General features: G+C 44.5%; 1 protein-coding gene across 2 annotated transcripts; it reads right to left on the bottom strand.

Annotated features, from left to right (window-relative positions):
* Positions 1-562: 562 nt before the first annotated feature.
* Positions 563-19,209, bottom strand: ZMYND19 (zinc finger MYND-type containing 19). 2 transcript variants are annotated; one of them, XM_089675213.1, is made up of 6 exons: positions 18,959-19,209; positions 10,451-10,510; positions 8,501-8,607; positions 3,752-3,892; positions 3,405-3,585; positions 563-1,231 (listed from the first exon to the last, which is right to left on the bottom strand). In XM_089675213.1, the coding sequence occupies exons 1-6, from the start codon at positions 19,007-19,009 to the stop codon at positions 1,088-1,090; spliced, it is 684 nt and encodes a 227-aa protein (XP_089531339.1). In that variant the 5' UTR covers positions 19,010-19,209; the 3' UTR covers positions 563-1,087. The 2 variants fall into 2 exon arrangements, with proteins under 2 accessions (XP_089531339.1, XP_089531340.1); XM_089675214.1 differs by lacking the exons at positions 10,451-10,510; positions 18,959-19,209 and adding an exon at positions 10,171-10,334.
* Between the last annotated feature and the right edge of the window lie 41,739 nt (positions 19,210-60,948).

Below are 60,948 nucleotides of genomic sequence, written 5' to 3'. Positions count from 1 at the left end.
GTGTGCCCCCTACCCAGAAATGCAAAATGGCACGCACATACATTATCTATATATCTACACACGCGATTCTGTGCACAGGTGCCGCCCTGTAACCGTATATCTGCTATAGGGTGGTCCTTAAGCGGTTAATCCACTCTCCAAAGATCAGCCTGTTCGTAAAAATTCCGACAGTACACTGAACAGAGAAAATCAAGTTGGGAGAATGCCATCATGAAAGATTAGGAATAAAGTGAAAGCAGGACCATTGCAGACTTTCCGATGGGTACCCTTTCCATACATTTCCAAGATTCTCTACATAAAACAAACAATACCAAGATGTCCTGTTTTATGTAAACCCAAGGAGCTGCCAGACTATCAAGCCGATCCTCTTGCCTCAGTGCTCTCCGTTGTGGAACATGTAAGCAGATCATAAGTTGCAACTTCGGTTTTAGGCTACTGGTTCCAGGACAGTGAGTCAAAGCAGTGAAATCCCACCCACCTAGGTATTAGGCATTTAGTATTTTGAGGAAGAAAGTCATGGTGGCCTTCCAGAAATCCTTTAAAACTAAACACACTAACAACATTTACATTTTTTTTTTTAATTTTTAGAACATTTCCATGCATAACATTATATTATCCCAGTAGACCAGACTGTATATCCAAAAGGCATTCTGCATTTTTGCTGTGAAAACATTAATGCAAATAATATCTGGAAAGGACAGCTGAACATTGAGCTAAGAGTTTACACTCTAGAAACTGGGATCAACTGTTTGTAGCCTCAACCATTAAAAAAACAAACAAAAAAAAAACAAAAACTGTACATGAACTTTTACTAACAACATAAATTACAAGCTCCTGGTAGGAGCTTTCACAGTAGTCTGTGAGACAAATGCTAATACTGGAATGGAACACCCCACTCCTTCAGTCGTCACAGTTCCAGGCGGCATAGTCCAAAATAGCCAGTTCAAGGCGGCATTGTCCATCACAGCCCTACATCAGCTCAAGCATCACAGGATTTTCTTCAGTGCCTCTGGCATCACTGACCAGTCACTTGTGAGTATGCAGAACACATCCTGTTCACCCCTCAAACAGAGTGACATGGCTGGGGTCACCGCTCTGGTTCTGGCTCACATTGAGAAATTCGCACTTTTTCTGAACAGTGTTTTTTGTGGGCAGGCCAGTCCTTCTGTTGACACTGGGTACCGCAGTATCTTGCTAGTTGACATCTACCGCATATGTTAAATTCACGCAACTAAGGAAAAAAAAAAAAAAAAGTTATGGCCATTACCAAAAATTAACCATTTTCCTGCTGGAGACACTTTCACCCCTTCCTGACCAGGCCAATTTTCAGCTTTCAGTGCGATCACACTTTAAACAATAATTGCGTGGTCATGCAACACTGTACCCATATGAATTTTTTAGCTTTTTTTGAGACATAAAAATTTTGGTGGTATTCACCATTGGGATTTTTATTTTTTTTGCTATATAAATGAAAAAGTTTTTTTTTTAAATAAAATTTTGCAAATAATCTTTCATAAATCTTGGCCAAAATTAATTCAGTTATTTTTAGAGAGAACCCCCCCCCCTCCCAATTAGTTTATAACCAAAAATTATAATTTTTCTAAATTTTTATTTTATATTTATGTTTTTTTTAACATACTGTCACCCAGCAGTACAGTGTCACCATAGTGACACTGTACTACTTGGGGGTGAAATTTTTTTTTTTTTTTACAGACTGCTTTTACACCCATAAAGGCTGTAAAAGTATTATTTCTCCTCCTCTGACTGCATTCTTGTAGCCACTGAAAAATACCGTGAGAGCCGTGATTGGTCACAGCTTGTCACATGATACAAGGCTGTTGTGAATAGCCTTGTACCATGTGACCTCTGTCTTCATTCACAGATTTCACAAGTAGTAAGCAGCATCAGGAAGTGACATCTTGTTTACTACTATTCATATCACGGTTCCACGGTGAACATGATCACGGATTGGCCAATCAGTGATCACATGAACCAGGACATCACACAGAGGTCTCGTACAGCGATCGGTGTTCTGGAGGACACAGCGGGCACCGGATCGTGGTCCCACGCACTCCCAGGGAGCGCACACATGTGAATGCAGGCTCCCGTCCGGCTGTTTATGTACATGGGTCGGACGGGAAGTGGTTAAAGAAACGTTTCATGTACAACACATTTTTTAATTTATATAAAAATATTATGTTTACATGAAGATTAAATACAGTCACTGTGGTGCCTCAAAAGTTCTGCCTCTTACAAGTTCAATCTATAGAAATAAGACAGATGACCTTGGGAGCAGGATTCATGAATGCTCCCATGAGGGAAGTAAAGGGGTTAACTTTCCGTCTGGTGACAAGTTGCTGGCTCTGTTTGCGCTGCACCATTATATATAAAATATTGTACAGTGCAATGCTTACCTGAACGAGGGTCAACTTTAACCAGTTGCCCTCCGCCCTATAGCAGCAATACTGCTACAGGGCAGCGAAAAATCACGTGCGTGTATATTATATATACATACAAACGTACACACATATACATATATACACACACGTGATTCCCTGTCGGTACCCAGCGATCTAAGCACAGGTCTCTCTCCTGCCAGCAATAACATCCTGCTGTGTATTACACAGCAGCATGTTTCCCTAGTAAAACACACAGCACATACAGTAAAAAAGCACACAGTTAACCGCTTGATCGCCCCAGATGTTAACCCCTTCCTGCCCAGTGTCAGTGCTTTTTATTAGCACTGATCACTATTAGTGTCACCGATACTGGGTGGGAACTAACTGCCACTGTTATCCCAGAATGCCCGCAGTAGTCCTATAAGTCGCATATATCTATCTATCTTTGTAGACGCTGTAACTTTCACGTAAACCAATTTACACATGTTGAGTTTTTTTTCTAGCAAAGACATGTAGCAGAATACATTTTGGCCTAAATTTATGACAAAATTTGATTTACATTTTTTACTGGATATGTTTTATAGAAAAAAAAAAAAAATGTTTCTTAAAATGGTCAGTCCTTTTTTGCTTATAGTGCAAAGCATAAAAGCTGCACAGGCGATCAAATACCACCGAAAGAATGCCATTTGTGGGAAAAAAAAAAAAAAAAGATAAAATTTAATTTGTACAGCATTGCATGACCGCGCAATTGTCAGTTAAAGTAACACACCACCGTATGCAAGAAAAATTGCCTGGTCAGGAAGGGGGGGTAGATCCTCTGGAGGGCAAGTGGTTAAAGCCATGATTAAGGGTGTAGAAGGAATAAGGAAATAAAAAGTCAAGTACAATATAGAACTGAAGCACTATTTGATGTTATCAACAAATGTTTGTTTTCAGACACCAGCAAGTAAACCGAACTGTATAAATGAAAAAAAGCTGCTAGCTGATCATTCAGATGGCCCATACCTGTTTCTCCATCATGGTGCAAGGAGGATAATGACACTCATAATATGTGCAGGAGTTCTCCTCCTCCCGTACCACTTCTCCATTAGCGTTGTAACAACGGGTGACATTCAGCAGTGGAAACAAATCTTCTATGGGGTCTGTGGGAAGCTGTTGTATAGCCAGCCAGTAGAGAGACTGTTCCCTATAATACAAGAAAATGTACATGAGATGCCAGCCTGCCCTCCATCCTAGCCATGTTCCATTTTCAGCACCCAAAAGGGCCTTTTTAATGCAGCACAGTAAAATTATAGAACTCCGAAACCTTGAAAATGGATTTTAGGGCAGCCAGAATTATGTCTTTTCTTTACCTTTGCTTGCTGGACACCTCCTCTAATGCAGGTTTCCAGCCCCGTGGAACCACTTGTAGATTGTCCAATCTGTTATCAACCGTAATACCATTTAAATGTAGCACCTGGAATCCGGGAGCAATGCCACCTTTGTGCTTTTGCCTGGAAAACAGTGTTACAAACATAGAATGTTAGTCTTCCGCTATACAAATCAAAAAAAAAAAAAGTTGCAGAGAACCTAAAGATTAGGAAAACCACAGAATTTGGAGAAGGTAGGCACAAGCCTGTTTTAAGTGAGGGTTTTGGTTATTTTGAAAGGGTGATATTTAATCCTGCCTCCAATACTGACACCACACTCATTCATACAAGCTAGGGAGGTTGCATCCAATCCCCTATAGTGGGGAGGGACATGCACTCAATGGCAGTGCTGGGAGGGACTACTCAAATCCAGAGTATCCACTCTGTTATTCAGCACCGCAGTTGATAGACAAAAACCATCAACAAAAATCCAAGATAAAAAAAAAAAAGGGAGGAAAATAAATAGTGCAACCTACTCCTGAAGAGGATGCAAAAAAATAAAAATCTCAACACACATCCTGAAGATGGGGGTGGGGGTTTTGGTTTGGCCACCTCCAGAGGGCTGCTCTATGGGCGTGCTTTTAGCATAGTTGCACCTAGCACCCTGATCTTGTAGGTTGGGGACATAAAACAAACACTTCAGAATTCATCCTGCTGCTTTTGTCAGCAGTCACATCATCAATAAATACAAGAGAACCAGTTCCATTGGCAGCCATACATGCCCACGCCATGACACTACCACCACCATGCTTCACTGATGAGGTGGTATGCTTAGGATCATGAGCAGTTCCTTTCCTTCTCCATACTCTTCTCTTCCCATCACTCTGGTACAAGTTGATCTTGGTCTCATCTGTCCATAGGATGTTGTTCCAGAACTGTGAAGGCTTTTTTAGATGTCGTTTGGCAAACTCTAATCTGGCCTTCCTGTTTTTGAGGCTCACCAATGGTTTACATCTTGTGGTGAACCCTCTGTATTCACTCTGGTGAAGTCTTCTCTTGATTGTTGACTTTGACACACATACACCTACCTCCTGGAGAGTGTTCTTGATCTGGCCAACTGTTGTGAAGGGTGTTTTCTTCACCAGGGAAAGAATTCTTCGGTCATCCACCACAGTTGTTTTCCGTGGTCTTCCGGGTCTTTTGGTGTTGCTGAGCTCACCTGTGCGTTTTCTATTTAAGAATGTTCCAAACAGTTGTTTTGGCCACGCCTAATGTTTTTGCCATCTCTCTGATGGGTTTGTTTTGTTTTTTCAGCCTAATGATGGTTTGCTTCACTGATAGTGACAGCTCTTTGGATCTCATCTTGAGAGTTGACAGCAACAGATTCCAAATGCAAATATGACACTTGAAATGAACTCTGGACCTTTTATCTGCTCATTGTAATTGGGATAATGAGGGAATAACACACACCTGGCCATGGAACAGCTGAGAAGCCAATTGTCCCATTACTTTTGGTCCCTTAACAAGTGGGAGGCACATATGCAAACTGTTGAAATTCATACACCGTTCACCTGATTTGGATGTAAATACCCTCAAATTAAAGCCGACAGTCTGCAGTTAAAGCACATCTTGTTCGTTTCATTTCAAATCCATTGTGGTGGTATATAGAGCCCAAAATTTTAGAATTGTGTCAATGTCCCAATATTTATGGCCTAACTGTATAGTCCTTGTGATCTTGCTGTGCTGGAAAATATATACGCTCACCTCACTATATAGCCCAACAATTAAGCAAGGCTATATGAACTTTTGTCCTTAACTGGACGAGATATGGGTATCCAAATTGTAATCCTGTATGTGAATAACGATGAATGGACTGTGATGATGTTCTCCTTCCACTGGAGGTCTCCTGATCTCCCTTCTGGACTGTGAATGTGGGATGGATGGATGTGGATTTCTCCCCTTGTCCTGCATTGGTCTATCTCCTATTTCCTCCTCTCCCCTTTTTTTCCTCCAGTTAGTGCATGAAAAAGGAGTTTCCACATAGCCTTATCCTTGTGTAAAATGTTATTGTATACAACACAATGCACACTCACATGGAAATTGAAAGGTATATAGCGTTTTTGTAATAGGCTATGCCTTAGTGTGTGCACGTGCACACTAACCGTACTCTCCTTTCTCTGGCTAGGTTGGCGTCATGACGTCAGAGCCCCTCCCCTACGTGTTGCGCCACAGGGTCACGTGGCATTGAATCCCCCTGAGGAAGCCACGTAACACTGTGGCGCACCGCGTAGGGGAGGGGCTCTGACGTCATGACGCCAACCTAGCCAGAGAACGTCGAGTACTGTTAGTGTGCACGTGCACACGCTGAGGCATAGCCTAACAGTACTCGCCGTTCTCTGGCTAGGTTGGCGTCGTGACGTCAGAGCCCCTCCCCTACGCGTTACGCCAGTGTCACGTGGCTTCCTCAGAGGGATTCAATGCCACGTGACCCTGTGGCGCAACACGTAGGGGAGGGGCTCTGACGTCACAACGACAACCTAGCCAGAGAACGGAGAGTATGGTTAGTGTGCACATGCACACACAGAGGCATAGCCTATTACAAAAACGCTATATACCTTTCAATTTCCACGTGAGTGCGCATTGTGTTGTATACAATAAAATTTTACACAAAAGGATAAGGCTATGTGGAAACTCTTCTTTTTCATGCACTAACTGGAGGAAAAAAAGGGGAGAGAAGGAAATAGGAGACAGAACCCTGCAGGACAAGGGGAGAAATCCACATCCATCCATCCCACATTCACAGTCCAGAAGGAAGATCAGGAGACCTCCAGTGGAAGGAGAACATCATCACAGTCCATTCATCATTATTAACATACAGGATTACAATTTGGATACCCATATCTCATCCAGTTAAGGACAAAAGTTCATATAGCCTTGCTTAAATGTTGGGCTATATAGTGAGGGGAGCATATATATTTTCCAGCACAGCAAGATTACAAGGACTATATATTTTATTCATTTTTGTTTCACATTACTTATTCATTTTTTCATATATTCTTTTTGTCACCGATTCACATTTATATATTTTTTTTCACTGGTATTATATATTCATTTTTGATATTACGTTTATGTGATCACTTTATATATTTTTTCCAGAGTTCCAGTATTATTTAGACAGTTTTACAGATTGCATTTATTATAACTACCCTTTATTAATTTTCTTTTTTGATGTATTATAGCACACAGGTGTTTATATTTATTGATTCATCAGAGTGATTTTTGATCATTTTCTTTACATTTATATTAGGTTTGAGTAAGGTTGTATATTGTGGAGGAGGATTGATTAGTAATAGGGGATTTATCACATTATAAACACATGATTTTTTAGGTGGAGCATGACACACTATAATTACTTATTTTTTGCTTTTGCAACACAGTTTATGAATATGTGTATTAGTGTTGATGCACCATCACATTCACAATAGTTAATTTATATTGTTTTGTATTAATATCGCCATAGTGGCTCACAAGCATTCACTTTTCATTAAATCACAAAGCATGGCTGTGTCCTTCAATGAACAAAAGAGCAAGTTTGGGTTCACTTACAGTAATGTTAGGTGTTGAGTTTAGCGTCTCACTAAGATGCTGAGTCGACTGTTGGTCCAGACATTTGGGTGGATCCCGAATGTAAAGTCTGGATCTTTCCTGAGCCTGTACTGGCAGAGTGAGGTCAGCCGAGAATAGGCTTTAGCCCGCAGTCCACTGAAAACCAGTCACACGAGTGCAGGACAAATGGCACTCCTGTGATCCTCAGAAGAAGTATAGCAAAAGAGCTTTGGCTACACTTCTCCTTAAGTGCTCACAACACTTAATTTTCAAAAAAAGTTTTGGCTTTACATAAAAGAATACAACCCTCAAATTATCAGCTCACTGAGAGACCATAAAAATATATTGTATATGCATCACATAGGTGGATTTACTCTATTTTCTCTACAGGACTAGAATACTTCTACAGCATGACATGATTTTCCTGATTCCCTCAGCCCCTTCAGAAATTTTTTGTTTTTTCACACAATATGCAAATGCTCCAACAATGTTCCCTGAAAGTAAATTGGTGTTGTGCTGACCGGTGCAGCCTCTTTTGCAAAGTCCATGCGCAGAAAAAGTGACACCAGCAGTAAACAAAGTAACATACATTGTTTTGGCAGTATTTTTCTGCCAGCTTGCTAATGTTATGAAGAAAAGTTAATGCGATTTGGAAAATAATGTTATACTTACCTATCGTGTGCAGTGGTTTTGCAGAGCAGCCTGGATCATCATCTTCTCCTCTGGTCCCCCGCAGGCTCTCCTGGCCCCTCCCTCCTGTTGGGTGCCCCCACAGCAAGCAGAATGTGTCCATTCACACAGGGAACCGTGGCTTGACCCCGCTCCCCTTATTGGTTGACTAACAGCAGCAGGAGCCAATGGCTCCCACTTGCTATCTCAGCCAATGGACAGCCAGAGACCCGGGACAGCTGAGGCTGGTCGTGCACATCGCTGGATCGTGATGGGGCTCAGATAAGTATTTAGGGGGCTGGGGGCACTGCTGCACACAGGTTTTTTTAACTTCATGTACAGAATGTATGAAGATAAAAAACCTTGAGCCTTTACATCCACTTTAAAAGCAATGTAAACAAGCATAAAATGAAATTTCATTTGTTAACTACAGAACCTGCTTTTACTATGAACCCTGCTGCATAGTTCAATACATACCACAGCAACTCTTGAAGCGGGCACCCAGAACCCCTTCCTTTGCACTTGTCAAATGCATAGGCATATATCTTAGCCCCATTGCCATCAGCATCCACTTCCATTCGAGCCTGAAACAGAAGGGTATAAGTTAGCCACTAATTCAACTGCTTGGTAAAAGTGAGACAGTCATCTAGATCAAGAGAAGGGAGGAGCCTAACCTGCAGAAGTACAACTGTTGTCACACTTTCATGGGAAACAGTTACCACCACCTCCTTCCTTCCACTTCATGCATTACCATGCCAAGATCCCTTTACACCAGAGGGAGAAATCATATGCTATCCAATACAACTGAAGTTTTGGATAGCAGCAGTACCCACAGCACCACCAGAGAGACACCACTGGCTGGACTATAACGTTGTGCTTGCATTTAATTTTAATTATAGTTACAGGGTCCCTTTAAGATTTAACACACTCAGATATGTTAAAATGTATATGGAAACCTGTTCAAACCGTATTTAGGGCTCGTTCACACCATATACAGTGACCTGGGTTTTTCTGAAGCTAATCGACACAGGTCACATAAGAAATGTTTTTCTATTTGTCCTATTCACACCAAATTACTGCCTTCAGGTGGGCTGCAGTGCATTGCCCAAACATGCTGCTTTCTTATGCAACGTACCGCAGCCCACCAGAAGTCTCGTCAGTCACTGCACCACAACTGCACAAATCCTCACCACTGCTACACTTCAAACGAAAGCCTGCGTGGAAAATTGGATCATTTAAGCATGCAGACTGGCATGAAGTCTAATTTTTGACCTCTTGCAGATCTACAGTCACGGCTCATATCAAAACACTTCCAGGTATATCATATGCCATGTCCCCACTGTGAATCCACCTGAAACATCACTAGAAGTGATGACCAGCTAGAGGGTGAACACCACAGAAAAGAGATGCAGTATCTGATGCACCTGGATACCGGCAACCATAACTCTAGAAGAGAGCAAAGATTTGAATCATCACTTTCTGGTACGTATTTGCAATCATCTTTTACAGGCTGCCTGTATGTCAATTGCTTTTTGGCTAGCATCAGGGTCACTTTAAGAAAAGGCAAAATGGACCAATTTGCTTTGAAGACCCTTTCCACCCAAAAATATTTCAGTTTTATTAAACTGTATTACCTACTTGTTTAAGTTTTTTGTGGACTCCAACAACAACCTTCTGATGCTACAGTTGCCAACTCTGTACCTGATCACCTTGGAGTATTGCTTTACCTACTACAATTTGGGCTCCTATTTCACATACTACATTGTATTTAAAGTGGAACTTCACTGCATCTGAGCACTAAATACCAACGATGCTATTTAATTCAAAGCAAAACGTGCCCATCCATTCATATCTCTATGCTTTATTTTGTTGAGAAATCACTGTGAAAAAAAAACAAAAAAAAACCTCCAAGCATTTCTGACCATGGCCAACTTGAGTAAGGGCAGATGACTGATGTAGCAATTACTTCCTGGAGCCCACCTGCTCTTAGCTCAGGCATGCAGAGAGGAGGGTGAGCTTTGCTGGGAAAGCTCCTCCTCAAGACTCCTGGAATGTATGACATCATTTGCCTAGGCCTGGAAACCAGGAACTGAAGAAATGTAAAAAAAAAAAAAAAAAAAGTTTAAAAACAAGTAAATATACTATACCTTCCTATCTATTATTGCTAGAAGCATAAGGATTTAGTGTATGCAGTGTTGATTGAGAGAGCGAAGTTCCGCTTTAAGTTAATATTCCAATACCAATAGTGGGAGCTCCTCAAACCAACTTCGCTAGGTGGGAAGACCTGGGAAATTAGGTGCAGAGATCTCACCACCATTGTCCTTGAGGGATATATGAATTTATTAGGTTGAAGAACATGTCACCATCTACCAAGAACTGGAAAATCTGTTCTGGGTGGACTGATTTAAATGTCCTGAAAAGACTTACTTCAAATGAATAGCTGTCCACAAGAGGGATGTCTTGCTCATCAATTAGTGTATACTTGATCTAAAAAACAAAACAAAAACAACTGTCATTGAATAAATCAAGCCTTTAAACTTAGCAGTAGTAATAACGCTTTCAATAAGTAGGGAAAAAAAAAACCCAAACACAGCATTTCCTGCAGTGTCAGGAGAAAACTGACAGTGTATCTGAACAGACACGTCTATGGTCAATCTGTCAGTCAGGTGAGCAGGAATAAGAATGGGAAGGGAAGCCTCAAACCAATTAAGGGGAAAGGTGATAGTGGAGGTTGTCACTAGACAAACATCAATGAAATTGTAAAAGGCTTACCCACATTTAAAACACAAAAACACACTGTAAATACCAAAGTATTCAAGATTAAAAATTAATGAACTATATGGACTTGGAACTCACAAGGTCCCTGAAAAACATAAACAATAAATATGGATTGAAAGCTTGAGAACAGTGCTGGGATCACTAAAGATTGGGTGGAGACACACCCAGCCTCTGAACATTTTATAGATCTTGTACAATCCCAAACAAGATCTCGCAGCATTATTTTCCTATATACAATGCTCTTTTTACATTTACTAAAGTGTACCTATACTTTATTTTTTGCTTTGGATAGAAAAGTTAGACCCCCTGTTAGGTTCACATCTAAGCGGTTTTTCTACAGTTGCGTTTGCTTGAATAAATCAGAATACTTAATTATTCCAAAAGAGAATGGGCTGCTGCACCCACCAAAACAGTCCTTGTACCTTTTTAAAAAGCACAGACTGAAAGAAACCCGCACAGTGCACTGCAGTTGCCAGTGCGTGGGGGTGCCATTAGGATTAATGGTACTCCCACACATCTCCTAAACTGCATTACGTTTTTAGTGTGGGAAGGCGTATGAACCTAGCCTTAGGGGTTATTGCTATTTGGGGCCCCATTGGATATGTACCCTCAGCAGATGCAATTAGGACTTCAACAAACTTACCAACATTTTTATATAAACCAGCTATGCAAAATTCATGAGAACGCAGTCACCTCAATGTCATTGTTCCCTGCTGGTTCGAAGACCGAGCTGAGCAATTTAATTGCTGATTGGTCAGTTGTCAGTCTTGTCTGAGTGGAGAGCAATGACTGCACTCATTGAGGAGGCAGTAGGTGCAGCTGACTTCAGCTATCAGCCATGCACTAAGGGTTGAAACAAGCTGTCAATCAGGCAGCTGGGTGGATCCTGACAATGTGGACCTTTAGCCCACTGCTAGTTGATTCTGAAAAACGCAGTGCAGTCCTGTGAGCCACAAGAAAAGTGTTGCCAAAAAAATCTGTGGCCACACTGCTCTTTTAACCCCTCACTCTTTGGATGTATGTAGTCTGTCCAAAGAGTTGAACTAGTTGAACTACGGATGCATCTCTCAAGCAGTTCACCTGAATTAGGAAATGGCAATTAAGCAGAAATCATTACAATGCCTCTAAACAGAGAAACAAACTATTCAACACAATCAATGTGTACCAAAATCAGGCAGGCTCTTGCACTCCATATTTGTTGGTAGATCGAAAGAAGATTGTACAATCAGGTTGTAATGTGTATGGGGAGAGCCTTAGTATCCAAAACAGAATGTGCACTGTGCCAGAGCTACAAGGTCCACAATTCATTTTCCATTTATTGTTTGTCAGTGCAGACTTCAATCTAAAAGAATGGATGGGGGGCGGGGGGAAATACAATTCATATTTCTGACACTATGATAAATGAGACTGTGTGACAGTGACTAGAATAAAGACCAGACATTCCCTAACTGGCAGAGCACTGTAGCTCACACCAGCGTATGATATGACAGAGCATCCGCCAATAGAGGACAGTATGAAGTGACCCCGCATGGCCGCCTGACAGCACACGGGGCAGAGTTCCACCTGGTGGTGGCTTGGGATAAATACATGAGATCACAAATGAAAGTGTAGCCACCCATGGTAGGCTACAAATCATTGACATTAGCCCTGTGCCCTCTGGCAGCATTGCCTGGTAATATTAGATCTTATAGCCACAAATGTAAAACGTATCAAACCCCTCCAATCCCCATGGTCATGTACACTATAGGCTTGGCATGGTCATATGTTGGTAAACAGAACAAGCAGCAGATATCACATCTGTCACACAAAGCCTCTTTTCGTGGGTATTAGAGGTCATGTTAACCACTTACCCTCCAGAGGATTCACCCCCCTTCCTGACCAGGCCACTTTTTGCGATACAGCACTGCGATACTATAACTGACAATTGCACGGTCATGCAGCGTTGTACATAAATGAAATGTCCTTTTCCCCCCCACAAATAGAGCTTTCTTTTGGTGGTATTTGATCACCTCTGCAATTTTTATTTTTTGCCCTATAAAACAAAAAAGGCTGACAATTAAAAAAAACAAAAAAAAAAAAAAACAAAAAATCACATAGGGGACTTTTTAAAAAGTCCCTTATGTGATAAAAAAAAAAGTAAAAATTTTTTTATTTTTAAAAAAATTAAAGTTACACCTAAGCATTTAAACCCCCCCCAAAAAGTTTTTTTTTATTCAAGACCTCCCACATATGTATGCACATACAAACAAAAGCACGCACTGGGGAGCTTACGCATTAAAGTGTCGATTACTGCGATATGTAACGTATCACACACACCAGAGTGAGAGCAATAATTCTAACAACAGACCTCCGTAATGCTAAACTGATGAATATAAGGGGCTTAAAAGCGTCACCTATAGAAAATATAAGGTACTGAAATTTGTTGCCATTTTACAAGCGCGTGCAAATTTAAGGTTTGACATGTTGGATATCTATTTACTCAATACAACCTCATCTTTTATATTTTACAAAAAAATTGGATAACTTATTGCTTTTTGTACCCTAAAATGTACTTGTATTTTGTACTGAAATTTTGCATTTGTTAGACCTTTGTGATAATATCGTGTGACAAAAAAAATTGGAACTACCGCTTTTTTACTCTATAGGATCTCTGATTTCAGAAAAAAATATGTTTGGGGGTTTTGTGTAATCTTCAGGCCTTAATTTTTTTTAACATGTGCAAAAACGGCTCTTGCAACAAAAGGGATAAAAGATAAGCCAGACACTCCCCTTTCTTGACAAGCACCCAGTCGGTGCTCATTGCCGTGCAAGGTCTCTCCCCTCCCTGTTAGTGTTGGAGACAGGCAGAGAGGGGAGGAGGAGATAAACAGTGCAATGTTAAAAATGTTAAAATCGCCATACAGCCCTTTTGTTTTTAAAAGCCCCAGACGTTCCTTAAAGTAGATTTAACCATTTGCCGCCCGCCCTATGGCCGAATGGCGTCCGGCAAATGTCATCAGCGTTGCGGGTGGACGCCATATGGCGTCCTCCCGCACATGCGCAGATTGCGCTCCTGCAGAGCCGCACAGCGGCGCGATCTGTCACCGGCCGTGTACCTCGGAAACAGCCGATGACAGATCTGAGAATTGGCCCCCGTTGCCAGTACCATGTGACCTGCTGTGACCAATCACAGCAGGTCACATGACAGTTGTATACAATGGATGGCCTCATTCCTGCCATCCATTGTATACTAGTGTCTAGCTGTGAATGGTCACAGCTAATCACATGCACATGTCATGTGATTAGCTGTGGCCAAATCACAGCTAAGCACAAAAAAAAAAAAACAAAACTGAATGAATCGATGTCATTCGGGCAAATGCTTGCTTATAGCAAAGTAATTCTTTGCTTTAAGCAGATTGTGTAAAAAAAAAAAAATACTGATCACTTCCCCAAAGTAGTACAATGTTACTATGGTAACATTGTACTACTTTGGTCATAGTGAAATATGGGAAAAAAAAAAATCTTAAAAAAATGTAATAAAAAAAAAAAAAAAAAATTTTTTTTTCTTCCATACTGTCACCAGTCAGTGTCCCTGATCACTGCCATGCCAGTTATATGATGACGCTGTACTGCACTGGTGACAATATGTAAAAAAAAAAAAAAAATTGTGAAACTAATTTTTTTAATTTTTTCATTTTCCGAAAAATAACAAAAAAAAATACAACTTCAAAAAACTCGCCATGCCTCTTATGAAGTACGTTGGACTGTCCACTCTGCAAAAAGGGGTCATTTGGGGGATATCTGTACTATTCTGACATTCTTGGACCTCAAGAAATTTGATTGGCCGTCAGTACTTCAGAATTGATCAATATTCAGATCTATACCATAGTTTGTGAACGCTATAACTTTCCTACAAACTAAAAAATACATCCTAATTTGGGTTATTTTCACCAAAGACATGTAGTAGAATACATCTCGGCCTAAATTTATGAAGAACGATTATTTATTTGCAAACTTTTATAACAGAAACAAAGAAAAATGTGTGTTTTTCTCAAAATTTTTGGTCTTCTTTTGTTAATTTAGCAAAAAATAAAAACCCCAGCAGTGATTAAATACCACCAAAAGAAAGCTCTAGTTGTGTGAAGAAAAAGATAAAATTTTAGTTTGGGTACAATGTTGTATGACCGCGCAATTGTCATTCAAAGTGTGAGAGCGCTGAAATCTGAAAACTGGCCTGGGCAGGAAGGTGTAAAATTGCCCGGTATTGAATTGGTTAACCTCCCTGGCGGTATTCCCGAGTGTAGCTCGGGGTAAAGTTTCAGTACCACAAGCGGTAACCCCGAGCTACACTCGGGCTTACCATGCAGCGCTGCTCCGCGATCCCTCGATCACTTACCTTGTCCTGCGCTCCCGCGATGTCCCTCCTGCAGTGTCCCCGGCAATGTAATCCGTCGGATACCGGCATCTGTCATCTGGGTTCCGTCCTCTGCGAGCGTCGGTATGTACGGGGGACAGAACGGCGGGAAATTTGAAAATTACAAAAAGTGACATTCACTAAAATCACATAGTAAAACATTACTGTATCAAACCATCTCACATACATTTTGTCCCGAGTGCTTTGTCTTGTACCCTGCCTGCATTTTTACTGTTCTTTCTGCCTTGAAACTGAGAAAAGTCCATGGCGTCCAAAAAGTGTCCCTTTAGGTCAAATGCGGTTTTAGACCAACTAGAGAACAGCGATAGTAAATCAGAACTACTTGCAGAATTGAGTGATAATGATTCGTGGGGAAATTAGTCATCACACACTGAAAACGATATTGCGACTTTGCTCAGTGATGTGCGAACTTTGCTCTCAATTTAAAATTTCAGTGTTTTTGGTTTGATTATATTATTGAATTAAATTTATTATTATTATATTATTTTTTATGATTATTTATTAAATTATAATTTATGATTTCGTGTTTCAAGTTTTATCATACCCGGGATGTTTACTAGACTCTTGTTCGGACAGATTTCAGTGAGTTATTCCTAAAAATTACAGGCCTACAATAAAAAAAATACATATTTCCATGCAAAAAAATGTACCGCTTTGAGCACAGAAATATGGACATAATCAGACCGCTAGGGAGGTTAAATACGGTTTTGGTTAAAATTTTGTTATTTTTTTTTTTTTTTTTAACAGGACAAGTAGATTGGGACACCGATTTAGTTCCTGGACGAGTCGTTTTTCAAAAATTTCCACACCCCTGACTGACACTGGGCAGGAAGGGGTTAAAATCTGGGGCAATCAAAGGGTTAACTTTGTGCTGTGTGTGTTTAAGGCTCCATGCACACTGGGTGTTTTACTAATGCTGGTAACATTCGCTGTGTAAAATCATGTTAAAAATGCAGGTTTTTCAGCAAATTTGCACTGGTGTTTAGCTGTGTTTTAGCAATTTGTTTTAACCCAAAAAAAAAAGCCCAAAAATGCCGGTTTGCCGCATTAGAGCATTTTTACAGCTAAAAATCTCCTCTAGAAACCCACTAGCTCTGGGGTTTTTTTCCTGCCAAAAAAATGCAGATTCCAGCCTGTGTGCATGGACACATAGGATAACATGCTGGGGAGTTTACTGGCTGTAGGGAAAAAAACACCAAAAGCAGCCCGTGTGCATGAGGACTAACTATGTAGACAAACTGCTTTGTATTGCTGTGCACAGCAATACAAAGCAAACTGCTCCTGAAGTGAGAGATCAGTATTGTTTACATACGCACCTCTCCCATCAGCTCCGCCAACAATTACTGAGTCCTGGCTGAGAATCGGTGGCCGGGAGCCAGTTATTGACATGCCAAGGAGCCAATAGCAGCGCGTGTAGGGAGTGCGTGTGCCTCCTACCCTGACATAAAACACACACACACACGTGATTTTTCGCATACCTGCTGCCCTGTAGCAGTACTTCTGCTATAGGGCGGTCGGGCAGCACTTAATGAACAATGGTGCACTGGATATCTCCATGTACTATACAGAAGGCAGTCATCTGGTGGCAGTGCATAGTAAAGGAGGTAGACTATTCCATACGTCTGCTCTGTGCAGGTAACCATGCCTGGCCACTGAGTCAGGAGAATGTAGAAGGCCCCCTGACCTCAACAGGTGACACCTCTAGTAGCAGTGCTCAATATAAGGGGATGACATGCCTTTACCCAGCACAGGAGAGCTCCCCCTGGTGGTAGAGTACAGTGATGATACCCTGCACAGGTGACAGAGCTCCCTTTAGATCAGGGCTCAGCAAATCCCGGGTGCCCGGTCACCATGGTGACCAGAAATTGTGTACCAGCACCTAGGCTCCCACCAGCCCATCCACCGCTGCCATCAGGTGTGAGCAACTTCTCAGGCAGCCGCCCACTGAGCTCTTCACCTTCTCTACTGGCCGCCTATTACAGGCCTACCTTGCTTGGGGAAGCGATGAGTGGGCAGCCTGTCAGCCACTCCCCTCTCCATTGGCCAGGGCTTCCCACCCCCTTTTAAATCTCCCACCAATCAGAAAGGGAGCTGGAGACAGTGGCTTCTCCGATTGGCTGGCTGGAAAAATGGCAAGGATGGCATATGGAAGAGCTGACAGTGAGCCCCGGATCTGCCCAATGGCCAAGAGTGATCTGGCCAAGCCAAGCAGGGAGGGAAGCCCGAGGAGGGGCCCCCCATGAGCTGGTTGAACTCTGCTCCCCAGGTGCCTCTGCCTTTCTGTGGTCTCTGCATTCTCCCCTGCCAGGCATCTCTCCCCTCCCCCCCTGGTGGACAGTGATATCCTGCACAGTGGAGTACACTCCCCCTGGTGGAAAGAACCCTGCACAGGTAGCAGAGCTCCTTCTAGTGGCAACATACAATATTAGATGGCTACACGTCTATACCCCGCACAGAGGCGGGAGCTCCCTCCGGTGGCAGTGGACGGCGATACCCCGCACAGAGGCGGGAGCCCCGCTGGTGGACAGTAATATCCTGCACAGTAGAGTACACTCCCCCTGGTGGAAAGAACCCTGCACAGGTAGCAGAGCTCCTTCTAGTGGCAACATACAATATTAGATGGCTACACGTCTATACCCCGCAAAGAGGAGGGAGCTCCCTGCGGTGGCAATGTACGACGATACCTCCCACCAGCACAGAGGCGTGAGCTCCCTCCGGTGGCAGTGTACGGCGATACCCCACACAGAGGAGCGAGCTCCCTTTGGTGGCAGTGTACGGCGATACCTCCCACCTGCACAGAGGAGCGAGCTCCCTCCGGTGGCAGTGAACGGCAATACCCCGCACAGAGGAGCAAGCTCCCTGCAGGGGCAGTGTACGGCGATACCTCCAACCAGCACAGAGGAGGGAGCTCCCTCCGGTGGCAGTGGACGGCGATACCCCGCACACAGGCGCAAGCTCCCTCCAGTGGCAGTGGACGGCGATACCCTGCACAGAGGAGCAAGCCCCGCTGGTGGACAGTGATATCCTGCACAGTGGAGTACACTCCCCCTGGTGGAAAGAACCCTGCACAGGTAGCAGAGCTCCTTCTAGTGTCAACATACAATATTAGATGGCTGCACGGCGATAGCCCGCACAGCGGAGCGAGCTCCCTCCGGTGGCAGTGTACGCCGATAGCCCGCACAGCGGAGCGAGCTCCCTCCGGTGGCAGTGTACGCCGATACCCCGCACAGCGGAGCGAGCTCCCTCCGGTGGCAGTGTACGCCGATAGCCCGCACAGCGGAGCGAGCTCCCTCCGGTGGCAGTGTACGCCGATAGCCCGCACAGCGGAGCGAGCTCCCTCCGGTGGCAGTGTACGCCGATAGCCCGCACAGCGGAGCGAGCTCCCTCCGGTGGCAGTGTACGGCGATACCCCGCACAGCGGAGCGAGCTCCCTCCAATGGCAGAGTAGGACAATACCCCGCACACAGGAGGGAGCGCTCTCTGGTGGCAGCACAGAGATGTGGTGCAGGCAGTACAGAGCTCCCCCTGCTGGTGAAGTGCAGAAATCACACATGAGGGGGAACTAGACCCGGCACGTGGCTCCCTTCGCCCTCACACAATTCCTCCCATGTTCGCTCACGCCGTACACAGGGTGGAGCAGAGCAGGTCCCTCCCACAGAAGGGTGAGCCCAAGCCGGACACATGCAGCCCCCAGACCCCCCACACACAATGTGCCCGGCTGTATTTTCAGCCCCAGAGCTCACCTTTCCAGCCACCCGGCCGAGGCGCACGATGCCCAGCTTGAAGTCCGTCATGGCCAGTGAAGGAGCGGGATGACACACGCGGTTGCTCGGCGCTCTCTCTCTTCTCACGGACCGGACACAGCAGGAGGAGGCGTGTGTGCCCAGCCGCCGGAGCTCGCGCCTCTACACGCGGGAGTAGCTGGGGGTGCCACGCGCCGCCTCTCCCCCACACGCCGAGCGCGACAGGCTACACCTAGAGCGGGCGGAGCCCCAGCCCCAAGCCGCTCGTACAGCCAATCAGCTTCGCCGTCATGATGGAGACCTCATCGCGCAACCGGCACACGTCAGCCAATCAGGGAGAACAGTGGGCGTGATCGGTCGGTTTCTCTGACGCGAAGGGAGAAGGGGCGGACGATGCCGTTTGGTGACGTTTGTTTCGCGGGAAGCGCCGTGTTCCTCCAGTGATATAATAGCTGGTAGACAAGTGCCGGGGATAAAGGGGGCGGGGCTGAGCCTAATGCGGGGGCGGGGCTGCAACTACTGCCCTCCTTTAGAAGAGTCTGGTTAGGTGATATGGTAAAGCTCTGCCTCCGCTGGTGAGACGGTGACCCCAGACAAGGGAGCCTGCGCACTCCAGTCACACCAGTCAGCAGACACGTTCTCAATGAGAGGACCAACTTCTTGAAGAAACAAAGGCAGCCAGGCAGCTGGTATTTCCACTGATCAGCCATAACATTATGACCAGCCACCTAACATCAAGTAGGTCCCTCCTCTGCCCCCAAAACAGGCCTAACCCCTCAAGTCATGGACTCCACTGGACCTGTCATTAGTAAAGGGGTGCACAAGCCTTGCACATTACCTCAATAAAAACTTTACTCACAAAATGTAGCAGATGTATTCTCACAAACAAATGTACCCAGGAATATCATGACGGGAAGTAGTCCATGGTCTGAAATGATGCAAAAGTCCCACAAGCAAAAAGGACGCTCGAGGAGCGAACCCCTCTTCATCAGGCTCTTCATCGCTCATCAAAACGTGTCAGCCATTGTCAAGCGTCCTTTTGCTTGTGGGACTCTAGCACCATTTCAGCCCATGGACTATTTCCCGTCATGATATTCCTGGGTACATTTATTGTTTGTGAGAATACATCTGCTACATTTTGTGATTAAAGTTTTTATTGAGGTAATGAGCAAGGCTTGTGCACCCCTTTTCTTTTTAGTGCCATATTGGGCTACCCCAGGCCTTAGGGGGCTGCACAGCACTGCCTCATTGGATTGCTAAGGTCTATGATGAACCTTACACATATACCATATCTGGTCCTTAGAGCTCAGGAGGGTTTTTTTCTCTTCTTTTTGGTGACAAAGCCATTAGTGGCAGATCTGTAAGTTGGGAACTGGAGCCACCATGGATCTGACTTGTTTTTTCAGCACATCACACAGATGCTTGATTGGATAGAGAGCTGGAGAATTTGGGGCTGAGTGAACACCTCCAACTTGTTGTGTTCCTCAAACCATTCTTGAATTCATCAGACCAGGCCACCTTCTTCTATTGCTCCATGGTCCAGTTCTGATGCTCATTGTGCCTATTGTGGGCACTTTTGGCTGTGGATATGGGTCAGCATGGACACCCTGTCTGGTCTGCAACTACACAGCCCCATACATAGCAAACTGCAATGCAATGTGTGCTCAGACACCTTTCTATCAGAACCAACATTCACTTTTTCAGCAATTTGAGCTACACCAGCTCTTCTATTGGATCAGACTACATAGGCCAGCCTTCCCTCTCTTTGTAATACAATCTTCATGTATTTTGTGCTATAACTACATTTTTCAGTAGAAATATATTCTTCAACCAGTAGATGGCTGTGTATTTAGGTTTGGGGCTGCATTTATGGTATACTGTACTCTGTCTTTTCTCTGAAGAACTTTCCTGTTTGCTTGTTACAGTGAAGTAACAATGTGGACTGTGCACCAGGGGTGGACTGACAATTCATGGGGCCCCTGGGCAATAGGGGATCATGGGGCCCCTGTGTCCTCGCCCACATCCAAAAAAGCCAATGAAAGGTACCAGGGGCATCTCATGGGGCCCCCTACTGAGTCCAGGCCCTCGGGCGGTGCCCGAGAGCTTGAATGGTCAGTCCGCCCCTGCTGTGCACTGTATGTTATATAGGGCTTTATACAGAATTTCTAACAGGTTATAAGCCCAAGGATAGCCAGCTACAGTAAATAAGTGCAAGATACAACAACAGAAAGAAGACTGCAACAGAATAAAAGAAAATGGCCAGTAACACAGCTGCAACAAAGCTTTCATTTGCAAATCTGACAAACCAGAACTACCAGTCTTGGAAATTCAAGATGAAAATGCTGCTAATAAGAGAAGGTATGTGGAAATATATAAATTAAGTCAGGCCAGAACATCCTTCAGATGAGTTGCTAGAGAAAGATTAGAAAGCTCAGAGCACAATCTCTCTTAGAATAGAAGATGACCAAATCATACATATATGTAAGTGTGAAACTGCTAAAGAAATGTGGGAAGGATTACAAAAGATGAATGAAAAAAATCTAATCTGAGCAATAAACTGTATTTGATTAGAAAGCTATAGCAAACCAAGCCAATGAAAGGCCAGGATATTCAGGATTACATAAAGCATACCTTTGAAATGGTTGAACATCTGAGAGATATAGAAGAAATAAAAGATGTTCATGTTGCAGCACTATTACTTTGTGGTTTACAAGAAAGTTATGAAATGCTTGTCATAGCACTTGATGCACTTCCAGATGATGAACTGACATTGGAATATGTTAGGAGTAGGCTTATGCATGAATACAAGTGTAATACAGAAAGCATTAATTGTGACAGTGCTTCTGTTGCAGAGTCTGCTTTAATGTTACACATACACTGAAACTTCCATAGACGTTTACTGGAAGCAGAAAATGGCTAAACATGGCAAACACTTAGATGTTTATTTCATTGGCCAGAGTATTTGACATTAAAATGAATAAATCCCCAAGCGCTAAATGCAGCTAGTACCTAGTTGTGCTTACACGTTTTTGCTGCATTTGGCATTTTTTTGGGCCACAAAGTTCCTCTCCTGAACACAATTCTTCTGCATTCAGTAGAGGGATGGTTAACTGCCCCTAAACTCTGGTAAAAGCCTATGTGAGCATGGACACAGGCTTTTATTGAGTTGAGTTCATGGGCTTTGGCAAAAAGAAAAAAAACCCACCAAAAGCTCCTGAACTTACGCTTAGAAGCAGCAGTGTACATGAGGCCTTAAGATGAAAAATAGGAATGAAAACAGTAATATGCAACAAAAACCGTGAATACTTTGTGTGCAAGAAACAAGGCCAATTAACCACTTCCCAACTGCCCTATAGCAGATATACTGCTACAGGGTGGCACGGGTGCGCACAAATCAGGTGTATATATATGTGATTTTGCATTTCCGGGTAGGGAGCGTTCTTGTGCCCTACCCGTGCTGCCATTCGTGGCCGTGGCTGTCAATCACCAGGTGCCGGCCGGTGATTTCCGACGGGGAGAACTGTAAACAAAACAGTTCTCCCTGTCAGCTTGTGCACACTGCTTTGGATGGCTGTGCACAGCACAGCCATGCAAAGCAGTGTGCTTACAGTGAAGCACACGGACACAGCATATAGTAAAACAACACACATTTAACCCTTTGATTGCCCCTCATGTTAACCCCTTCCTGCCCAGTGCCATTTGTACAGTGTCAGTGGTTTATTTTTTAGCACTGATCACTGTATTGATGTCACTGGGGATGTCAGGGACACCAAGTCATTTCCCCCTAGTGTCAGAATGCCTGCCACAGTCCCGCTATAAGTCGCTGATTGCCGCCATTACTAGTAAATGAAAAAAAAAAATTCCAGTATATATACCGCCATTTGTAAACGCTATAACTTTCACATAAACCAATTAATTTACACGTATTGGGATTTTTTTTTTAGCAAAGACATGTAGCAGAATACATTTTGATTTTTTTAATTTTTTTACTGGACATGTGTAATAGCAAAAAGTCCAAAATATTGTTTTTTTTTTCTCAAAATTGATAGTCTTTTTTTTTTTATAGCGCAAAAAATAAAAACTGCACAGGTGATCAAATACCACCAAAAGAAAGCTCAATTTGTGGGAAAAAAGGACGTAAATTTCATTTGGGTGCAGCGTTGCATGACCATGCACTTGTCCGTTAAAGTAACGCAGCACTGTACCACGAAAAATGGCCTGGTCCGGAAGGGGGTTAAATCCTCAGGAGGGCAAGTGATTAAAAGCAGATTGCAGAATCTGGAAAGCAAGAATGCAAAAACAAATTAAAACTACTATAGGCCAAAAGGAATTTTTCTATAGATAATGAATTTTTTTCAGTCACCTCATCTTTGCATTCATAGTATGTAGATTCAGGAGCTGCGAGTCATATGACAAATGACAGAAGTTTCTTTATTTACCTTGACCAGAGTAAAACAGAAAAAATCACCACAGCTAATGGGCAAATAGTGGAATCAGAAGAAATAGGAGACCATTTTTTACTGCCCTATTTACCAGAGTGTCACCAGAAAGATATCTGTGAAAAATGTCCTGTGTGTCCACCCCCTCTTGAAACTTATCTTTTGTCAGTGAAGAAGCTCACAGAACAAAGCAATGTCCTGACCTTCCAAGATTACAACTGTGCTATCACAAAAGGGGATATCTTACTTGCAAAGGCTAAAATTACAGATGAACTGTATCAGCTGAGCTACAATGAGGCGGTTAATACTGCCAAGGAGGAAAAACATTCAAACTGCATTCACACATGGCACAGACGTCGTAACATAATAAAGAAATGAACTGAGAATGACTATGCAAGTGGAGTTGTCAGGGCTCCAGGTATGACCAGAGGTGTGTGGACCGACACAGGGAAACACAGACTTCAGGTATAGCGTGTAACACAATATAATTTATTAAAGACAACACAAACATAAACGCAGTGCAAACAATCAAACTCAACACTTACATAAATATGTACAACCAGGTGCAATAAACCTTACCTTAAACGAATAGGTACCAGTGCAGTCAGGGCTGGAGAGGTGGATCGGTCAGGCAGGCCAAGCCCACAGCACGGATTTCCTCAGGGCACAGGGTCTAAGTCCCAGCCTGCTATTCTTTAGGGCCCCTGATGGTGGGGATGGACTTGGTGCAGACTGGAACCAGGTCACGACCCCTGAGTGCATCTGGCTGTGGTAGTGAGTACTGGCAGGGGAGTGCAGGAACGAAGTCTGATGGGAAGAGGCAGGCAGACTTACTAGAGGTGATCCGTGCGGGATGGATGGATCATTGGGTGAAGTAAGCGTAGTCAGACAGGCCGGGTCGGTATCGTGCGGGCAGTGTGGTACAGGAGGAGCAAGCAGAGAATGGTCGGGGTCACAAGCCAGGTTCAGCAGGTAGTGGGCAGCGCGGTACCGAGGATCAGGCAGAAGGATGGTCAGGCAAGCCAGGGGTTCAACAGGAGATGGTCAGCAGAGGTCAGGATCAAGCAGGGCCAGCAATGAGGCAGGAACACAGTATACTAGGTACAGGGGCTCATGGGAAACATATACCAAGGCCCTGATCACAGGCCTGGTCATTCCTTAAATACACCTCCTGCAATCAGCCCAGGTGTTGGCTGACTACAGGAGTGAGCTTCTGGCTGCTGAGAGCACCCACTGGTCAGCCCTGGTACTGCAGCCCACACGGCAGGTGAGTCCCACCACCAGTGCTGAGTCCATTCCTGACAGGAGTAAAAGATAGTCCATGTGATCAAACAATGAAATGCACCAGCTGTATAAAATGAAAATGACAAGAAAAGCTTTTCCAAAGCAGAGTAACAGCAAAGTTAAAAACATCTGGACTTCAATTCATTCAGATCATTGCAGTCCAATGGAAACTTGACTCCAGCTAAGAAGAGGTATTTTCTCAATTTTATAGATGATTACTACAGATATACTACACTATATCTGTAACACAACAAAAGTGAAGTACCAGAGAAACTTGAACAGTATTTGGCTTAAGTAAGCAACAAATTTGAAAAAATTCAGTGTATTGCGCACAGACAATGGAACTTAATATACAGGTGATAACACACAGGTGATTCTTACAAAGCATGGCATAATATTTCAAACTACTGCACCATACAACCCAGAACAAAATGGTGCTGCAGAAAGTGAACTGTACTCTGAGAGTGGTAGAACTATGTTGTTTGATGCAGGTATGCCAACCACATACTGGGAGGAGGCAATTATGACTGCGTTCTATCTCCAAAATTTACTACCAGAAGAAGCAATTGAGAAAACTCCACATGAACTGTGGAATGGAAAGGCCCTGAATCTGAACCAACTACAAATGTTTGGAAGCAAAGCCTATATGCACATCCCAAAAGAAAAATGTAGAAAATGAGATGCTCGCAAAAAAGAAAGTGTACTTGTAGGGTACAGTGAATGTCAAAAGGGATACAGAATTCTACACCAAAGACACAAACATTAGTAGAAGTGTAATTGTAGATGAAACTTCAGTGTGTTTAAAATTTCATGAACACATACAGTTAGGTCAATATGTACTTGGACACAGGCAATATTTTATTTTTGTTTTTAGGTATTTACCAAAACATATTCAAGCTATAGTTATATAATGGATATGGGCTGAAAGTGTACACTCTCAGGTTTAATTTGAGGGCATGTACATCCGAATTGGAGGAAGGGTTTAGTGATTACAGCTCTTAAGAGTAGCCATCCCACCTTTATCATGAGACCAAAAGTAACTGGACAGTTGAATCAAAAGGTGTTTGATGGCCAGGTGTGGGCTACTCCTTCGTTATTTTTTCATCAATTAAGTAGGTAAAAGATCTGGAGTTGATTCTAAGTGTGGTATTTGCATTTGGAATCTATTGCTGTGAACCTACATTATGCGCTCAAAGGAGCTGTGCATGCAAGTGAAACAGGCCATTGTAAGGCTTCAAAAACGAAACAAATCCATCAGAGAGATAGCAGCAACATTAGGAGTGGCCAAATCAGCAGTTTGGTACATTCTGAGGAAAGAACGCACGGATGAGCTCAGCAACATAAAAAATGCATGGAGTAGAACATGCTGCATTTTTTTCTGCTGGGAACCATAATGGAAAATGGCAGACTGCATCAAAACTGCAACGGAACTGCGTGTGGTGTGAACTTTAAGCAAAAACGTATCCAGAATGCGTTTGTGTAGTGCGAACTGACCCTAAAACCAGAGCCAAATTAAAGCAATGAGATGCAAAGACTTCCAACCGCTTACAAGAAACAGATTTATAGAACTGAGATCCAAAATGGGACTAATATAAGGAGTAGTTGTTGAGTGGGGGTGTTGGAATACAGTGTTCATGTATGTTGTGCAACAACTACATCGGCCAGTAGAGATATATTCTTAAACAAGTAGATGGCAGTATTTATAAGTTTGTAGCTGCATTTATAGTATCTATGCCTTTTCTCTGAATAAAGTTTCCTGTTTCCCTGTTGCAGTGAAGCAGCAGAAAAGCACATGTGGACTGTGCACTGTTTTTTCTGTAGGGCTACATACAGAATATCTAACAGCTCCCCACGTGCATCAATGAATCTTGGCCGCTCGTGACCCTGTAACCAGTGTGCCTTCCTTGAACCACTTTTGATAGGTCCTAATCAGAGGCGTAACTAGAACCTTCAGAGCCCCGGTGCAAGAAATCATTAAGGGCACCAATGACTTCTGGTCCCCCTTTATCACTTCTGTTGTGGGGCCCTTTATTACAGTCCCACAGCAGGATCCTTTCACATGTTCTGCAGCAGGACCCCTTCCTGCCATCTTGGGTAGGGTTGCCACCTTTTTTTCAAGCCAAACCCATAGCAATTTTTTTTTTTTTTTGTAGTATAAACTTTCTATATATTCTGTGATTAAATAACATTTCTAGTCAAATGGATTTAATCACAAGAGTCTCCCTTTACATCTGAATCCGCAAAGTTCCCCCTTTACATCTGAATCCGCAAAGTTCCCCCTTTACATCTGAATCCACAGAGTACCCCCTTTACACCTGAATCTGCAGAGTTCCCCCTTACATCAGAATTTGTACCGTTCCACTTCACATCAAAATCCGTAGACTTCCCCCTTACATTTAAAATCGCAAAGTTCCGTTGCACTGTAAGGAGGGGCTCTGCAGACTCTGATGAAAAGGAGACTGGGGACTCTAATTTAAAGAGGAACACTAAGAACTCTGATGTAAGGAGGGAACTCTGATGTAAGGGGGAACACTGCAGACTCTCATATAAAGGGAAATTCTGATATAAGGGAGTCTCCAGTAGCCCCCACGTACATTAGATTTCCCAGCATTCCCCTTGAATCAGGGTTCCCAGAGCTGCATTTACATCAGAGTCTGCAGAGTTCCCCCTTATAGCTGAGTCCACAGAATTTCCACTTACACTGTAAGGGGGGGCTCTGTGGGCTCCAATGTAAAGGGGAACTCTGATGTAAAGGGTGCTCTGGGAACCCTGATTTAAGGGGGGCTCAGATATAAAGGTGAATGCTGTGGACTCTGGTGTAAAGGGGAACTCTGATGTAAGGCGTTCTCTGCTCACCAAAGCCCCCACTTACATCAGAGTCCGCAGAGCACCTCTTACTTTAGTTTACTACAGAGCGAGAATGGAGGGAAGGGGAAAACTTCAATGACCGTGGATGTTGAGCTCACTAACCCCAGGATGGAGGCACAGGCAGTCTCTATCTTTCATCCTCAATGTAGTTGCCGGCTGCTGGGCTTCAGATTTCCCACCCCCAACCCTTTTCTGAGGCACAGTACTGCTGGAGATTGGAGTATGGGTGAGGAGACGCAGGAGGAGAGGGGCAGGAGAAGGAGAAGATCCATTTTTTTTCTCTTCTCCCATCTATCTGAGGATAGGGGGAATGTGCTGGGTCTGGGCAGTGTGAAAGAGACTGTAACAGATATTCTCTGCTTACAACTGCAGGCAGCAACCTAGTTGGAGAGCCACAGTCCATGCTCTTGGGGGCCCCCCTACAGTGGCGAAATGCCAGGGTCCGGTCCCGTGTGACCTTTGCAACCCTGGTAGTTCCGCCACTGGTCCTGATCATTGCAGACCGGGAACATCCCACAAGAGCTGCAGTTTTGGAGTTGCTCTGACCCAGTCATCTAGTCATTATAATTTGGTCCTTGTCAAAATTACTCAAATCCTTCTGCTTGTCCATTTTATTTTTCCACTTTCATCAGCTTCAGGGAAGACATGTTCACTTGCTGCCTAATATATCCCACCGACTTTCAGATGCCATTGTAACAAGATAATCAAGGTGATTCACTTTACCTGTAAGCGGTCATAATGATATGGCTGATTGGTGTACAGGAGGAGAGACTAGCCTTTATAATATGCCCTCATCTCAGGTTGTGACCTGCGTTTGTCTACACTGGATCATTGCAGGTAACTGCTAGGGCACATAAAAAACAGTTGTTTACTATGTGCCACATTCACACTGCAGTGCAGACATATAGCATGTTACTGCAGTGCACTGGAAGGCAACTGTGTGGAGACCTGAATTAAGTTTTTCTTTGTGACACACTTCAAATAAAGTTTAAAGAACAAAAAGGAAACATTGAGGTGTGCTGAAACTTCCATGACACTTCAGCCTCTCTGCCCCTGAACTAGGGTTCCCACCTCATCCCTTTAAAACTGAACACATAATAATTACACAGGTTCTGTAGCTGATTAAGGTGGTAATTAATCTCACTTGGTGCCTTATCTGCATTAAATTAGCCTCAGAACCTGTAATGTGTTCAGTTTAAAAGGGATGAGGTGGCAACCCTACCCCGAACTGACAGCAGCCTACCCACTAAAACTGAGCACTTTAGCATGCCAAGCTGTATGAACAAGCCAATACTAGCAACACTATTGGAAAAAAACACAAAAAATTGTGAGCAGGTAGGGTTGTCATTGCAGGCATGCTGTGTCACTGCCGCATCACCAGACGTCCCATTAACCACTTGCCTACCAGGCACTTATACCCCCTTCCTTACCAGGCCAATTTTCAGCTTTCAGCGCTGCCGCATTTTGATTGACAATTGCGCGGTCATGCAACATTGTACCCATATGAAATTTTGATCATTTTTTTCTCACAAATAGAGCTTTCTCTTGGTGGTATTTAATCGCCACTGGGCGCTTTACTTTTTGCGCTATAAATTAAAAAAGTGCAAAAAATTAAAAAAAAAAAAAAAGTTTCTTTGTTTCTATTATAAAATTTTTCAAACAGGTATTTTTTCTCCTTCACTGATGTGTGTTGATGAGGCAGCACTGATGGGCACTGATAGGCGGCACTGATAGGCAGCACTAAAGGGCACTGATAGGCAGTACTAATGAGGTGGCACGGACAGGCGGCACTGATAGGCAGCACTAATGAGGTGTCACGGATAGGCGGCACTAATAGGCAGCACTGATAGGCGGCACTGATAGGTGACACTGATGATGGGTACTGATAGATGGCACTGACTGGCATCACTGCTGGGCACTGACTGGTGGCACTGACTGGCACAACCGCTGGGCACGGACTGGTGGCACTGACTGGCAGCACTTCTGGGCTGCACTGGTGGGTGGCACTGGTGGGCAGCACTGGTGGGTGGGCACAGGTGGGTGGCACTGGTGGGCACAGGTGGGTGGCACTGCTGGGCACAGGTGGGCGGAGCTAGTGGGCGCACTGCTGGGCACAGGTGGGCGGAACTTGTGGGTGGTACTGCTGGGCACCGATCATCAGGGCACTGATCATCAGTGGCCCTGATGATCGGTGCCGATCCTCGCTCTGACAACTGCCGGTTCTCGGCAGTACTTTCCTCACGATCTGACAGCGTGAGGAAAGTGCAGCCGAGAATCGGCACTTGCATTTCCCTGTGATCAGCGTGTCATTGGACACCGCTGATCACGTGGTAAAAGGCCGGTATGATCGGCCTTTTACCACATCTCGTGATCAGCTGTGTCCGTAGGACACAGCGATCACGGAGATCGCCGGGTGCGCGCCCCCTGGGGCGCGCAGGAGAGCGCGTTCTGGGGGGACGTCATATGACGTCCCCCCAGAACTGGCCGGCCGCAGTGAAGCCGTCATTCGGCTATCTGCGGTCGGCAACTAGTTAAAGTGAATGGAACTGTCGGTGAGTCAACAGTGGGTCAGAGGAGGAGCCGCTGCGGGACAGAGATGACAGTTGCTCCTTAGGAATTATGATTTAAATCAAATCCACCCTGCTTGGAGTACAGGACAAAGATCAAACTCCTCTCTGTTCCTGTGTTACTCTGTATTGCTTGCTAAAAAACTGAGGACTTATGGAGTGGGGAAGGGTTTTAGCAGTACTAAGAGGTGTACCCAGATAATCTTTTGCCAGTATTCAATCATCTGAAGGTAAAAGCCTATAACCCAGGTGTAGCAATTGTACATACAGAGATGGACGCAGTCATCCATCTTGCTAAAGATCCTCCATCTTGTATCATTATCTCTCCCTCCAATCCCCTTCCCTCAGGTATGTGGTCTGTGTGTATGCTGAGTTCACAAGGCATCAGGCACAGCTGGATAGCTTCATGGTTATAAACCCCAGTTAGCCTGGGCCCAGTATGTCTGTGAGACTCTTTCTTGCTTGGAGATGATCATAAAGCTATAAACCAGTCCTTCACTGGACATGAAACACATTCCAGAATAGCCGTAAAACATACATCCCATTTAAAAACCACATTTCATAACTTAAATTAGGGGATACATACAATCGAACAAAGCATATATTCGGATAGCTCAGTTTTATGTGAGTCGCCAGATATCTTACACCTCTAGATTACGTCTACCCGAGAGCAGAAAGCGATATCTCTTTAACCGTCACAGGTAGATATGTCATATCTGATATCTAGACGTTCAGCAGATGATTCTGCATATTATCCTACCAGTGGATAGGATGCTCCATGTACCTATGGAAGATTATTGACCATGGTATAAATGTGTGAAGGATTTGGTCATAGCAGAGTTCCCCGCCTAAACACCCTCCCCAAATGAGGCGATTGGTTCTCTGCTTTAAGGAGACACCCTGCTGGTGGACTAGAAAATAGGCTGTCAGGCCTGAGAGAGATAAGTTGAAGAATTCTCCCTTTTTAACATCAGGAACCAACTTGGGAGAACGGGACCCTTTTGTTCAGGACCTTGATCTGCTTAAACAAAGGCTGACAGCAAGTATTCTACCTCTCTAAACTTCTTTCTGTTATCTCTCTGTTGTGGTATTGCTCTCTGTATTTATATTGGCTACATCTTTTTCTGTAAATATTTTTATTGCACCATATTGACCTTTTTAGTAATAAATCCTATTATCTGAAAAGTGTTGAACTGTTTCTAAAGCTCTTTAATGCAAACTAAGAATCCCTGTCTCTGAAGAGCGCTACTGTGTGTTTTAAAACCTCTGGATACATCTGCCTGCGGTGACAGTGTGCATACAGACGCTTATTCAAACATCATAGTGTTACTGCTAAGATTGGCAAGTTTCCTCCTACTCTGTACAAAAAGGTGGTGGTGGTGGTGGCAGTGTGAAGAGTTAATTGCGTAATTAACGTGACCCAGTAACAATCGCTTTCAGGCTGTGGTACATAGATTGTGGTTCATTAGCTGGAAAATCTTTGTGCAGGGTGCAGCTGAGCATGGCATTGTTACGCACGTGAGAACACGGTTTTAGATTGACTAGTCCTTCGGTCACAAGTCGGTGAGAAAGGCTGGGGGGTCTGATAGGGTCTATAAATATCCAGCCTGTGGCCTGTACTGTAATGTACTTAAAGATATGGGGACACTCGACAGGGGGAGGAGCACTAGCAGGGGATCCCAGAAGAGGAGGATCAGGGCTGCAAAATTAAAATCACTTTGCTGAATTTTGTTGAGCTCAGCTCTGTGGAGGCCATACCTGGATCCTGTTGGACCGAACATTGCAGGCCTAATCTGTAATGTGAAAGATAATAATTGAGAGGTTATAAAATAAATTATCGTATCACCCAATATTTGGTCTCCATTCAGTAGCCTAAAAAGGCATGCAAAAAGGAGGATTTGTGAAAAGAGATTCACAGAAAAGCGGCTACATTATGAACAGAATGTGACACTCAGAAAAATTTCCAAAAATTATGCTTTATTACACTTATAAATATGACATATGGGCAGTCGCCCTGGTTTACCATCACCTCAGTATGAGACAATACACACAGACCTAAAACCATTAAAATAACACCAAGACCGGTCTGAATGCATGTGCAACAGAGAAAATGACTACAAGAGTCTAATGTCCCTGTGACACAAACACATAGGTGAACACTTCCCAAAGGAGGTGTATCCAAAAATTATACCATAGGTATACCATAATACATGTTATAATATTAGAATTCGGCAATTGCCATAATGGTTATATCCCAAACAGGGAGTCCAAAAATTATACTATGGATATGGATATCACATGTATGCAATACAGCAAGCACAATATGCGTCAAGAGGAGAACAATGCGCCTCAGGCCTGTATGAAAAAAGACAAACATGTCATATATGTAATACAATACATTCCTGTGCCGGCACAAGTGGTTGGGGCCCATTCATCTGTATAAACAGCTGTTTCCTAGAGCTTTTAAATGAGAATATGCCCCATTTATTCCCAGGATGGAAGAAAAGATGCAAAAAGCAGCACTCTGCTTGAAATGGTTTCTTCACCACTACATGTGGACTACACACCACTTTCTATAAGAAAAACAAGACACATCCCAAAAGATCTTCTGCCTGTTGAAATGCATGTGGTATATCTTGTTTCCCATAAAAAGCACCATGATGTCCCCATCCTGTAGTAAAACAGACAATATGTGGAAGAGTCACTGACAGAGCTTACACTCTATGTAGGATATATAGGTCATATAATCACAGAGGACCATATATCTAATGTCCTGTAACAGTCCACTCACCACCTGTGCAATAGATAATAGGAACGGAAAGGATGTCCTTCATAGATATTGCCATACAAGGCCAAAGAGGCCAAGGAACCACCGCTGACATCCGCCGATATACCGCGGGTTCCAGCCCCCTCTTGGCGCCTGTGCTGCTTAGGCTTGCCTCATGGCATGTGAAGATGGCTTCCTCCTAATGGGTCAGCGTGCGTTCCACCTAGTGCGCATGACCGGAAGTGACGTATCTGACGTATGACGTCAACGCGTTTCGCCGATGGGCGTATCTCACTCAGCTTCGTCAGGACCAATGAAACAACCACATCTCAATTTCCTATTTATAGTGGGTTACACCCCACCCATTTATGCAAAAAACCAACCTGCAGTTATTCCTAATGGAAGAAGAAAGGGGGCTAAATATTTAGCACAGCTGCTGGTCATTGTTAAATATAAAAAATACAGACAACTGGAGACATCAGAGAGTGGAGAGGCTTGGCAATTTTTACAATGCATATACAAATCAAAAGATCATGAATTAAATATACTGATCAGTTAAAACATTATCACACTCTAACCAGAAGATGGCGATATTAGTAAAAGAATCAACAGGTCCATTCATTAAATCGAATTCTTAAAAGAGCAATGTAAATTACCACAGCACACCACAAGATGGCAATATCACCTAAATATTCTCATTATGGATTGTTTCAACACAAAACCCCAATTTTAAATATCCATTTTATGATGTAATTATTATTAGGGGAAAAAAGAGGGGGGGGGAAAAGGGGGGAAGAAAAGAGGAAAAAAGGAACAAAGGAAAAGGGGAATAATTAGCTCAACGGTCAATCCTTCTATGTTTTTCTAGAGCTATATTTAAATCCATAACGTAAGATCATACATATTGTTATTGTTATTCCCAAGTACAAAAGGGTTACCTTGATTATTTAGCATATGCTCCAACTATTATTGAAAACGGAGAAATGCCATAGATTAGCTAACCTGTGGCAATATAAAGGTACCTAAACATATGAAACTATTTATCCAAAAATACTTGGAGATCACATTCCACATTTAACCCCTTTGGGTACAGTGTATCAAGTTTATATATCCAGTATTTCTCCTTTTTAAGCAGTTCTCTATCAAAATCACCTCTCCTTTGTGGAAAGTGCAATGCATAGAAACCTTTCACTTTTGTACCATCCAGTTTACCTCCATGATATTTAGCGTAATGCTGAGCAAGATTACTCTCAGGATCATTTGATCTAATATCTCTAAGATGTTCACCTATTTGTACTTTAAGTTGTCTTTTGGTCTTACCAATATACATCTTTTTACAGGGACAGGTTAAGATGTATAGTACTCTCACTGTAGAGCAATTTATGAGGCTCTGAATTTTATAGTGAGTGTTATTTCCAGAGTCATGAAAGGAATCCGTACGGTCCACGTATTTACAGATTTGACATTTTCCACATTTAAACATCCCCTTGGTACGTGATTTTAACCATGTTGTTTGTTTTAATGGTTGATAATCAGAGTGGATAAGAAGATCACCAAGATTTGGTGCTCTTCTTGCTACCATCTGAGGGCGTTCACCTACAATCCTACTCAACTTGGGGCATTGAGTTAAAATCTTCCAATGTTTTTCTAATATTAATTTTACATCTTGCCATTGGGCTCCAAATTGGGTTATCATTCTAACAGGTTGGTCACTTAATTTGACCTTCTCATCCATTTTGGGAGATAATAAGTCCTTGCGGTCAGTTTGATATGCCCGTCTCCGAGCATTTCTAATTTGAGAGTAGGAATATCCCCTTTCCCTAAATCTTCTGTAGAGGTCCTGAGCCTCCATCCTAAAGTCATTAATGTTCGAACAATTTCTCCGACATCTCAAAAACTGTCCCACTGGAATCCCTGAAATCAGTGAACGCGGGTGGTAGCTTCTAGCCTCTAATAAGGTGTTAGCAGCAGTGGGTTTTCTATATGTCTTGGTGAGGAGTCTTCCATTCTCAAGTCTAATTTCCAGGTCCAGAAAAGAAATACATCTTTTATCAAATATATATGTAAGTCCAATATTGAAGGAGTTCTGATTTAACTCCTCTAGAAAAAACTTTAATTCCTCAGATGTTCCTCGCCATACAAGGAACACATCATCTATATATCTTAACCAAATCTGGACATTAGCTAAAAATCTTGATGATCTGTAGACGACCTGCTCCTCCCAAAACCCTAAATGAAGACATGCGTAGGCCGGAGCCCACGGTGCTCCCATACTAGTACCTCTAGTTTGTTGATAAAAGATGTTATTGAATTGGAAAAAATTATGTCGTAATGCAAAATCCAATAGCTCACTAATAAATTCATTCTGTCCTCCCAAAGTAGGATATGTTTTATCAAGAAAGTAAGAGGCCGATCTCACACCACATTCATGAGGGATAGAGGTGTAAAGTGATTCCACATCTATTCCCACTAGAATGGAATTATCATTGATAATCATATTTTCGATCTTAGCCAACACATCTTTAGTATCCCTTACATAAGAGGGAAGATTAGGAACCATATCTTTAAGGAACAAATCTATATATTTCCCTGTTTTATCTAGGGGACCATTAATGGCAGAAACAATAGGTCTACCCAGAGGATTTTCTTGATTTTTATGTATTTTAGGGATAATGTAAAACGTAGGATGATTAAATTCTTCAGTTCTCAGATACTCATACTCTTTTCTAGTTAACAAACCCACTTCTTTTCCTAGTGTTAAGATGGAATTTAGTTTTTTTGCCACCATATGAAAAGGATTAGTGGCTACTTTCCTATAGGTGGATGAGTCACTTAGCAGGCGCTTCACCTCCCTAACACAGTTTTGTTCATTTAAAATCACTACATTACCCCCTTTATCACTTCTCTTAATTACAATATCCTTAGTCTCTTTTAGTTCTTTGAGGGCTTTTCTTTCTTTCTTGGTAAGATTGTCTCCAATTGGCATTTTCCACTCAAGATTTTTAGGATCATCAGCAACAAAATCTAGAAATGTCGAGATCCTCATGTTGGAACAAATTTTCGGCATTTTCGTCGATCTAATATTCAGATCAACCTTTCTAATTACATTACTGCGATTATCCAGATCTATTTCACTTTCATCACCATCCTCATTTTCCTCTATGAGAGATATCAACATATCGAGCATCTTGCGGTCCTCCATGGACGAGTCGGAGGCCATATCCTCCACCATAGTGGGATTACCATGTATAATTCTCAAGAAAACTTTTCTTAGAAATAAGTTAACATCTTTAAATACCTCAAACTCGTCCATGGGGGTCACTGGTGAAAAGGACATACCTTTATTTAATAAAGAAATATGTTCCCTTCTGAGTGGAAAATTAGCCAAATGAATTACCTTTTTATCATGGATATATTCTTCTACTACCTCCTCTGACTTCTTGTTCTGCCCTTGTCTTCCTGATGTTTGTTTTTTAAGGATTCCTCTACTTTCTTTTTGGATCCTCTTCCCATCTGTAATTGATTGATACGAGGAGGTTCTCCATTTTGTTGGTCTAAAAAAGAGACAGATTTCCCAAGATTTTCAGAGTCACTTTCACTAGACATGGTTGCCTAATGTGGAATGTGATCTCCAAGTATTTTTGGATAAATAGTTTCATATGTTTAGGTACCTTTATATTGCCACACGTTAGCTAATCTATGGCATTTCTCCGTTTTCAATAATAGTTGGAGCATATGCTAAATAATCAAGGTAACCCTTTTGTACTTGGGAATAACAATAACAATATGTATGATCTTACGTTATGGATTTAAATATAGCTCTAGAAAAACATAGAAGGATTGACCGTTGAGCTAATTATTCCCCTTTTCCTTTGTTCCTTTTTTCCTCTTTTCTTCCCCCCTTTTTCCCCCCCCTCTTTTTTCCCCTAATAATAATTACATCATAAAATGGATATTTAAAATTGGGGTTTTGTGTTGAAACAATCCATAATGAGAATATTTAGGTGATATTGCCATCTTGTGGTGTGCTGTGGTAATTTACATTGCTCTTTTAAGAATTCGATTTAATGAATGGACCTGTTGATTCTTTTACTAATATCGCCATCTTCTGGTTAGAGTGTGATAATGTTTTAACTGATCAGTATATTTAATTCATGATCTTTTGATTTGTATATGCATTGTAAAAATTGCCAAGCCTCTCCACTCTCTGATGTCTCCAGTTGTCTGTATTTTTATATTTAACAATGACCAGCAGCTGTGCTAAATATTTAGCCCCCTTTCTTCTTCCATTAGGAATAACTGCAGGTTGGTTTTTTGCATAAATGGGTGGGGTGTAACCCACTATAAATAGGAAATTGAGATGTGGTTGTTTCATTGGTCCTGACGAAGCTGAGTGAGATACGCCCATCGGCGAAACGCGTTGACGTCATACGTCAGATACGTCACTTCCGGTCATGCGCACTAGGTGGAACGCACGCTGACCCATTAGGAGGAAGCCATCTTCACATGCCATGAGGCAAGCCTAAGCAGCACAGGCGCCAAGAGGGGGCTGGAACCCGCGGTATATCGGCGGATGTCAGCGGTGGTTCCTTGGCCTCTTTGGCCTTGTATGGCAATATCTATGAAGGACATCCTTTCCGTTCCTATTATCTATTGCACAGGTGGTGAGTGGACTGTTACAGGACATTAGATATATGGTCCTCTGTGATTATATGACCTATATATCCTACATAGAGTGTAAGCTCTGTCAGTGACTCTTCCACATATTGTCTGTTTTACTACAGGATGGGGACATCATGGTGCTTTTTATGGGAAACAAGATATACCACATGCATTTCAACAGGCAGAAGATCTTTTGGGATGTGTCTTGTTTTTCTTATAGAAAGTGGTGTGTAGTCCACATGTAGTGGTGAAGAAACCATTTCAAGCAGAGTGCTGCTTTTTGCATCTTTTCTTCCATCCTGGGAATAAATGGGGCATATTCTCATTTAAAAGCTCTAGGAAACAGCTGTTTATACAGATGAATGGGCCCCAACCACTTGTGCCGGCACAGGAATGTATTGTATTACATATATGACATGTTTGTCTTTTTTCATACAGGCCTGAGGCGCATTGTTCTCCTCTTGACGCATATTGTGCTTGCTGTATTGCATACATGTGATATCCATATCCATAGTATAATTTTTGGACTCCCTGTTTAGGATATAACCATTATGGCAATTGCCGAATTCTAATATTATAACATGTATTATGGTATACCTATGGTATAATTTTTGGATACACCTCCTTTGGGAAGTGTTCACCTATGTGTTTGTGTCACAGGGACATTAGACTCTTGTAGTCATTTTCTCTGTTGCACATGCATTCAGACCGGTCTTGGTGTTATTTTAATGGTTTTAGGTCTGTGTGTATTGTCTCATACTGAGGTGATGGTAAACCAGGGCGACTGCCCATATGTCATATTTATAAGTGTAATAAAGCATAATTTTTGGAAATTTTTCTGAGTGTCACATTCTGTTCATAATGTAGCCGCTTTTCTGTGAATCTCTTTTCACAAATCCTCCTTTTTGCTAATCTGTAATGTGACCTATGGGCACTGGATTCTGCTTGTGCCGCTTTTTATATCCTTTGTACTGTTAGCTGTAGAATGCTCTCTCCAGGTCCAGGACTGTAACCCAGCCTCTAGTGTGACCCAGTCTCTTTTTGAGTGTGCCAACAGATGGGGCCAAATTATCCTGGAATGTGACCTTCAAGAACTGGGCCTTGTTCACAGGTCTTGTATTGGGACCACCTACATTACTGATTCTGTTAAAATGACACTAAACTCTGGTAAAAAAAAAAATACATTCAAGTATGTATTCTTACCTCAAGAAAGTACCTTCTGTTGCTTTTAGCCTCCTCCAAATCTCCAAATTCTTTTTTGTTTTTATGCTGTGATCTGACATCCTGTTAGAGGGTGGCTACGTTCATTCTCCATGATCCCATTGTATGTAGGAGTGCAGGCCCCTCTTTTGCTTGCTTCTGAGATGTACTATGGACTATAGACTATGGGGTCTGTAGTGTGCATAGAGCAGTGTACATGACCACAACAATAATGGGTTCTAAACAAACAGAAGTGGGGGAGGAGAAGAAGTTCAGGAGCTCACAAAGGATGTTCCCCGGGGGGCAGAGAAAAATAGTAAGAAACCATTTAATGAAAAATAGATTACATTACTATGAACTACTTGCCTACCGGGCACTTATACCCCCTTCCTGCCCAGGCCAATTTTCAACTTTTAGTGCTCTCACAATTTGAATGACATTTATTCAGTCATGCAACACTATACCCATATAAAATTTTCATCTTTTTTTTCATACAAATAGAGCTTTTTTTGGTGGTATTTAATCACCACTTGGTTTTTTATTTTTTGCATTATAAATAAAAAAAAAAACAAAAACTGAAAAAAGCGTTTTTCTTAGTTTCTGATATAAAATTTTGCAAATAAGTAATATTTCTTCAGTCAACAAGCTATGGAACCAATCATTGAAAATTGATGGCACCTGATGTAGACATTCCAAAGTATTTAGTAAGAGGCATGGTGAGTTTTTTGAAGTTGTAATTTTTTTCCACAAATCTTTGTAAAATGAAGAATCCCATCCCCCACGCACACACACACATAAAATTGTCATATTAACAAGTTATTTCTCACACACAGCACAGGCATACTTGCAATTACACCCCAAAACACATTCTGCTATACCTCCTGAGTATGGCAATACCACATTTATGAGACTTTTCCACAGCCTGGCCACATAGAGAGGCCCAACGTGCAAGGAGCACCATCAGGTGTTCTAGGGAGTAATATCTTGACTACCTATTACACATGTGAGGCCCTGAAGCACCAGGACAATGGAATTACTCACAAAATTACCCCATTTTGAGAAGCAAACACCATACGTATATTCTATGAGGCATAATGAGTCTTTTGAACATGTAGTTTATTTCCAAACGTTTTTGGAATATGCGGGAAGAAAATTAAACCATTTTTTTTACACAAAGTTGTCAATTTATAAAATATTTCTAACACATAGCATGTAAATACCAAAAAATACACCCCAAAATACATTCTGCTACTATTCCTGAGTATGGCAATACCAAATGTGTGAGATGTTTCCACAGCTTGGCCATAGACAGAGGCCCCACATCCAAGTAGCACCTTTAGGTGTTCTAGGGGCAAAAATTACACATCTAATTTCCTGACAAACTATCACATTTTTGAAGGCCCTGGAGCACCAGGGCAAAGGAAACACCTACAAAATTACCACATTTTTGGAACGCACTTTGGAATACTCCAACATATATTTTATGTGGCATAATGAGTCTTGAACATGCATTTGCCCACGTTTTTGGAAAATGTGGAAAATAATGTAAAAAGTTTTTTTTATACAGTTGTCCTTTTATAAGATATTTATAACACATAACATATAAATACCACAAAATACACCTCAAAATACTGCTACTCCTCCTGAGTATGGTGATACCACATGTTTGAGACTTTTCCACAGCCTGGCCACATACAGAGGTCCAACATCCAAGTAGCACCATCAGATGTTCTAGGGTAAGAAAATGATTACCTGTGGTTTTAATAGTGCAGTTGTCCACAGGAGAGCATTGATCGAGGCAGCAGGCAGGGAAGTGGTTAGTGACATCAAAAGCAATTGTCCAGGCAGCAGGACATGGATGTCTCTAAGGATTTCTGGTAGATCACCTATGTATTATAAATGGCCAAAATTGAAAAAATAAATGGAGACTTTTTTGTACCAATGGTGGGTCCTTCATACAGCAAGGTAGGGCTGGATCAATCTGATCAAAGTCAACTCGCCCCATGAACAAATTATAATGGTGGACACATTCTGGTTTTGGATTGTGCCATTAGTTCTGATTTGCACGTGGGTATCATTGTGAATTGAGGAGGGCATGTACAGTGGATATTAAGTCTACACACCCCTGTTAAAATGTCAGGTTTCTGTGATGTAAAAAAATGAGACAAAGATAAATAATTTCAGAACTTTTCCACCTTTAATGTGACCTATAAACTGTACAACTCAATTGAAAAACAAACTGAAATGTGGTTGCATAAGTGTGCACACCCTCTTATAACTGGGATGTAGCTGTGTTCAGAATTAAGCAATCACATTCAAAATCATGTTAAATAGGAGTCAGTACACACCTGCCATCATTTAAAGTGCCTCTGATTAACCCCAAATAAACTTCAGCTGTTCTAGTAGGTCTTTCCTGACATTTTCTTAGTTGCATCCTACAGCAAACGCCATGGTCTGCAGAGAGCTTCCAAAACATCAAGAGGAATCTCATTGCTAAAAGATATCAGTCAGTAGAAGAGTACAAAATAATTTTCAAGACATTAAATATACCATGGAACACAGTGAAGAGAGTCATCAAGTGGAGAAAATATGGCACAACATTGACATTACCAAGAAGTGACATCCTCCAAAATTGATGAAAAGACGAGAAGAAAACTGGTCTGGGAGGCTGCCAAGAGGCCTACAGCAACATTAAAGGAGCTGCAGGAATATCTGGCAAGTACTGACTGTGTGGTGACAATCTCCCATATTCTTCATATGTCTGGGCTATGGGGTGGCAAGATGGAAGCCTTTAGTTATGAAGAAAAACATCCAAGAACGGCTAAATTTTGCAAAAACACACCTGAAGTCTCCCAAAAGCATGTAGGAAAATGTGTTATGGTCTGATGAAACCAAGGGTGAACTTTTTGGCTATAATTCCAAAAGATATGTTTGACGCAAGAACAAAACTGCACATCACCAAAAGAACACCGTACCCACAGTGAAGCATGGTGGTGGCACCATCATGCTTTGGGGCTGTTTTTCTTCAGCTGGAACTGGGGCCTTAGTCAAGGTGGAGGGAATTATGAACAGTTCCAAATACCAGACAATATTGGCACAAAACCTTCAGGCTTCTGCTAGAAAGCTGAACATGAAGAGGAACTTCATCTTTCAGCATGACAACGACCCAAAGCATACATCCAAATCAACAAAGGAATGGTTTCACCAGAAGAAGATGAAAGTTTTGGAATGGCCCAGCCAGACCCCAGACCTGAATTCGACCCAAAATCTGTGGGGTGATTTGAAGAGGACTGTGCACGGGAGATGCCCTTGCAATCTAACAGATTTGGAGGGTTTTTGCAAGGAAGATGTGCCATGCTGATAGACTCATATCCAAAAAGACTGAGTGCTGAAATCACATCAAAAGGGGCTTCAACAAAGTATTAGTTTAAGGGTGTGCACACTTGTGCAACCATGTTATTTTAGTTTTTTATTTTTACTTCCCTCCACCTAAAAGATTTCAGTTTGTTGTTCAATTGAGTTGTACAGTTTATAGGTTACGTTAAAGGTGGAAAAAGTTGTGAAATGATTTATCTTTGTCTCCTTTTTTTACATCACAGAAACCTGACCGTTAACAGGGTGCGTGCTAGGAGGGGGAATGGGGGGGGGGGGTGGATTTGTGTCGGGGGTGATTTAAGGGGGTTGCTAAGAAGGGGGGATTTGTGCTGGTAAGGTAAATTTTTTTTTTTCGGGGGGGGGGGGATTTATGTTACGAAGAGGGATTTGAGGGGCAGAATTTGTGCTAGTAGGGATGATTAGGGGAATTTGTGCTGGGGGAGGAATTGTTCTTGTGGTGTATGGGGTGGGGGGATTTGTGCTGGGGGAGGAATTGTTCTTGTGGGGGTGTATGGGGGGGATTAGTGCTGGGGGAGGAATTGTTCTGGGGGGGGATTTGTGCTGGGGGAGGAAGTGTTCTTGTGGGGGTGGATGGAGGGAGGAATTGTTCTGGTGGAGGTGTATGGGGTGGGGGGGGATTTGTGCTGGCGGAGGAATTGTTCTTGTGGGGGTGTATGGGGTGGGGAGGATTTGTGCTGGGGGAGGAATTGTTCTTGTGGGGATGTATAGGGGTGGATTTGTGCTGGGGGAGGAATTGTTCTTGTGGGGGTGTATGGGGGGGGGATTTGTCCTAAGGGAGGCATTGTTCTTGTGGGGGTTTATGGGGGGTGGATTTGTGCTGGGGGAGGAATTGTTCTTGTGGGGGTGTATGGGGTGGGGGGGATTTGTGCTGGGGAGGAATTGTTCTTGTGGGGGTGTATGGGGGGTGGATTTGTGCTTGGGGAGGAATTGTTCTTGTGGGGGTGTATCGGGTGGGAGGGATTTGTGCTGGGGGAGGAATTGTTCTTGTAGGGGTTTATGGGGGGGGGATTTGTGCAGGGGGAGGAAGTGTTCTTGTGGGGGTGTATGGAGAGAGGAGTTGTACTGGTGGAGGTGTATAGGGTGCGGGGGATTTGTGCTGGGGGAGGAATTGTTGTTGTGGGAGTGTATGGGGGGTGGATTTGTGCTGGCGGAGGAATTGTTCTTGTGGGGGTGTATGGGGGGGAGGGTTTGTGCTAGAGTGGGTGATTTTGGGGGGGTGCACTAGGAGAGATTTGGGGAATCACTTGGAGGTGTAGCGAGATGGCGGCTCACAGGTTAACGGTGTCTGATAGAAAGTAGTGTTGGAAGAGGTATAGCAAAATGTCAGCGCCCAGGCTTCCGGTGTGGCGGCAAGATCTGTCTCCCATGAAGATCTGTCTCCCATGAAGATCTGTCTCCCATGAAGATCTGTCTCCCATGAAGATCTGTCTCCCATCAAGCAACAGTGCATGTCCAGTTTTTAGACATAAGAAGCCGATCACCAATTGTGATCTGTAGCACGGAGCTGCCACAGTTAATCCCTTTTAGGCTGGATTACACTTACAAAACCGCTGAAGCTGATCCCTCGGATCACTAGGCGCGGACGATGCTCCCGCAAGATGGTTCTAAGCTGCGTATTGGGGAGCATCAAGGATCGGAGAAAGGACAGTTACATTGGGGAAGGGGGTTGTGACATGGGGAATACAGTCACATTTGGGGAGGACAGTGACATGGGGGGGCCGTGACGTGTGGGGGGGGGCCGTGACATGGTGGGGAGCATGACATGCAGAGGACAGTGACGTGGGGGCCCAGTGACATGAGGGGGGGTGAATGACATGGGGAGGACAGTGACATGTGGGGGGAGGACGGGGGAGGCATCACATGGGGAGGACAGTGACATATGGTGGGGTCAGTGACATGGGGAGGACAGTGACATGGGGAGGACAGTGACGTGGTGGGGGTCAGTGACATGGGGAGGACAGTGACATGTGGTGGGGTCAGTGACATGGGGAGGACAGTGACATGTGGTGGGGTCAGTGACATGGGGAGGACAGTGACATGAGAGGGGGAAGTGACATGTGGGGGAGTCAGTGACATGTGGGGGGATCAGTGACATGGGGAGGACAGTGGCATTCGGGTGGGCCTTGACATAGGGAGGACAGTGACATGGGGGGGCACTGACGTGGGGGGAAGGTCAGTGACATTGGAGGGGGGCCATGACATGGGGAGGACAGTGACATCGGGGACACTGACATGGGGAGGACAGTGACATTGGGGGTGCACTGACATGTGGGGGGACAGTAACGTGGGGGGGAGCAGTGACATGGGGAGGACAGTGGCATTGGGGTGCGCTATGACATGAGGGGCACTGACATGGGGTGGACAGTGACATTGGGAGGCAGTGAGATGGGCGGACGGTGGCATTGGGTTGGGCCATGACATGGGGGGGCACTGACATGGGGAGGACAGTGACATGGGGGAGGTAAGTAACATTGGGGGGCAGTGACATGGGGAGGACAGTGGCATTGGGGTGGGCCATGACATGGGGGGGGCACTGACATGGGGAGGACAGTGACATTGGGGGGGCCATGACATTGGGAGGACAGTGACATGTGGGGGGGGTCAGTGACTGGGGGGGGCAGTGACATTGGAGGGGGGCCATAACATGGGGAGGACAGTGACATGGGGGGCACTGACATGGGGAGGACAGTAACGTGGGGGGGAGCAGTGACATGGGGGAGGTCAGTGACATTGAAGGGGGGCACTGACATGAGGAGGACAGTGACAATGGGGGGCACTGACATGGGGAGGACAGTGACATGTGGGAGGGCAGTGACATTGGAGGGGGGCCATGACATGGGTTGGACAGTGACATGGGGGGCACTGACATGGGGAGGATAGTGATATTGGGGGTGCAGTGACATGGGGATGACAGTAACGTGGTGGGGAGCAGTGACATGGAGAGGAGAGGACAGTGGCATTGGGGTGGGCCTTGACATGGGGGGGCACTGACATGTGGGGGGAAGGTCAGTGACATTGGAGGGGGGCCATGACATGGGGAGAACAGTGACATGGGGGGCACTGACATGGGGGGCACTGACATGGTGAGGACATTGGGGGTGCAGTGACATGTGGGGGGACAGTAATGTGGGGGGGAGCAGTGACATGGGGAGGACAGTGGCATTGGGGTGGGCCATGACATGGGGGGCACTGACATGGGGTGGACAGTGACATTGGGAGGCAGGGACATGGGTTGGACGGTGGCATTGGGGTGGGCCATGACATGGGGGGCACTGAGATGGGGGAGGTAAGTGACATTGGGGGGCAGTGACATGGGGAGGACAGTGGCATTGGGGTGGGCCATGACATGGGGGGGGCACTGACATGGGGAGGACAGTGACATTGGGGGGGGGCCATGACATGGGGAGGACAGTGACATGTGGGGGGGTCAGTGACATGTGGGGGGCAGTGACATGTGGGGGGGCACTGACATTGGAGGGGGGCCATGACATGGGGAGGACAGTGACATGGGGGGGCACTGACATGGAAGCACAGTGACATTGGGGGTGCAGTGACATGGGGAGGACAGTAACGTGGGGGGGAGCAGTGACATGGGGGAGGTCAGTGACATTGAAGGGGGGCCATGACATGGGGAGGACAGTGACAATGGTGGGGCACTGACATGGAGAGGACAGTGACATTGGGGGGTGGGCCATAACATGGGGAGGACAGTAGTGAAATGCTATATACCATAACCTTATAATAAAAATTATTTTAAAATGCAACAATGTGCGCCAATATATACTGTCAAACCTACAGTGGGGAAAAAAAGTATTTAGTCAGCCACCAATTGTGCAAGTTCTCCCACTTAAAAAGATGACAGAGGCCTGTAATTGGCATCATAGGTAGACCTCAACTATGAGAGACAAAATGAGAAAAAAAATCCAGACAATCACATTGGCTGATTTGGAAAGAATTTATTTGCAAATTATGGTGGAAAATAAGTATTTGGTCACCTACAAACAAGCAAGATTTCTGGTTCACAGACCTGTACCTTCTTCTTTAAGAGGCTCCTCTGTCCTGCACTCATTACCTGTATCAATGGCACCTGTTTGAACTTGTTATCAGTATAAAAGACACCTGTCCACAACCTCAAACAGTCACACTCCAAACTCCACTATGGTGAAGACCACAGAGCTGTCGAAGGACACCAGAAACAAAATTGTAGACCTGCACCAGTCTGGGAAGACTGAATCTGCAATAGGCAAGCAGCTTGGTGTGAACAAATCAACTGTGGGAGCAATAATTAGAAAATGTAAGACATACAAGACCACTGATAATCTCCCTCGATCTGGGGCTCCACGCAAGATCTCACCCCGTGGGGTCAAAATGATCACAAGAACGGTGAGCAAAAATCCCAGGACCACACGAGGGGACCTAGTGAATGACCTGCAGAGAGCTGGGACCAACGTAACAAAGGCTACCATCAGTAACACACTACGCCACCAGGGACTCAGATCCTGCAGTGCCAGACGTGTCCCCCTGCTTAAGCCAGTACATGTCTGGGCCCATCTGAAGTTTGCTAGAGAGCATTTGGATGATCCAGAAGAGGACTGGGAGAATGTCATTTGGTCAGATGAAATCAAAATAGAACTGTTTGGTAGAAACACAACTCGTCATGTTTGGAGGAGAGAGAATGCTGAGTTGCATCCAAAGAACACCATACCTACTGTGAAGCATGGGGGTGGCAACATCATGCTTTGGGGCTGTTTCTCCGCAAAGGGACCAGGACTACTGATCCATGTACAGGACAGAACGAATGGGGCCATATATCGTGAGATTTTGAGTGCAAACCTCCTTCCATCAGCAAGGGCATTGAAGATGAAACGTGGCTGGGTCTTCCAACATCACAATGATCCCAAACATACCGCCCGGGCAACGAAGGAGTGGCTTCGTAAGAAGCATTTCAAGGTCCTTGAGTGGCCTAGCCAGTCTCCAGATCTCAACCCCATAGAAAACCTTTCGAGGGAGTTGAAAGTCTGTGTTGCCCAGCGACAGCCCCAAAACATCACTGCTCTAGAGGAGATCTGCATGGAGGAATGGGCCGACATACCAGCAACAGTGTGTGCCAACCTTGTGAAGACTTACAGGAAACGTTTGACCTCTGTCATTGCCAACAAAGGATATATAACAAAGTATTGAGATGAACTTTTGATATTGACCAAATACTTATTTTCCACCATAATTTGCAAATAAATTCTTTCCAAATCAGCCAATGTGATTGCCTGGATTTTTTTTCTCATTTTGTCTCTCATAGTTAAGGTCTACCTATGAAGCCAATTACAGGCCTCTCTCATCTTTTTAAGTGGGAGAACTTGCACAATTGGTGGCTGACTAAATACGTTTTTGCCCCACTATATGTGATCCTAGGTCTTAATAAATTATCAAAACTTATATAATAAATACATCAAAACCACTCAAAAAATCTTCATAAATAAATTTCATAAATCACACTTAAATTGATACGTGCAAAAAAAAGTGACCAAATTATATGTATATATCAAATATACACATATATATCACTCTGCGATAAATACTAATATGTGCAATAAATGATTAAACAACCCCTATCACAAATTATATCCCACACAGTGATAAGTGCAAAATAGTCACCAAACTGATACAAAGTGAGTATAAAATCACAAAAGTTCATAAATCCTCCATTAAAGTGCTCAAATCACAAAAAGTTCATGCAAGGTGATCAAAGTGATATTGCTGTGTTGGTGTCAGCACGCTTATCCCCCGTGGCTAAAATGCCCCCTCACCTCCACGCTGCAATCCTAATGGGCCACCAAGCCTTCAGGATCTATCCTAGATCCTTCTCCAGCAGTATCTGGTATCCTTTTTCTGTGGTTCACCTCTCTGGTAAATGATCTGATCTCCAGACCTCCCAGGATTGTGTCACCAACTCTGCATATCACTCACCATTGATAAGGGTACATGAGAGAAAAGATCCTCATAATGCAGTATTAAGTAGATAAAGGACTCTTTATTTTAAAAAAATGCCCACTCACTTGTTAGCATAAAACCGCATAAACCTCATGCCTGGGTGTACAGCATGGGTTAGGACTCTTTCTGAGTGTGCCAAGATGGCGCCCGTACCGGAAGTAGGTCACCATGGACCGGAAGCTGCGTCACGTCACTATACCACGTGACTTCATCAGGAAAAATCCAGAAAGAGTCCTGAGGAAGTCACATAGTATTGTGAAGCAACGCGACGGCCTGACATAGTGACGCACTTCTGGCGTGGACGCCATCTTGGCAGACCTTTTCCTATACCCATGCAGAATACACCCAAAAGCATGCAGTTTTGAGGCTGTCAGACACTGAAGATCTATGTGAGTGCATTTTTTGTATTTGGATCTTTTTGATGAATAAAACATATTGTACTATGGGAGGTTGTATTTATGTTTGAGATACTGGCACTTACCCATACCCTATTTGGAGAGGAGCCACTACCTGAGTGCTGACCCCCTAAGAGGGAGATCTGTGTGCGGGGAGAGCAGACCAGTGGAGAGGCTGTATGCTAGAAGGATCTGAGGGTGTGATCCCACAATACGCTTTGACCCTTACGGGTCAAAGTCCTGAGGTGAGAGGCTAATCTAGCCGTCGGTTGGATCTTTTTTACCAGCAGTTACCCTACTTATATCAGCACGAGTGTTGGATTTGACGTAGTGGCATCATACACTTATTGGACTTTGGAGCACAGATCAGACTTTTTAGCAGGGGCGGACTGACAACTCATGGGGCCCCCGGGCAATAGGGGAACATGGGGCCCCTGTGTCCTTGCCCAAACTCAAAAAAGCCTCTGAAAAAGGTACCAGGGGCATCTCATGGGGCCCCCTACTGACCCCAGGCCCTCGGGCAGTGCCCGGGTTTCCAAATGGTCAGTCCGCCCCTGCTTTTTAGTTTGATCCAATCCGTGTGTTGTTTGCACATTTTGTCACATATATGTTTTCCGTTTGATGTATGTATATTGCACATTGATTTTTTCATATATATTACACTTATTGGTGGTATATATCCTCTGTTATATATTGTAGCACTAGTGTATTTTTTGGTGAGTTTGTTTTTACATTTAAATGCACTAGTCCTTTGCATGGTCCTATACATTTTATATTTAGTTTGCAGTGGTATTGATGTATCACTTTTTTCACTGGATTCACCCTGCACGTTTTAGTTCAGCTGTAGAACACTATTTTTGATGTAGTGTATCTACTTGTCACATCGCTTGGTGATATATTTATATCTATATTATTTTAAAGGTACTTCACTTTTTGATTGTGGCACCCGTTGTGAGTATTTATTTAGTTTGTGTCATGATTTATTGCACTTAGTATGCTAATTGGTATATATTCACATAAGGGCACATTTTTTTGGTAATATATAGGAGTAGCGCTACGTTTATTTTTATTTAACCACTTGAGCTCCTGAGGATTTACCCCCCTTAATGACCAGGCCTCTTTTTGCTACTCGGCGCTGCACTAATTCAACTGATAATTGCGCGGTTATGCAATGCTGCACCGAAACTAAATTTACGTCCTTTTTTTCACACAAATAGAGCTTTCTTTCAGTGTAATTTGATCACCTGTGCGCTTTTTATTTTTCACGCTATAAACAAAAAAAGGCCAAAAATTTTGAAGAAAAACAATATTTTTTATTTTCAGCTATAAAAAATATATAGTAAACTCAAAGTTGGTTATAAATTTAGGCCAAAATGTATTCTGCTACATGTTTTTGGTAAAAAAAACCCCAATAATAAGTGTATATTGATTGCTTTTTGTGGAAGTTATAGTGTCTACAAACTATGGTATAGAATAGATACTGCAGTTTACGCCATTTTTCTGCTATACAGCGCTGCGCTAGTTTAACGGACAATTGCGCGGTCATGCAATATGGTACATAAAATAAATTTACATCCTTTTTTTCCCCACAAATTGAGCTTTCTTTTGGTGGTATTTGATCGCCTGTGCGGTTTTTATTTTTTGCGCTATAAAAAAAAAAGGCTGACAATTTTGAGGAAAAAAAAACAATATTTTGGACTTTTTGCTATAAAACATGTCCAGTAAAAAAAAATGCAAAAATCAAATTTAGTCATAAATTTCAGCCAAAATGTATTCTGCGACATGTCTTTGCTAAAAAAAAAACCCAATACGTGTAAATTAATTGGTTTACGTGAAAGTTATAGCGTTTACAAATGGCGGGAAAGATACTGGGATTTTTAGTTTTTTTTTTTATACTAATAATGGCGGCGATCAGCGAATTATGGCGGCGATCAGGGACTTATGGCAGTGACCAGCGACTTATGGCGGGACTGCGGCGGACATTTTGACATTGGGGGGTACTGACTTGGGGTCACTGACATCCCCAAAAACACTAATACAGTGATCAGTGCAAAAAAAAAAAACTGACACTGTACTAATGGCAATGGGGAGGAAGGGGTTAACGTTATTTTGCAGGGAAGGGTTATAGGAGTGAGGGGAGTGTTTTACTAGGGGGCGGGGTTGTGTACTGGACGGGACAAGGCTGATCGAGAAAGAAAAACTGTTCTTTCTCAATCAGCTCATCCTCGAGCTGTCAGGGAAGTGACAGACAGCACAGCTACTGCAGCTGTGCTCTCTGTCACTGTTTTCTGCCGATCGCCAGGACATAGCTGCTAAGGAGCGGCTGTGACCCGGCGACTGACATCTGCGGCAGAGAACCGCGGGACAAATAGGGCGGCGGCGCGCCTCGCGTGCGCCCCTTATTTGTTTACAAAACACACGTCTTAAAACGTGGTTTTGCCTGTGAGTGCCGCCCTGCCACCGTATATGTACAGTGGCTGGGCGGCATGCGGTTAAACCACAGATCACGGGTATATGATTTAATGTTAGCGGCTTCTCATAACAGGATATATATTTAAGATTAGGAGCGCAGGAGGTTCACACCACCACTTTTTGTGATTTTATACTCATTTTGTATCAGTTTGGTCACTATTTTGCACTTATCACTTTAAGTGTGGAATATAATTTGTGATATGGGTTGTTTAATCATTTATTGCACATATTAGTATTTATCGCAGAGTAAAATATATGTGTATATTTGATAATATACACATAATTTGGTCACATTTTTTTGCAAGTATCACTTTAAGTGTGATTTATGAAATTTATTTATGAAAATTATTTGTGTGGTTTTGTATGTATCTTTGTATAAGTTTTGATAATTTATTAAGACCTAGGATCACATAGGTTTGACAGTACAGTTGTGACCAAAATTATTCAACCCCCAATGCTGTAAAGGGGTTTAGGGACTATAGTGTACATTTGGAATTGTATTCAGAATCAAATCCTACAAGGACGTTGTAACTACCCAAATGCAACTAAAATGACATCAATTGTTTATGTAATACAGTAGTAAATGGTTCTTATGTGGTTTCTTCATTGCCACAATTATTCAACCCCTTAAAGACTACCACTCTGAAGAACAGAGGTTCATACAGGTGCTTTCCATCAGGTATTGAAAACACCTGTGGATGTCACCGAGCAGCAATCAAGCATAATAAGCACCAATTAGGCAGCTTTAAAATGACTGTGATACTCAGCTCCTTCTAGACATTTACTGGTGTGGTTACAAACATGGTGAAGGCAAGAGAATGGTCCAGGAAGACAAGAGAAGAGGTGATTTCTCTTCACAGGAAGGGCAATGGCTATAAGAAGATTGCAAAGATGTTAAACATACCAAGAGACACCTTAGGAAGCATCATTCGCAAATTCAAGGCAAAGGGCACTGTTGAAACGCTACCTGGTCGTGGCAGAAAGAAGATGCTGACTTCGACTGCTGTGCGCTACCTGAAGCGTAGAGTGGAGAGAAGTCCCCGTGTGACTGCTGAGGAACTGAGAAAAGATTTGTCAGATGTGGGTACAGAAGTTTCAACCCAGACAATAAGACGCACACTGCGTAATGAAGGCCTCCGTGCCAGAACTCCCAGGCGTACCCCCTTGCTGTCTCCAAAGAATAAGAAGAGTCGACTGCAGTATGCCAAAAGCCATGTGGACAAACCACAAAAGTTGTGGGATAGTGTTCTGTGGACTGATGAAACAAAATTAGAACTGTTTGGGCCCATGGATCAACGCTATGTTTGGAGGAGGAAGAACAAGGCCTATGATGAAAAGAACACCTTGCCTACTGTGAAGCATGGTGGAGGGTCAATCATGCTTTGGGGCTGTTTTGCTTCTGCAGGTACAGGGAAGCTTCAGCGTGTGCAAGGTACCATGAATTCTCTTCAGTACCAGGAGATATTGGATGGAAACGTGATGCAGTCCGTCACACACCTGAGGCTTGGGAGACGTTGGACCTTTCAACAGGACAATGATCCCAAGCATACCTCCAAGTCCACTAGAGCATGGTTGCAGAGGAAAGGCTGGAACATTTTGGAGTGGCCATCGCAGTCACCAGACTTAAATCCGATTGAGAACCTCTGGTGGGACTTAAAGAAAGCAGTTGCAGTGCGCAAGCCTAAGAATGTGACTGAACTGGAGGCCTTTGCCCATGAAGAATGGGCGAAGATACCCGTAGATCGCTGCAAGACACTTGTGTCAAGCTATGCTTCACGTTTAAAAGCTGTTATAACTGTAAAAGGATGCTGTACTAAGTACTAAGATTGAATGTCACTTGGGGGTTGAATAAAACTGATAATGCTGTGAGCACAGAAAAGACATTTGTGGTTATTTCATTATAACTGTTATGTTATATTTGTCTGACCTACAAGTGCCTCTTTAATGTAAATGTAAGCAAGATGACTGAATGATCAAAAGCAATGTCAAACTGGCCAAAACACTCAATTTCAGTGGGGGTTGAATAATTTTGGTCACAACTGTATATATTGGCGCACATTGTTGCATATTAAAATAATTTTTATTATAAGGTTATGGTATATAGCACTTCACTACTGTCCTCCACATGTTATGAACCCCCCCCAACAATGTCACTGTCCTCTCCATGTCAGTGCTCCCCCATTTTGTCACTGTCCTTCCCATGTCATGGCCCCCCTTCAATGTCACTGCCCACCCCAATGTCACTGACCTCCCCCATGTCACTGTCCTCCCCATGTCAGTGCCCACCCCCCCATGTCACTGTCTTCCCCATGTCATGGCCCACCCCAATGCCACTGTCCTCCCCATGTCACTGCTCCCCCCCCCCACGTTACTGTCCTCCCCATGTCACTGTCCTCCCCATGTCATAGCCCCCCTCCAATGTCACTGTCCTCCCCATGTCATGGCCCCCCTTCAATGTCACTGTCCTCTCCATGTCAGTGCCCCCCCATTATCACTGTCCTCCCCATATTATGGCCCCCCTTCAATGTCACTGTCCTCCCCATGTCAGTGCCCACCCCCCCATGTCACTGTCTTCCCCATGTCATGGCCCACCCCAATGCCACTGTCCTCCCCATGTCACTGCTCCCCCCCCCACGTTACTGTCCTCCCCATGTCACTGCCCCCCACATGTCACTGCACCCCCAATGTCACTGTCCTCCCCATGTCATAGCCCCCCTCCAATGTCACTGCCCCCCCACATGTCACTGTCCTCCCCATGTCTTGCCCCCGCAATGTCACTGTCCTCCCCATGTCATGGCCCCCCTTCAATGTCACTGTCCTCTCCATGTCATGGCCCCCACCAATGCCACTGCCCTCCCCATGTCACTGCCCCCCCAATGTCACTGTCCTCCCCATGTCACTGCCCTCCAAATGTCACTGTCCTCCCCATGTGAGGCCCCCCATGTCACTGCCCCCTTCATGTCACTGTCCTCTCCATGTCAGTGCCCTCCCCCATGTCACTGTCCTCTCCATGTCACTGCCCCCCCCAATGTCAGTTTCCTCCCCCCATGTCAGCCCCCCCAGGTCAATGCCCCCCCACGTCACTGTCCTCCCTTTGTCACTGCCCCCCCATGTCACTGTCCTTCACATGTCATGCCCCCACATGTCACTGCACCCCCACATGTTATGCCCCTCTACGTCATTGAACCCCCCCACATGTCAGTGGCCTCCCCATGTCACGAACCCCCCATGTCACTGACCACCCCCCACATGTCACTGTCTTCCCCATGTCACTTCCCCCTCTCGTGTCACTGTCCTCCCCATGTCACGCCCCCCTGTCCTCCCCCCACATGTCACTGTCCTCCCCATGTCATTCCCCCCTTCATGTCACTGCACTCCCACATGTCACTGTCCTCTGCATGTCATGCTCCCCCCCATGTCACTGAAACCCCTCTCGTGTCACTGTCCTCCCCATGTCACTGACCCCCCCATGTCACTTCCCCCTTTCATGTCACTGTCCTCCCCATGTCCCTGACCCCCCATGTCACTTCCCCCTCTCATGTCACTGTCCTCCCCATGTCACTGACCCCCCCCCAAATGTCACTGTCCTCCCCAAGTCACGGCCCCCCACGTCACTGTCCTCCCCATGTCACTTCCCCCTCTCATGTCACTGACCCCACCACATGTCACTGTCCTCCCCATGTCACGCCCCCCCGTCCTCCGCCCACATGTCACTGTCCTACCCATGTCACGCCCCCGTCCTCCCCCACATGTCACTGTCCTCCCCATGTCATTCACCCCCCCTCATGTCACTGGCCCCCCACATGTCACTGTCCTCTGCATTTCATGCTCCCCCCATGTCACTGCCCCCCCACACATGTTATGGCCCCCCCATGTCACTGATCCCCCCCACATGTCACTGTCCTCCCTACATGTGACTGTACTCCCCATGTCACAACCCCCCTCCCCAATGTAACTGTCCTCTCTCCGATCCTTGATGCTCCCCAATACGTAGCTTAGAACCATCTTGCGGGAGCATCGTCGGTGCCTAGTGATCCGAGGGATCAGCTTCAGCAGTGCGTGTAAGTGTAATATAGCCTAAAATGGATTGACTGTGACAGCTCTGTGCTACAGACCGCGATCGGCTTCTTATGCCTAAAACCGGGACATGCGCAGTTGCTTCATGGGAGACAGAACTTGCTGCTAGACCGGCGCTCAGGCAGCTGTTTTTCAGTGGCAGAGGTGAGACTCCGGTGTGGTAGACGGTGAATAGGGCAGTGCCCCCTCACTGCCCCTCCATTCTGTGTACACAGAGCCTTCTCCTGGCGGAAGCAGCATGTTCCTAGTGAAGGTGGAGCTCCTCATGCAGGGTATACTCTGTGACCGCTCACTAATCCCTCTCTCTCTGTCTCTATAGATGTGTCTGGGGCTCCCCCTTCCTCCGGAGACCCTGGTCCTCCTACAAGCTGCGAACAGTCAGGTGAGTGCACCGCACCACGGGGGCGGAGCCCTGACACCTATAACCACCAATCAGGATGAACCCTTTCCCCTGCTGGAGCTGGATTTGCATTTTAGTCCTTATAGGTCAGATGAAACCTCCCGCCATGATGTGTTTCCTGAAAGCAAAGACCTCGGAGAACAAGATGGCGGCCGGTCCAGATTTCTGCGTCCCGCGACATTAGCGCAAAGCTAAAATTTCCATGAAAAATACAGTGAAGTTCAGTTCAGGGTGCGTACATGCAGCAAATTAACCCGTTACCCTCTTCCCGTCCGGGCCATGTCCATAAACGACCAGATGGGAGCGCTGCCGGGAGTGAGTGGCACTGCGATCCCTGTATGGGATCTCTGTGTGATCATGTGATCAGTGATTGGCAAATCAGTGATCACATGCAGAGTAGTAAGCAAGATGTCACTTCTGACATCATTGCTTACTACATCTGAAATCTGTGAATGATCATAGAGGTCACATGGTACAGGGCCATTCACAACAGCCTTGTACCACGTGACAAGCTGTGACCAATCACAGCTCACACAGTATTTCTCAATACTGTAGGAATGCAGCCAGAGAGAAGGAGAAATTATTGCTATTACAGCTTTTATGGGAGTAAGAGCATTCAGTGTAAAAAAAAAAAAAAAATCTTCATCACCCCCCACAAGTAGTACAGGGTCACCATGGTGACCCTGTACTGCTAGGGTGACAGTATGTAAAAAATAAAAACATAAAATTTTTTTTAGAAAAATTATAATTTTTGTTTTACTAAAAAGATAATGGAATAAATTTTGGCCAAGATTGATGATGAAATATTTATTCACAAAATTTTATAAGAAAAACACTTTTTTTCAAAATTTTTGGACTTTTTCATTTATAGTGCAAAAAAATTAAAATCCCAGTGGTGAATAAATACCACCAAAATAAAGTTTTATCTGTCTCAAAAAAATGCTAAAATATTCATATGGCTATAGTGTTGCATGACCGCGCAATTGTCATTCAAAGTGTGATAGCACTGAAAGCTTAAAATTGGCCTGGGGGCGAAGGGGGTGAAAGTGTCCAGACTGGAAGGGGGGGGGGGGAGTGTCCGGACTGGAAGGGGGTGAAAGTGTCCAGACTTGAAGGGGGTGAAAGTGTCCGGACTGGAAGGGGGGGGGGGGAGTGTCCTGTGTGGAAGGGGGTGAAAGTGTCCGGACTGGAAGGGGGGTGAAAGTGTCCGGACTGGAAGGGGGGGAGTGTCCGGACCGCAAGGGGGTGAAAGTGTCCGGACCGGAAGGGGGGTGAAATTGTCCGTAGGGGAAGGGGGGTGAAAGTGTCTGTAATGGAAGGGTGAAAGTGTCCAGACTGCAAGGGGGTGAAAGTGTCCGTAGGGGAAGGGGGGTGAAAGTGTCCAGACTGGAAGGGGGGTGAAAGTGTTCGGAGTGGAAGGGTGGTGAAAGTGTTCGGAGTGGAAGGGTGGTGAAAGTGTCCGGAGTGGAAGGGTGGTGAAAGTGTCCAGACTGGAAGGGTGGGGAAAGTGGTCACCAAAGATCCATTATCTCCTGCGCTCAAAGACTCAGATCAAACAAGCGTTAGTGACAAGCAGCGCGTTGTGTGTTCATCCGCTGGTGATCAGAGGTTGTGCAGCGCTATCATGAAGCTGGGGAAGCTTAATAAAACTGTAGAAGAAGATGAAAGAAAGAGCGCACAAACCTTGCGCATTACCTCAATAAATAGTGACTAATTTTATTAATAAGGAGATATACTCACAAAGTGATGGTATAACAGGCATAAGTAACCATAATCCAAACAGGGTTACAGGTAAATCGAAAAGGGGGGGGGGGGGGTGTGTGAAGGCTAACACGTTTTGAAGGGTGCTCCCTTCTTCATCAAAGCTGATAAAAAAACAAATGCATATACAAATACAAATTCCCCTCAAACTATTTACATGAATCATGATGGTATAACAGGTGGTGATACTGTTAGATGAGCATAGCCATACACATGAAAATACTCATGGTAATACGTATAGTAATAATAATAATGTCAGAAATCTCATACAGAAAAGGTGTATATATAGAAAACATGTACAAAAAAAAATTAAATAAATAAAAAGGAAAAACGTTTTGTATATTTAGAGAGAATCCATAGAATAAACATGTATACATATATATGTAAATGCAAAAGCACAATTGCTATTTAAAATTTAAAAACAGGATGCGTTCATTTTATTATGTGTAGTATAAAATAGTGTATGTTATTATAAAAGATACCTGGGTTGAGCAGATAGAGACTTCAGTATGGCAGAGTTCCCATGGCCAGGAGATATTCAGCCACTGAGTGTCAGTATTACAGCAGTTCAGCCTGTTTAGTGTGCCTGGCGATTACAGTAATGGCTTAAATACTGTAGGCCGCCTGCAGGTGGCAGTGGAACGCACGCCGGGTAATAAGGTTTGTGCGCTCTCTTTCATCTTCTTCTACAGGGTGGTGAAAGTGTCCGGACTGGAAGGGGGATGAAAGTGTCCGGACTGGAAGGGGGGTGTAAGTGTCCGGACTGGAAGGGGGGTGTAAGTGTCCGGACTGGAAGGGGGGTGAAAGTGTCCGGACTGGAAGGGGGGTGAAAGTGTCCAGACTGGAAGGGGGGGTGAAAGTGTCCGGACTGGAAGAGTGTAAATGTCCGGACTGGAAGGGTGTAAGTGTCCGGACTGGAAGGGTGTAAGTGACCAGACTGGAAGGGGGGTGAAAGTGTCCGGATTGGAAGGGGGGTGAAAGTGTCCGGATTGGAAGGGGGGTGAAAGTGTCCGGATTGGAAGGGGGGTGAAAGTGTCCGGACTGAAAGCGGGTGAAAGTATCCAGAGTGGAAGGGTGGTGAAAGTGTCCGGAGTGGAAGGGTGGTGAAAATGTCCGGACTGGAAGGGGGGTGAAAGTGTCCGGACTGGAAGGGGGGTGTAAGTGTCCGGACTGGAAGGGGGGTGAAAGTGTCCGGAGTGAAAGGGGGTGAAAGTGTCCGGAGTGAAAGGGGGTGAAAGTGTCTGGACTGGAAGGGGGGTGTAAGTGTCCGGACTGGAAGGGGGGTGAAAGTGTCCGGAGTGAAAGGGGGTGAAAGTGTCCGGAGTGAAAGGGGGTGAAAGTATCCGGAGTGGAAGGGGGTGAAAGTGTCCGGACTGGAAGGGTGGTGAAAGTGTCCGGACTGGAAGGGGGGTGAAAGTGTCCGGACTGGAAGGGGGGTGAAAGTGTCCGGACTGGAAGGGGGGTGAAAGTGTCCGGACTGGAAGGGGGGTGAAAGTGTCCAGACTGGAAGGGGGGGTGAAAGTGTCCGGACTGGAAGAGTGTAAATGTCCGGACTGGAAGGGTGTAAGTGTCCGGACTGGAAGGGTGTAAGTGACCAGACTGGAAGGGGGGTGAAAGTGTCCGGATTGGAAGGGGGGTGAAAGTGTCCGGACTGAAAGCGGGTGAAAGTATCCAGAGTGGAAGGGTGGTGAAAGTGTCCGGAGTGGAAGGGTGGTGAAAATGTCCGGACTGGAAGGGGGGTGAAAGTGTCCGGACTGGAAGGGGGGTGTAAGTGTCCGGACTGGAAGGGGGGTGAAAGTGTCCGGAGTGAAAGGGGGTGAAAGTGTCCGGAGTGAAAGGGGGTGAAAGTGTCCGGAGTGAAAGGGGGTGAAAGTATCCGGAGTGGAAGGGGGTGAAAGTGTCCGGACTGGAAGGGTGGTGAAAGTGTCCGGACTGGAAGGGGGGTGAAAGTGTCCGGACTGGAAGGGGGGTGAAAGTGTCTGGACTGGAAGGGGGGTGAAAGTGTCCAGACTGGAAGGGTGGTGAAAGTGTCCGGACTGGAAGGGTGGTGAAAGTGTCCGGACTGGAAGGGGGGTGAAAGTGTCTGGACTGGAAGGGGGTGAAAGTGTCCGGACTGGAAGTAGTTAATGGTGTATGTAGAGCCTGATTCTCGTTCCCGGGGATGTCCGGAGATGAAGATGAGTATCTTTCTTCCTATTGCCAGGGTGGGGGGTGGTAGTGGAAGGCTCTCCCAGGTGGGGGGCAGGGTGTTGTTGGTCAATGTCAGGCTTTCTCCACGAGAGGGACAAGAGGGGGGTTGGTGTTAGTCGGTGTCCGTGGGTCGGACGATGTTTGTGTTGCCTAGGGCAGCACAAAACCTAAATACACCACTGGGTGGGTGGCCTTCTTCACCATCTTACTACCACATATAATGCCCCGGCGATTTGACGACAATTCACACTATCAGCCGATGTAAATGGAGGAGCTAACGACTATAAAGGTTTCCTGACACCAACAATGGGGTTATGTAACTAGGACAGGATGGTGCCACTTTCACACGCCCACATCCTGCTCTTGGACAATCCACATTTCCACGTTCCATAGCACTTGTCACGTACCTGATGGGAGACTGAATTGACGAGGTCGGCCTCACTTGTGTCACTAACTCTGACCCCGCTGAGGTTGGAACAGAAGGTGTCTAGGGACCAGGGGGACAAGAGCACCAGTGGTTGTTGCTTGCGGCTCTTGCAGATGATGACCTTGATAGGCTGAGTATCCCCTGATTTGGGCACCGTAAAGATAGACCAGGCAGGTTCAGTGGATTGCCAGATGTGCAGCAGAGCAAGGTAGGTAGCAAGGACACAGGACTGGAGCAGAGTCATAGGATAGCCAGGGTCATAACAATCGGGCAGCGCGATACAGAATCAGAAGGAGAAGCCAAAGTCAGGAGCCAGGAGTAGGAGAGTAATCGGAGTTGGGTCAGGAACAAGCCGGGTCAGCAACAAAGGAATTGTACAGGAAGAAGCAGGACACAGGGGAGCTGAAGACCAGTCAGCACTGAATCTGAGCAGAGGCACTCCTTAACCACTTGCCTACCAGGCACTTATACCCCCTTATTTACCAGGCCAATTTTCAGCTTTCAGCGCTGCCGCACTTTGATTGACAATTGCGCGGTCATGCAACATTGTACCCATATGAAATTTTGATAATTTTTTTCTCACAAATAGAGCTTTCTTTTGGTGGTATTTAATTGCCACTGGGCACTTTACTTTTTGCGCTATAAATAAAAAAAGTGCAAAAAATTTGAAAAAAAAAAAAGTTTCTTTGTTTCTATTATAAAATTTTTCAAACGGGTAATTTTTCTCCTTCACTGATGTGCGTTGATGAGGCAGCACTGATGGGCACTAATAGGCAACACTGATAGGCACTGATAGGCAGCACTAAAGGGCACTGATAGGCAGTACTAATGAGGTGGCACGGATAGGCGGCACTGATAGACAGCACTAATGAGGTGTCACGGATAGGCGGCACTAATATGCAGCAGTGATAGGCGGCACTGATAGGTGACACTGATGATGGGTACTGATAGACGGCACTGACTGGCATCACTGCTGGGCACTGACTGGCGGCACTGACTGGCACAACCGCTGGGCACTGACTGGCAGCACTGCTGGGCTGCACTGGTGGGTGGCACTGGTGGGCAGCACTGGTGGGTGGACACAGGTGGGTGGGCAC

This window comes from Staurois parvus, unplaced genomic scaffold, assembly GCF_062004578.1.
Source record: "Staurois parvus isolate SC_StPar_1 unplaced genomic scaffold, SC_StPar_1.0 ptg000154l, whole genome shotgun sequence".
Classification (NCBI taxonomy): Eukaryota; Metazoa; Chordata; class Amphibia; order Anura; family Ranidae; genus Staurois; species Staurois parvus.
This window is presented reverse-complemented; position numbering and strand designations above follow the sequence as displayed.

Coding starts and splice junctions, on each gene's coding strand:
- ZMYND19 (XM_089675213.1), bottom strand. CDS start 19,009: ATGACGGACTTCAAGCTGGGCATCGTGCGCCTCGGCCGGGTGGCTGGA. Junction 3,893..8,500: donor CCGCTTCAAGAGTTGCTGTG/GTATGTATTGAA, acceptor ACTGTTTTCCAG/GCAAAAGCACAAAGGTGGCA. Junction 1,232..3,404: donor GCACCATGATGGAGAAACAG/GTATGGGCCATC, acceptor TTTTTTCCTTAG/TTGCGTGAATTTAACATATG.